Source organism: Malania oleifera, chromosome 4 (assembly GCF_029873635.1).
Source record: "Malania oleifera isolate guangnan ecotype guangnan chromosome 4, ASM2987363v1, whole genome shotgun sequence".
In the NCBI taxonomy this organism is placed as follows: Eukaryota; Viridiplantae; Streptophyta; class Magnoliopsida; order Santalales; family Ximeniaceae; genus Malania; species Malania oleifera.
Window position 1 is genome coordinate 93,171,868 of NC_080420.1, and position 72,089 is coordinate 93,243,956.

General features: G+C 36.2%; 1 protein-coding gene across 4 annotated transcripts; it reads right to left on the reverse strand.

Moving 5' to 3' along the window:
* Window positions 1–17,541: 17,541 nt before the first annotated feature.
* LOC131152977 (uncharacterized) lies at window positions 17,542–46,150 on the reverse strand. Of its 4 annotated transcripts, none has more exons than XR_009136135.1 (14): window positions 45,704–45,992; window positions 44,709–44,761; window positions 42,137–42,305; window positions 41,981–42,044; window positions 38,123–38,202; window positions 37,791–37,944; window positions 28,367–28,428; window positions 28,097–28,159; window positions 21,901–21,959; window positions 21,500–21,581; window positions 20,494–20,543; window positions 20,174–20,413; window positions 18,194–18,262; window positions 17,542–17,900 (listed from the first exon to the last, which is right to left on the reverse strand). XR_009136135.1 is itself a non-coding variant. In XM_058104964.1 (13 exons), the coding sequence occupies exons 1-13, from the start codon at window positions 45,848–45,850 to the stop codon at window positions 18,244–18,246; spliced, it is 1,242 nt and encodes a 413-aa protein (XP_057960947.1). In that variant the 5' UTR covers window positions 45,851–46,150; the 3' UTR covers window positions 17,975–18,243. The 4 variants fall into 4 exon arrangements, 1 of the variants encoding a protein (XP_057960947.1); XR_009136134.1 differs by having other exon boundaries at window positions 17,542–17,908; XM_058104964.1 differs by lacking the exon at window positions 17,542–17,900 and having other exon boundaries at window positions 17,975–18,262; window positions 45,704–46,150.
* Between the last annotated feature and the right edge of the window lie 25,939 nt (window positions 46,151–72,089).

A 72,089-nucleotide genomic window follows, 5' to 3' on the forward strand; every position in this document is an offset into this window, starting at 1 on the left:
TCGTTCGAAATACTGTTTTCAAAATATCTTCTACTCGAACTTTCACCTGATGGTAACCCGGCCGCAAGTCAATTTTAGAATAAACCTGGGTCCCTTTGAGCTGATCAAACAAATCACCAATCCTAGGGAGAGGATATTTATTCTTAATTGTCAATTTTTTTATCTCCCTATAATCAATACACAACCTCATGGTCCCGTCTTTCTTCTTTACGAACAGAACTGGCGCTCCCTAGGGTGACACACTGGCGACACACTAGGCCTGATGAAATCTTTATCCAACAACTCTTGTAACTAATCTTTCAATTCTCTCAATTCAACCGGAGCCATACGATACGGTGCTTTAGATATCGGTGCAGACCCTGGCAACAGATCTACAGTAAATTCAATCTCTTGGTCTAGTGGTTAGTCAAGGAGTTCATCTGGAAAAACATTTGGAAATTCACGCACTATTGGTATATCAGTTTTCTTTAGTTCTTTCTTCGGCGATTCCTTTATGTATGCAACATACCCCTGGCAACCACCCTGTAGTAGTCTCCTTACCTAAATAGCTGACACCAGCTGTGGCGAGGCACGCACGCGTGAACCCACAAATCTATATTCTTGCTCACCCGTGAGTCTGAAAATTACTTCTTTTTTATGGCAATCAATACTAGCGTGATGAGTTGCTAGCCAATCCATGCCCAATATCACATCAAACCCTGACATATCTAGGACCACGAGATCCGTAGGTAGTATTTTCTCCTAAATACTTACTGGAAAATTTTGAAGCATCTTCCTACATCTTACCAAAAATCTCATTAGAGTACCCACAGACAACTCTACATCTAATAGTTGTATCTCTACCCCAGTTATTCTGACATACCCCGCTGATATAAAGGAATAGGTGGCACTTGTATCAAACAAAATAATAATTTTATATGGTAAAGCAATAAGGGTACCTATGACTACGTCTCTGGCCGTTTCAGCGTCACCCGACATCAATGCAAAGACCCTCGCCGGCGCGGTGTTCCTCTGCTGACCTCCGCGGGGCGCCTGGTGTCCACCCCGAAACGATATGGGAGCCGGTGCATAAACTGATGGCATCTGACAGGATCGAGCCATATGACCGGGCCTCCCACAGCGATAACAGATATTCTCCCCTAGCCGACATTCTGGATGTCTCCATCCACATCTGGGACAAATGGTAGGAGGCTGACCACCCTGAAATCCACCTTATTCTACCATCTGTCTCTAACCCCCGCCAGACCTTCCTCCTCTTCAAGGACCTCGACTAGACCCCACCTGAAAACTCAAAGGTGCGACCCTCTTCTTCTAATTCGGTGTCTCAGTTTCTCTCGGCACTCCAAGAAATCATGTATCCTCAATACTACCACCTGCTTGTAAATATCTCACCTCAGATTCCTCTCGAACATATTAACCTTCTTGATTTCATCTGGAACAATATAAAGGCAGAAACGTGATAGCTCAATAAATCTCATCGCATACTGCTGAACTATCAACGATCCCTAAGACAGATTTAGAAACTCCTGTACCCGAGCCTCTCTGACTGAGGCAGGATAGTACCTATCAAAGAACATATCCCTAAATCGGGCCCAAGTCATTGGCACTGGAATCGCCCTCTGCTCCTCCAATAATCTAGTGGCTGACCACCATCTCTCAGCCTACTCTACCAGTCTATACGTAGCATTTAAGACTCTCTACTCATCGGTGTAGTGAAGTACTATCAAAATCTTCTCTATCTCTTGCACCCAGTTCTCTGCAACAGCAGGGTCAGCTGCTACTGAAAATGCCGGCGGGTTCATTTTCATAAATTTCTCTATAGTACATCCCTAAGCTAGAGATGGACCTCCCTGCTTCTTGGAGCTCCGAACTATCTCAATCATAACTTGTTGAGCCACACGGCATAGCACAGCATCAGAATCCCCGCCTCCTGCACCAGAAGGACTAGCTCCATCATCGCCACTAGCTTGAGCGCTACTACCCCCTGGGTCCATCCTGTAATTACATAGAACACCGTCTCAGAATCCTATTTCACATACAAATATAATTTATTCCGTTCAACTAAAACTTCAGATTCTCTATTAACAATCCCTCCTGTTCCTAACCCCAAATCAAATCCTGCAACCTAAACATAAGACTCGTCGATAGTTTACCGTGACTTTCCTGGAATCGTCACTCCAAGTAAAACACAAAAACCACCACGAAAATCCTGTATCTAGATCATAGAACAAAATCTTAAATCTTTTTTCCTATATTCTGGTATTGTTTTCCTGCTGCACTCTAGAGTCTACAGAACCTAGCAACCTAGGCTCTGATACCAAAATGTAACAACCTCAAAATTTAATCATCATTTCATCATTTTTTATTTTTTTTTTTTATAAACACATATGAACTGCTCTGATACCCCTGATATGAAATCTTAGGCCTTAGAGGGCACTGGGGTATTCCTATATGCAATAAACATTCCTATGTAGCAGAAAACATAATTATACAACCATATGCCATACCAGACCAAGATTCAGTATTTCCATAACATAGTTACAAAATACCTCTATTTCCAGTACTATCTACCCCAAAATACAACACTATGTACATACTTACTCTATAAACAGGGCGATAAAATAGTCACGTTATCTGCGATCCTGATCTGCTCGCCTAGTTAGCTCACCTGAAAAATATTAAAGCAATGGGGTGAGTTAACGCTTAGTAAGTGGAAATATACTATTACTAGTGTGTGTGGCTACTATGTTGCATACTATTTGAATAATATCTGAACTGTATAAAAGGATAAATCTGTAAAACATATCTTACATTTTTCACAGTTTAGAGTAATACTGTATCATCTGAATTTTCTACTTTTCATACTGCTAATATCATACTATATTATTCAAATATTGTAAAACTACATACATATACATAAATGTGTTTTATCCCTGGAACTTTGTATGTCATGATTTGACCTTTCATGACAGGGTTGTGCGGCCCGTAGGCGAAACTTAACTCTGGTCAGCCCTCTAGATAAGTCAATATACTCTACACTTGATCAGCCCAACCAAACTGCATCCATTCCTAGGCGCGGAACTGGACTGCTACCTCATCAAACTGGCCCCCTCTACCCAGTGAACTGGGGAGCTGCATCCTCTCAAAGCACGGTTTGACGATACCCACACATTATCTGAGATATGTGGTTGCACTCTATATGTATTAGCAACGATATCGTGCTTTATAATCTATAACTGTCTGTAATATTTCACAAGGATCTGATACTATATATATATATAATACTATAATCTTTCTTCTGTTTTCATCGTGTTTCCAAAATAACCATAACACTATAATTGTGTACTGTAAATTCTCTAATATTTGAATAATTCAACTGTAGCATCTTGATGCTATATCTGTATATCTAATTGTATAATCTATCTGTATAATCTGTCTGTATACTCTGAGTGTTATGGTATTAGGAAACATGACATACTATAAATATTGTATATACTGATCTGTATAAAAACTATAATATACTGATTCTAAATAAAACTGTAATATACTGATCTAAATAAACATCTGTATATGGATACTGATTTGAAAAATATTTGTAGTATACTTATATGAATAAACATCTGTATATACTGTATGATATGCTGTAAAAAAACTATATAAGTTCTATATCAGATAAATATCTACTCAGGCCACACAAACATTAAAACTCTTATTTTGTAAAAAAAAAAAAAAAAAACTATATAATAAACTAGTATATATGTATCTATGAAATTTCTGTTAACATTTTTAGAACTTCTAGCATAACATATTTCTCTTACCTAGTTTCTGAAAAGCCCTCACTGTACTCTAACTCCAGCAGGATTCTCCACTCAACACCCTAAAAATCACATCTTCTAGAACAAAATATTGTTATTTCTTTGTATACTATATTTCTTATAACTTTGAGAAAGACAAATACTGAATAAAATGTCTCACCCTAAAATTGGGATGGAATTCAAACCAACTCTACCAACGATCCACTCCAGCAAACTTGCAGAGAACTTTCCCAAGAGCGTCGTGGTGGCCTCAAATCTTCGATCCGGCAAGAAACGAAGCCGGGATCGAAGAGAGAAGGAGAAAGAGAAGTTTAGAGAGAGAGATAGAGAGAGAGAGAGAGAGAGAGAGAGAGAGAGAGGGATTCTTGTGCAAACTTTTGATGAAAAATCCAGGTTTTAGCTATTTATAGCCCCTGATTCATCGACGAGACACGTCATCTCATCGACGAGTCCCTTCAGAAATTCATCGACAAACCTTCTTCTCTTCGATGAATTTCAAACTGCCAAAAATCCCCTCTCTGTATCTTCTCGTCAACAAAACATGTCCTCGTCAACAAGGCCCTCTTATATGTTCTCGTCGATGAATTCCCTGTGTTCGTCGACGAGACCCTGTTAAAATTCTATAGGTTACTACAGAGCTCCTCTACTCTTCACTGAGGCACAATCAACTGCCATCACCACACTCTATCTGAGATGTGTGGTTGCACTATCTATACTATATAAGCTACGGTACCGTACTTTTTGTTCTGTTCTGGTCCTTCAGGATTCTAATATTATATAATACTATTTCTATATATTACTGTTTTACCATGATTCTGTATAAACTGAAATACCATGATTCTGTAATAACTGTAATACCATGATTCTATAATAACTGCAATATCATGGTTCTGTAATAACAGTAATATCATGGTTTTGTAATAACTGTGATATCATAATTCTGTAAAAGCTATATAAAATTTTGTAATAAAATTTTGTTCTAATTCTAGTATTTCTCATATCATACAATTTGAGTAATGCTCATAATACTATATTCTGTATGGGAAAACTGTATTCTATTACTGTATGGGAAAATTATATTTCCTACTGTATGAAAATAGTATATCATCTATAGGGTTTTTCATGCAACCCAAATTTCTGAATTTTCCCCAAATATGCATATCATTTGAAAAATCATAAATTTCCTTACCCATAATTTCATATCATGTAATACCCAGAAAATCATATACTGATATCTCATAATTTATACTATACTTTAATCGGTAAAATTGTTAAAATTAACTAGCATAACTTATTCCCCTTACCTGATTTCCGAAAGGAACACTCGTAGAGATCCCAAATCAACACCTACGATGGTCACACAAAACCCTGTATTCCACAAATCCTAACTTTATCAGTTCAACCCCAGAATGCCTAACATCCTAACATTCCCAAGTCCACACAAATCAAATAACTAATTAATCTTAAGAAAAGAAAAAACTCCCTTACCCTGGTTTTGGAGTGGTGTCTGGGATTCTCAAAACCTAAACTTGCCTTGGTTAAATTGATGAGGGTTCCCACTAGGCCTACGGAGTCTGGTCGTCAATTTGGGGTTTTTGGAGTGAGAAAATAAAGAGAGAGAGAGAGAGAGAGAGAGAGAGAGAGAGAGAGAGAGAGAGAGAGTCTTTGTAGCCTAAAGAGAGGAGAGAGAGAGTTTCAAATTTTCCTTAAAAAAATGACTTGCAGCCTATATATAGTGTTCTGTCCTACAGCAAAACCGTTGATGATTTTCTTGGGGTCTATGAAATCGTCGATGGTTTGGTCTTTAACCAAACTGTTATTACCTTTTTACCTTTTACCCAGCCACAGTAACTTCAAACCGTCAACGATTTTCTAAGCTCCCATAAAACCATCGACCATTTGGTATTTACCAAACAAAATTCCTCTTTTCCATAATTATTTTATTAATATTATTTCCCGGGTCTCTACATACGTCTTTTGAGAAATCCTCCACTAGTAATTCAAGAAAGACTAAAAATTGTAGGAATTTGATCCTTATGGAATTTCATCATTTAAACGAAGTTGTTGATTAATTTCTATCTGCCTAACATGGCTTACTAATCTTTTTTGATGATAACAAATCAAAGTTCACTAAACATGTTTTGTTGTGAGTAAAAATACTTCAAAAACAGGTGTTTCAAGCTCAAGTTCAAGTATAAGTAAAGCTCATTGCAAGATTTCATATGAAAGGAATATGAAAGTTCAAAGAATATGAGAGTATGAATACCAAAGAGGAATCGATGATATCTTAAAATATTTGAAGCACAAAGACAAAAATGACTCAACAAATAACAAGCATGAAGACTCCAAAGCTTAGAATGTGTTTAAAGCCTTAAGAGAATCTCTATGTAAGTACTTCATTTAAATGATGATTTGATTTGGTTTGAAGCTCATTAGGAAATTTATTGACTTAGAGACCATGTTTTGAAAAATCCTAGGAAATTCTTTTTAAAAGTCTTAAAATATTTTGGGGAAAGCAAAAGAGCAAAATAAATTTGGAAATAAGTTGAAAAATAAGTTGTTGGTCTTTCCAGGCGACTGGCAAGAACTTCTCAAGCGACTGACAAATAAAATACCTAATTTTGAAACAACCCGAGAGGACCCAGGCGACTGACTCGTGATTTCCTAGTCGACTGACTCCTTCTGCATGTGAAAATCTCTATGTTTTAATGTTCCCCTGCAACTGACTCCTACTTTTCCAATCAACTGACTATTCGAGATTTTAAATTTTAAACATAACGGGAACCTTCCAAATTTGACTTTTTGAATTCTAAACGTTATGTAAACTTGGAAAACACTCCAAGTCACTTAGGGAACACGAAATACTCTTGAATAAATATCTATAAATACCTCCCCATGGCTAAGGATTCAAAAACACCAAGCAAATACAGCATTCAAGCTCTCTTGTTCTCAAAACTCTCAAAGCCCTCTTGTGCAATCAAATTCTGAATTTCTTTACTCAGGTTTGCTAGGAATCTCTCACAAAATTCTGAGCATACTCTGAATTCTTTCAATCAAGAAAGAAAGCTCACGGTGATATACTTATAAAGGCTTCAAACTCTTTCAATTATTATTTTGAATTGAAGTATATTTTAGTGCTGAATTAATGTACTAATCTGCTTTTGTTAACATTCAAAACTCATTAATTGAAAGTTTAATTAAAATCTGAGTTTTTGGAAGAGTGTTCGAAGTTTGAATTATACTTCATATTGAGAAAACAGGTTCACCAATACAGGGCTTTTTATCAACAACAAACATAAACTCTACATTGAGTTACTAAAGTGCTGAAACTTTGAAAGTATTGCTGGGAATATTGCTTATTGTGGATTGTGCTGTGATTGTGTTGGTTGGATTGTATTAAATTGCTTAAAGAAATATTCAACTTGACATATTCATTCATAAAGGTTTTTAACTAAGTTAACTTTCTACTGAACTTGTGATTGAAAAATAACTTTGCTTGTGTGGTGGTTGAACTTAAAATAAGTTAATGAAGAATCAACCCCCCCCCCCCCACCCCCCTCTCTCTTGGGCATACACCTTATTTTTCAATTTCAATAATTTCAAGTAGAGATTTGTAAAGAATGAGCAACTTCAAGGTCAACCTAGGATTCAAAACCACATCAAGAAACGATATGTTATGCATAGCATTCTTCACATCTCAAACATCAAAGTTAAACTAACTAAATTCATATATTCAAATGCATGCTCACATTTGTTCACTTTGGCTACCTACTTTTTCTTTTCTTTCATATCTCATAATTTAAGAAGAATTTAAAATTTTAAAAAAATCTAAAATATTATCAAAAATGTTGTAAATTCAATATTTGTGCTGGTGGTTCTTGGGTCATGGGATTTTTTTTTTTTTTTTTCATATAAAAATTTGGATTTTTTTTTTATTTTTTATTTTTTTTGCTTCTCTTATTTTTTTTAAATTTGGAATTTGAAACCTAAAAATATGAAGTTTTAGGGATTTTTTTTTTTTTGGGTCTAAATTATGTGTGTTACAAGATTGACACAATTTAAAAAATTATCCCCATGTCATTTTGTTCAATTATCATTTCTGTCTCTTCCACCTCATCTTGTTCCAAATTATGCTGAGGTTCTATTTTTTTGGAAATGATGATGTTTGATACCCTTTGGATACTCGACTAATATATTCAAATAATGGATTCTCCCTTCTATCCTTCTCCACTTAAATATCAAGGTATTATCTCAAATCCTAATTATTTAATTAAAAGAACGTTGAATTTACCACCTAAGCCACCCTTGGAGGGCAAATGATGCATAGCATATTAAGTAGCCTGACAATGACAAAAGGTTGAAAGATGGAGGGGGCTACAAGGAATCTTGTACATGCTATGAACATGGTTATCAACTTGTACATTCTTCTCTCCCTGCCAATGAATTTCTTTTTCTTCATGTTGAAATTCTTAGTGCACACAACAAGATATATTCTTTGCAGATTAACTCATTCTTATTTTTTTATGGATACTGCATTTTCTTTTCATTTGACATTTAGAAGCATTTCAGTTGAAATACTTGTGTTATAACACGTAAGTTCTAAACTCATGGCTATTCTTTTGCTATTAGTGGTTGGTTTTTGTATATAAATCATTTTACTGAAACGAGCTATTGGAGTCTTAACTCTTCCTATTGCTTTAAAACTGTGAATAGATTCTCATAGTTACAAAAATTACTAGCCATTTTGGTATTTTTTATCTAATGCATGTAGCTTATTTTTATAAAAAATTGAGTTGCTAGACTGAACTATACGACTGCTTTCTCAAGTGAATTCAAAAATTGTTCATACAATATGATGTAATAATTATAATTAGAATATGATATATCCTTCTAAAATCTAAGAAAAACACTAGGAGCATGATACAACTTCAACTTGAATGCTGCATGATAGATAGGTATCAGAATCATTTGCTCATATGTTTTTTTGGAAGTCGAAAGCTAGGTTTACAGATTGTGATCTGACTATTTTGTGTTGGTTTCGATAGCTATTTTGTTTAGTATTTTAAATTTAAAACTAACATTACCGTATGTATTTGGGTCTGGGAAGACATTTGTGCTAGTGATTCTATTCTTTGCACTCTTTTACTTATTTGCATAAACTCTCCTTGTTGCATTTTGATACTATATCTTCATTTCTTTTATTTCAAAGAGGGATGAATTCTAAAATTTTCATTTTCTTATGTCACACTAAATTATAGGAAGGTGTTGGAGCTCACCTCCTTATTATGTTTGTTGTTGGGGAGTCGTCTTTCCTCTAAGTCAATCTATGGGTCATAGACTCTTCATTCTCCAAAAAAGTATTCTTGCAATCCTTAATTTTTAGAATTTGAATCGTACGAACATATCTTCCATGCTTCACTGAACTGTTTGAAAGGCCAAAGTCCCCACTAAGATTAAAGTTTTTCTTTGGTTAGTTATTCTTAACATAGTTTACACTAACAATCTGATACAAAATAGAATGCTTTTTATAGTTTTGTCTACGGACATTTGTTTTTTAGGTTTTGATAGTTCAGAATTTGTATCTCATTTTTTCCTGTTGGGGATTGTAGATGGTCCAGAACACAAACACAAGTAAGCAATCACAAGGAACACAGGACTTACGTGGTTCAACCAAGCTCGGCCAACGCCCATGGGAGAGAGGGAGTTTCACTATATAAATAGGAAATACAGTGGAGGAGGAGTAGTACACTCAAACTCAACTCTTAGTTCAACCTCTCTGCCTCTCAAACACAACACAACTCACTTGCTTTTTACACTACTAATTACACTTGTGTATTTCTTCCTTTACAACACACAACCCATTTTATAGGGGAGGAGAGGAGACATGAATATAGAGCAGTATTTGTTGAGCCAGCAATTGCAAGCTGCAAATCTTAACTATGGAGGAGTCGGTGCCGAAAAATAATCACGCTGGATCATGCATGATTCATGGAGAGGATACAATCTTTGACGTCCTCTTTTAACATTTATTGCACCCACATGTGTGGGCCAAAAAATCACCCCATCCAAACATGTGGGAGTAACCAAGTGTCGGCTGCTCTGGTACTGTAACACTATGCCCTTTCCCTAGTCTCTAGGCGACCGCACCCCCTTGCATGAGTGCTCGCACCCCCTTGCCGGGGTGCTCATGCAATGATTATCTTCTAGATGATTTCAGTAGATCTAGGAGACCCACTGAATTTGAGCATAGCTTCAATTTCTCTGTAGTCACTATCTTTGTTAACATGTCTGCCAGATTTTTGCAACCAAAGATCATCTTAACAGCCAACGCCCCTTCATCTAGAAGAGATCTGATGAAGTGATAGCATAGTCTAATGTGCTTAGTCTTTGAGTGGAATGTTAAATTCTTACCAAGTGTATGGCACTCTGACTATCACTATGCAAAACACTCTGATCACCTACTTAAAACCCAATTTTATCAACAAATCCTGTAGCAAAATCATCTCTTTGCTAGCTTCTATCATGGCTACATACTCTGCCTCTATATTGGATAGTGCAACGGTCTTCTATATCTATGATACCCAACTAACAACAGTATCACCTACAGTGAAGACATATCCAGTAGTGCTTCTTCGGTGATCAATCTCGCCAACAAAGTCTGCATCTACGTATCCCTACAATGTTAGATCACTTTTGCCAAAGCATAAATATTTGTTAATTGTACCTTAGAGAAATATCTTAATATCCATTCGATCGATTCCTAATGGATTTTTCCTAGATTATACATGAATTTACTGACAGTTCCCACTACTTGACCGAGATCTGGTCTCATGCAAACCCTGGCGTACATTAAACTTCCTACAGGTGAAGTATATGGGATATTGTCCATTTCTTTCTTCTCTTCCTATGACTCTGGAGACTGAGTCTTTGACAATTTGAAATGGTCGGCTAATGGTGTGCTAATTGTCTTAGCATCACTCATGTTGAACCTTCTAAGAATCCACCTAATGTACTCGACCTAAGACAACTATAGGGTTCCCTCCTTTCTGTCTCTAGTGATTCTCATCCCAAACATCTATTTTTCTGGACCCAATTAAGTCTTTCATTTCAAATTCAGTACACAACTGATTTTTCAATTTTATGATCTCATCCATATCTAGTCCTACAATTAGCATGTCATCAACATAAAGCAAAAGAATTATGTAAATTGATTTATACCTCTTGAAATAGCAACAATGATCAGCGTTGCATTTGTGATAGTCATTCTTTTGCATGAAGTCATCATATTTCTTATACCACTGCCTTGGAGCCTATTTCAAACCCTACAGACTCTTATTCAATCTACAAACAAGTTTTTCTTTGCCTTTCTCTATCTCCTCCTCTAGCTCCTCCTCTAGATCACCATGGAGGAAAACAGTTTTTACATCTACTTACTCGAGGTGTAGATTATCAACTGTAATAATGCTCAAAACCAACCGAATGGTCGTATGTTTCACATCTGGTGAGAAGATTTCTGAGTAGTCAATGTCTTCTATCTGTTGGAAGCCTTTGACCACGAGTTTTACTTTGTATCTTCTCGAACCATCATGCTCTTCTTTATGTGGTACACCATTTGTTCTGAAAAGCTTCTTTTCCCTTGGGTAACCTAGCTAGCTCCCAAGTCCTATTGTCAATGAGGGATTTCATCTTATCTTTCATGGCAAGTTCCCACTCGCTAGCCTCATCCACCTAACATGTTTCAACATAGTACTCTGGCTCACCTGCATCAGTTAGAAACAAGTAATCCAAATATATCATATTCGATATATGAGGTCGGGAAGACCTCCTCAGTACCGGAGTAGGGTTCGGAGTTGGAGTCTAAGGTGCTTCACTACACCCCTCTATGATAGATTCCTCTGTCTGGGAATTATCAATTGTTTGTTGTGTCACGTTGTTATCAATGGTATCATCCAACTCTATAATATCGGGGTCATTTTGTGCGGGATTACTCGATGATGTTGCGTCTTTGTACATAACCTTTTCATTGAATGCAACATCTCAACTCCTAATTATTTCCTTATTTTGGTCATCCTGGATGCGGTAACCAAACTCAAATTCACCATATCCAATGAGTGCATTTTTTAGATTTTGGATCAAGCTTGCCCCTAGCCTGATCACTAATATGCACATAAGCAACATAATCGAAAACTTTTAAATGTGAAATTTTTACCTCCTTTTTTCCCCATACCTCCTATGGTAACTGGAACTGCAATGGTACTCATGAACTTCGGTTGATTAGATAAGCAATTATGCTGACCGCTTCTATCCAAAACTGCTTTGGTAAAACTGCTTGTAATCGCATGCTTCTAGCTCTCTCAATCAAGGTTCTGTTCATTCTTTTAGCTATGTCGTTGTGTTGGAGTGTGCCTGGCACAGTTCTTTCAAGTTTGATCCCATAATCGTAGCAAAATTTTTTGAATTATTTGCCTTGATATTCACCACCATTGTCTGATCTCAACTTTTTGATTTTCAAGCCTATTTCATTTTCCACCATGGCCTTCCATTTCCTAAAAATACCATACACTTCTAATTTATGTCTTAAGAAATAAACCCACACTTTCTTAGAATGGTCGTCAATGAAGGTGACAAAATAGGATTTCCCGCTAATGGATAAGACGAGGCTCGCTCCCCAAACATTGGTATGCACCAACTCCAATTTTTATTTCTTTGGGGTTTTTCCGCACATACGAAAGCTGATTTTTTTCTATTTGCCAAAGATGCAACTCTCGCATTGGTCAATATCAGTGGACTAGAGACCTAGTATCTTTTCCTTTGAGTTCATGATTTTCAAACCTTTTTCACTCATGTGACTGAGTCTCTAGTGCCATAGGTTTGAATTTTCATTCCTTACAGCAACTGAAATTGATATGCAAGCATTTGTCGTCATATAAAGAGTACCTGCTTTCTTACCGTGCAAGTATGTCATTGCGCCTTTGGAAATTTTCTAACTATCGCCACAGAAGGTTGTAGTGTAACCCTTCACTTGCAAGTTATCCAATAGATATTAAGTTTTTCTTGAGATTGGGGATATATTTGACATTAGTCAAACTCCAAGTGGTACTTGTCAAATTTATTTTTGCTTCTCCTTTTCCTGCAATTTCACAAGGTTTGTCATCACTGAGATAGACATTGCCAAGGTTTCCGAGTATATACCTATCGAGCATTTCTTTATTGCATGTTGCGTGAAATGAGGCTCTAGAATCCAATACCCAAGACTCTCCTTTCCTTTCCAATGAGCATAGCAATACATTCTTCTCCTGAAGAAGAGGCAACATTTGCTTCAGTCTTATTTTATAGCTCCTTCTTTTCGGATCGGCATTGATTTTTGTAGTGGCCGGTCTTGCCACAATTCCAATACTCGATCTGCCTTTCGCTCTAAGAGTTGTTGGAATTTCCTGGAGCTTTTGATTTGGATCGTTTGCTTCTAGATCCTCCACGATTGTGAGGAAAATTTCTGCTTTGATTTCTACCCCTGGTCTATTTCTCACCATGTGTGACCAAGGCGCGCCCTTGGAAGTTAACGATTGGCTTTCTCAGGGTGTCAATATCTTGTAGTAAAGCCATCACTTCTTCTAATTTCAAGGTTTCCTTCCCAACAAACAATGTCGTGGCAAAACTATCATAAGAAGGTAGGATGCCAAGAGAAGAAGCGTTTTATCTTCTTCTTAAACTTTTACGCCAAGACTCATTAACTAGGTCATAATCTTGTTGTAGTCATTTATGTGATCAAAAATATTGACCCCTTCCTCCATTCTTAGCTAATAGATTTTTTTCGTTTTCATTTCCATTTCTGTCCAAGCACCATCTTCAATATCATCTAACTTCTTTCCGATTAGCGGCTTGATCAAGTCTTGTTGAATCAAGATATCCTTGACTATGTTTTGCCATAAATTGAAATTTTTTCAGCCATCAAATTTCTCCACACCAAACTTGAATAAATTATTATCCATTATAAAACATCAACTTGGAGATTGATTTTGATAAAATTCATCACACTAGTGCGTTCGAAACTACCAAAATAACAAAGAATGGGCTTGACCCGATAAATGTGGACCCCACTGATGATGTGGCATATTGGCCCCACTAATAACGTGAACAAATTGGATCACGCTACATGTTAAGTGATGTGGCGTGTCTACACTCTTCTACATCCTCTTGGTTCAATGCAACTATGCTCAATGCAATTATTTGGTGCAATAAAGTCAAATATGAACCCTATTATGATGTGGCCCTTTTTTGTTGTTTAATGCAATTATTGGTGTAGAAAGACTCAATTTATGTCTATTCTTCACCTCATGCTCTATCTTAGCGGAGAAATGCAGATCTTTGTCAAGACCCTCATCGACAGGACAATCACTTTCAAGGTTAAGAGTTCTGACATGATCAAGAACGTCAAGGATATTCGCAGGGAAGCAACTCGAGGAGCTGGCAGATGAGAAGAATTAATGGCGGCGCGTGAATATGGCGTTCAGCCTCTGTTGGGCGCGTGTAGAATTCTTGGGATGAGTTTTGCGACGTGGCTTGCTGTTTCAGCTTCATCTCACCGTCGCTAACCTGATGGTATGCTCATATTTTCAATTGGAGCACTTTGAAAATTTGGACCTTCACTTGCAGTGTTCGGGTTTTGTACAAAAAAACCACTCTGAACACTCATTACCCTTTCCAAATGCTCTAATGCCAATTGTTGGGGATTGGGGATGGTCCAAAACACAAACACAAGCAAGCAATCATAAGGAATACAAGAGTTACGTGGTCCAACCAAACTCGGCCTACGTCCACAAAAGAGAAGGAACTTCACTATATAAATAGGAAATACAGTGGAGGAGGAGTAATACACTCAAAACTCAACCCTCAGCTCAACCTCTCTGCCTCTCAAACACAACACAGTTCACTTGCATTTTACACTACTAATTACACTTGTGTATATCTTCCTCTACAACGCACAACCCATTTTATAAGGGAGGAGAGGAGACATGGATATAGAGCAGCATTTGTTGAGCCAGCAATTGCAAGCTGCAAATCTTGACTATGGAGAAGTTGGTGCCGAAAAATAATCACGCTGGATCATGCATGATTCATGGAGAGGATACAATCTTTGACTTCCTCTCTTAACATTTATTGCACCCACATGAGTGGGCCAATATTACTTTCTTTGTTTCTATTCATAGAATGCATGAAATAATTTATTTGGATTATCTGGAGAGAATTGGGTGTGTTTGAAGTTAGTGGAGGATCTATTGGAGAGAATTGGGTGTGTTTGAAGTTAGTGGAGGATCTATTGACTATCTCATTTTTAGGTTTTTGAAGGAGGTAGAGATGGTTTGGCATTGCGAAGACATAGGCTATTTGGTGTTTTTTGAGGGATTTGATTGGGGCAAAATGCACATATGTTCATGGAAAATAAGATATGTTCTTCTATACCTTAGGATCGAATTCAAAATTTGGCCTCTTCATGGGTTTTTGTAGCTGGTTGTTTCAATGGACTGTCTTTTTCAGATTTAGAGCATAACTAGAGGGTAGTGCTGTTTTGATAATTTCCTTTTTCGTTCTTGCATATTTAGAGGAGGATTTCTTATGCTTCTTCCTATACTTTCTCTTCTCTTCTTTATTTTCTTTAATTCGTCAATCGATAATAATAATTATTTAACTCATAAATTTCGTTCTCCAATGCCTTTTTGACTATTGAAAGTGCAGCAGCTACTATTCCCAAATAAACTAATTTCACCAATTCACATACCTTAGTTATACCAAACAAGGTTTGTGGATTCTTCCTATTTTTCTCAACGAAACAAACCCCCCTCCCCCCCCCCCCCCATCACATAAAACCCTTGCAAGCTCTATGTTTTTTCAAAGTGTGCTTTTGTTTTGTTACACCCACAATGTAGTTTCATTTAGAAAATAAAGACAATATGATTTTGAACTCTTCGAACTTTTATCTCTATTAAAAAAAAAATTAAAATTGTTATCTCTTTCCCCCTCCATGTTGTTTTTTTTTTTTTTTTTTACTTTTTTGGTAAACTTGAGACACTTTGTATTCTGCAATATTTTGGTCATTAATTACTCCAGATTCTTTCATTTCTATGTTAAATTTATGTTTATTAACATAAATGAGTAATCAAATATAATTTTTGAGGCATTATAATATATTAATTATATGTTGAAAGTTAATAATAATATTATTATAACAATTTATATAGCTATCCAAATATTAATTTCAAATATTCATTAAGATAACATTTCATTTTTATTTTTATTTTTATTTTTTTAAGTTTTGAAATGATGACGTTTGAGACCCTTTGGACACTCGACTAATCCACCGGAATAATAGACTACCAAGGTATTGTTTCAAATGGAAGGCCGTTGTCCTCAAGAGTCCATCAAATAATGGCTTCATCTAGTTTGCTAATCAAATAGCTAAAACACTACTAATTTTTGTAATTTTAACATTATTTTTCAGCGTCCAATCGAAATGCAGGGGAAAAAAAATTTAGGAAACAAAGAATTATATTGGAATGAAAAATGTATTGAAATTCGGGTATGTGTAATACGATGAGGTTTAGAGAAAGGGAGAAAAGATTCACAAAATGAGTGCATTATTAAATACAAGTCACAACTCCGAGAAGATGATTGATCTGTTGTTTAAAATATGAAGTTTGAGAATAATTGATTCTTGAATACATCCCACATCCAGGCTATCCCTTGTTTGCTCATAATTCAACCAGTTCCAAAAAAATCATATATGCTTCAAAAGATTTTTCTTGAACTTAAAAGGAGAAGAAAAGAGATCCGCATCAATTTGCATTACTCCCAAGTTCAACCAAATGGGAATGAGCTAAAAGAATTCATCATTTAATTATGATTCAAATACCAAAATTATTTTTTAAAAATAACAATAAATTGCTGAGCTAGCAAGAACAATCTTAGATGCCAACGTAGATGGCTAAAACTGGATTCCAAATGTTCCATATTGATAGATTTACCTTTCCCCACCCGCTAAAGTTTAAAAGGTATTTTTGCACTTTAAAGTTTTATTTGGAACTCAAAAAAGTATTACAAAAAAAAAATCTCAAAAAATCAACATTATCATGCTCAGATATCGAAAAAGAACAAAAAATAAATTTTTAATTTTATATATCATTAAAATATTATTTTTATTGATTTTTAATTATATTAAAATACATTTCTATTTTTTGTAATATTCAACTTAGAAGGAAAATATAATGAAAAAAATATTTTTTCATTTTTTTTGTCCTGAGCAAAATTCTTGAACCGAACAAATCCTAAATGTAACTAGACAACAAACGGAGATTTATTGTATATACGAAAGATCTCTTATGGAAAATCGTACCTCGAGGAAGATCAACAAATAGGCAGTTTTAACTTGATTTTGAAATGCAAACATGATAGAGAAGGTATGATAATGGAATTGGAGGCCCCCTAGGGCTAAGAGGCTTTTCTACATTGAAAACAAAGATGTTACCTTCCAAAGGGCACGAGTTGGTTGAGTGAAGAGATCTATGCATCCACCTTTTTATAAAGGTGCCGCACTAGGGATCCAAAGGGGGGCTCGCTGGTGGTTAGAGTTCTCACGTTATCAAAAAAGAAATACATCTCAACCAAGGGTGAGTCTACTACAAACTTCCTCCTCGGGAAGTAATCGCTGTCCCGCTAATTCTCTCATCATCTCTTTTGAAACTTATTTCTTTGAATGATTAGGGAAAAACAAAAAACCATTGTTCTTATCTAGGGAATAGATCTAAACAGACTCAAAAAAACAAATAGTATGTATATTTGCTAAACCTGCAAATAACCTTGACATATGAAACTTTTAACAGCCACATTGGTTTTAAACCTAAAATCACTTCCAAATAAACTCATGCTGAAACTCCTTCAAGGTTGACTTTAGATCAATAATCATTTTCCAACTGAACTGTTGCCTATTATGAGATTAACAATATTACTTTGTCCAAACGGGCATCAGACTGCTCAAGCTGCTTTCTGAACTTGGGCTCAAAAAATCCTCCATATTCCCGACTTCAGTCAAAACTGCCATCCTTAAATCAGAGAAAATAGATCTTCAAATGAAAATATGATGTTACGCTTCATAAACACAATTCAAATTAGTTGGCACAGAGCATAGCTTGTATAGATAGAAGGCTAAACATCCATATTACATCCCATGCTTTGGAAAAACCAAAACAGAGCAGGATAAATATCCCACCAAACATGTCACCGGAGAAAGACCTAGAAAACTGGTATTTTTTCTACCATTACAGTAGCAGCCGCACAAAACCATTAGAAATTTAAAGCAAGAATTCATGTGCAATTCCAACACTGACCTAGGGAAAGAGAACATAATTTTCACATTCATCAGCTCAGCTGTGCAGATTTAGTACCGATCGTAACGCCTGAGAACAGAAGGAAATGATTCCTCAGCATAAAAAATCTGCATAAAACTTGCATATGCAAAGCTCACAATGCAAGAAAAACATGCACTGCATAAATTATTAATAACAAAATGCAGTAAATCAATGGCTGTTTCATGAACAACCATTACAATCTTTAAAGTTTCCAGCATTTTGGAAAGGCTAGTAGCCCCAGCATAACAGTTTTCTCCAGGAAAATAACATTCTCAGCATAAGTCACCTAGAGGAAGCAGCTCTCTAGAAGACTGCTGAGGCCATAAGAAAAGAGTTCAGGCAAAAAAAAATTGGACAGAACTATAAAACAACAGTGACTATGAAGACAACAGCACTGCAGCAGCTAATGCTGACAATGAATCAAAAGAAAAAAAAAAAAAAAACTCTATAGAATAGGGCAGTTATATGAATCCTCCTCTGTGATCTCAGTCAAAATACAGTGGAAATTGGAGGGCAACAAATTCCTACCATCTCAATCTAAATTTCTCTAGGTCAAACTCTACCCTTCCTAGGACCTCTAACTTCAATCGGACCACCTTTTTCTGGCAACTGCATTTTTTGTCAATCTTGCAAATGCAGAGCCTCAAGTAAAATATAACAAATCTGGAAATGCCAATGCCAAACGAACAAGACAGCTCCAACAGCATGTCTTTGGTGCCATTTAGCAGGTACACTAGAATGGCAGGAAACTTGTAGGCTTAATACAGATGATTTTTTATTTGTTGAACAATAAAGAGGAATGTACTCAAACAACTATAGCACAGGAAAAAGTTGGAAAGTGGGAGGGAAAGTGGTGGGTTGACAGAAATTCAGAGGCAAGTAAAAGTTAAGAAGGTTCGAAGCTTTTCCATGATAAAGCTTTTTAGCAGCCGGTGCAAAAAAATGATATTTAACCCAACAAGAATTTCTAGGGGCAAAGCATTGTATTTACAAACTTATTACTGATACAACCAACTATTCAGTTGACCATAAATTACTCAAAAATCTAAAACATAAATCTCTTGCATCTTCCTCATTCAATTATCTCTGAACTTTTCTCAAGAGCATGAAGGCTGACATGCTTACACCTCATGCCTTCTGGTGCAGTCCAGGCCTTAACACATGCTAGATAGGGGTAAACATTCAAAACGAATTCCCCAGTCCATTAAAAAGTGTGTTTATTGTCCAGCATCATACTTTGCCACTTTAATTAAGACAAAGTATATCAATTCTAATAGGCTCGTCCTATAAACGACAACAATGATGGACCCCACTCAGCCAGAGCATGTAAGGGCTCCCTTTCGGTTAAGGATCATAAAACGAGTTTCTACATTGTTGTTTTTAAAAATGAAAACAAGGGACTGTATCGTGTATTTTTTATGCTAAAAGGTGCATTTTCTTAGTTGTTTTTGAAGTTGTTTTCAGAATTGAAAACAGTGGAACAGCATTTTGGCTTTGGAATTTCAAAATTGTTTTCACAATTTGTCACAACAATAATTATAATTAATTATATTATTAAAAATTGGATTACATAACTGTTTTCATTGTAACCAGAAAACTATATCCGAAAACACAGGAAACACCTTAAAATCATTCCTTGAATTTTATTGGTTTTTTTTGGATATGTTCTGAAAATAATTTTTAATACAGAATGTATTTATAAAAATAAAAAAATAAGTGTGCAATGTCCAAGTACATGCCTCAGCATCAATTAAACACACCTAGAGATGTGTGATTCAAATCCAAATGAAAGAATTTTTTTTATAAAGAACACATCACAGAATGAATCAAGTTCAACTGCAACCTAGACTAGTCAAACAAAACAGCAATTTCACAATGATGCTGCAATGAAATATGAAAAAACAATCACACCAGACAATCGCAATGCTTGCGATAACATCAAAGGAGGAGCACAAGTACCTGTGGCGATCATAATCTCTGGAACGCTCCCTTGACCGTGAGCGTGATCTTCGACGGCTTCTTGAATCATAACTGCGAGAACGATCTCTATCACGCTCCCGATCATGGTCACGATCGCGATCATAATACCTATCACGATCTCGGCTCCTACGATCATGATCCTTATACTGCTCACGGCTATCAGCCCGATCCCGGTCCCTGCTAGTTTCCCTGTCTTGGTCTCGACTTCGTTCTTTGGATCTATAAGATCATGAGGGTAAATATGGAACAACAAAGAACTTAAAAGTGCGGAAAACTAATAAAAAACAATGTCAGACTACCTTCTACCATCATCATGCCGATCAATCTTGCGACTCTTGTTTCTCTCCTCCTGAGATATTAAACATCAAGTACGTACTATTGAACCCCCTTTTTAACCGAAAAAATTAACCCACTTGTGCAAAACTAGAAATGGTGACATCATAGGGACTAGAATAATATCTACATGAAAATTATGCATGATACGCCATAAACTTTTCACCAAAACCAGTAAAAGGCATCAACTCAAATAACATGGAAACTTACCGTCACATAACTAAAACATCAGGCCTTAGGCATAATCTCCCAAACATGCAATGCTTACTCAACCACGCCCAAGCATGTTGAAAAGTTCATGCAAATGCTCTCACATAATTTTCTTATAAATTACTCATAATAGCATAAGGCTCTCCAGAATTTACAAAGAAGAATACAATTCAAATCCTAGTAAAGTTACATAATGAATCTCGTGACACCAGTCTCCAGTAATGGGTGGTGAGTAAAATCTCATGATACAGAAACAACAGAAAGGACAACTACAGCAGCTGACGTCGCTTTTCTCCACGCAAAAGAAAAAAACCTCAATTATCTAATAACTAGATCTTAATGAAAAGATACTAAAAAATGCACAACCACTCTTCTCCGAGGTTAGAAAACTCACAGATGGCATATTAACTGAGAATCTCTAGAGAAGAATGTGAAACATTATACCAGCACCTGAATCAACATATTCACAGTACCAGCTTAAGAACAAACCAAGGATATTTTAGATGAAACAACATATAAAACCCACTTAGCACTACAGCATTAAACTGAATATGAACTGTATAAAGTTAATCTGTAACAAAATTGTGGATCATTGTTCCCAGTAAAATGCATAGTATATTCTAGTATTATGTTCAACTGCATAGAAAATAAGCAACATTGATTAATAGACAATAAAATCCACATTTTGTGTGCTAATAAGCATCCAGATTTCACCATACAATTACCAAATAAAAATTCTATTTATACAAAAACAAATATTACCTGAAGCTCCACTAACTTCTCGCGGATTTGCATATAGCCCAAGTGAAGCTTTCCTCCAAAATGATCTGCTAAACGACGGTCACTGAAAAACAACATGAAATTCCAAATTTGTGATCTCACCATATCTACAACTTTTTTAAAAAATTAGTGAATATAGTGGTACATTTGCCCCATAACTTTCTAGCTAACAATAGCATGATCTACAAGTATTAAACAGAAAAAGACGCACATTCTTTAGCTGCAAAAGTTATCCTCGTAAAACTGGGCCCAAAAGCCTGCTGGTGACAAGGAGGTATAACCGCAAGGTCAAAAGATGGAAGTATTTGAAGCCCCAAATACTAGTTCTTTGTCACTCTTAGAAAAGCATAGTTATTTCATAGCAATAAGATCAATAATTTTACCTGTCATAAACACTCAAAAATGCTCCACAAATGTCGCAGACACGTAACTTCTGATCAGTCTGCAAAAGCACCAGATTTTGGAAACCTTAGATAACTATGTACATCATAATTGTCAAATGTATCAATCTCAAATTAAAATATACTTTAAACCAGTGTTTTAAAAGGCTTTCTTGAGGCATGATGCATTTTGGGCATAAAACACCCTAAGGAGCAACTTAAAAAAGCAAAAGTCCTCAAATGCGTTGCCTTAGGGGCTGATGCATATGCCTCAGAACAAAATTCACGACTTTTATGCCTCTGATGGAAATGCGTATGCCTTTTGGGAGCAGATAAAATTGCTCAATAATATTAAAAGTATTCAACAAAAAAAAAAAAGTTAGGCTCCCCCCCCCCCTCAACAACTGAAGGACTTGTGCAGAGCTCTTCCTCTCCAACAGCTCCCTCCAGCCTCTCATCTCTCTCCAGCAACCCCTTCTGACCTCTTGTCCCTCTCCAGTCTTGTTCGTCTCAGGAGACTGTCAGTATGTTTCAAATCTATCTCATTCTCAAGTCTGAACTGAAACTCTGAAAGTCAAGGTGAGTTGCACTTGCAGCTGCTTTTGAATTGTTTTGACTTTTCAATTTTCATATGTGAATTATGAAAATTTGGAAAATTAGGAAAGAATGAAATCAATGAATGAACAAATAAATCCTTGCTGATTTAAGAGCTGCTGTTCCAATTTTCAATTTTCATATTTCAATTTTCAGTTACTGCTGTTCATTTCTCACGTTTGAATTTTCAATTTTCATTAGTTAGTATAGTTACCCCCCAATTATCCTCGCTGTTTGTTTTAGGTTTTTACTTTTCCCCAAATTTTCCACAACAGAAGATTGAAGAGCAGCTGTTTCTCTGCTGCTCTTTTCCCCATTTCCTGCAAAGAGCTCTCAAGTCTGAAAAAAGTTTTAATTTCCTGCTGCAGCTGCAGATTGTTCCAGATCAATAAACAAAAACATGATTGAAGGTGAATCGGGAAGAAAAATATTTAAGAAGTAAATTTTGTGATCAAACTTGCAGAGGGGCTGTGACAAGATTTAAACATCATTTGGCTGGTACAAGGGAATGAAGCCTTGCGCAAAAGCTCCTCAAAACATTAGAGATGAGTGCAAGATCGCCGTTGAAAAATTCCAAGAGAAGTGTAAAAGAAATGATCTTATTGAAGAGATTAGGATGGATACAAGGGGAGGGATTGAGAGTGCTTCTTCTCCATTGGTTGGAAATGTTGAGCAACAAAAGAGTGGGAGTGGCCTTAATCTAAGGATAGAGGTCCAATGGATAAGTTCGCATCTTCACTGACCAAACAAGCCACTCTAAACTCAAAATGGAAGAAAGATGAGAGAAATGAAATGTGTAAGAAAATGAACGTCATGCGTTCAACAATGCTCTTCCATTTAGTTTTACGGATGACGTATATTGGCGTATTACGGTGGATGGTATTGCTAATTACGGGCCAAGTTTCAAGCATCCATCCATGCAAGGGATGAAGACATGGATTCTTAAAGATGAAGTGAAAGACATAAATGGCATGTTGAAAGAGAACAAAAAAGCTCGGAAGGAATATGGATGTTCTACCATGGTTGATGGATGGACTGATGGTGTTCAAGGGCCCTGATTAATTTCCTTGTGAATAGTCCTACTGTTACATGGTTTTTATATAAAAAATGGAGATTTGATATTTAGGTATATGCAAGGTCTTAAATTTCGATTTTGACTCAAATTTCGAAGCTCCAAAAGTATGGAAATTTTGACCGAAATTTCGATTTCGATGTCAATTTCGATTTCGATTTGAAAAAATAACGGAAACTAGTAGTAAAGCATGAAATTATTTGTGAAACTTTAGAAATGGTTAACAAACATAATAATATAAGTTTTAAGACTAATATATTACAAATTAAATACATCTATGTTTTGTATGAAGTGGAAAAGTCGTAAAATAGTATGTGTATCAAACATGCTTGTAAGATAATGTACATTAAACATATTCAGTTAATGCAAATGAAATTCATAAATCATTTGAAAATTATTTATTATACAAATATTGATAATTTAGACATGAATGGTTAAATAAAATATTACTATAAGTTAATTTTTTCATATAATTTCAAAAGCACTTGTGATAACCTTTTGTTTCAATAAAATAAATTAAAAGAGAAATTTCACTTCACTCTTGAATCTCTCATTTGAATTTCGACAAAATTTCATTGCATAGTTAAAATTTCGACAAATTTCGCTAAAATTTCGAGGTTTCGATAAATTTCGGATGATTCGTTGAGATTTCGACTGAAATTATGTAAGACGGAAATCGACTGCCATTTCAATTTCGAGGGTGACGGAAATCGGAAATTTAGACGGAAATTTCAACAATTTCGTGGAAATTTAAGACCATGGGTATATGGATGAGGTGGTTGAGGAAGTTGGCGAGCAGAATGTTGTGCAGGTGATAATTGATAATGCAAAGAACATGATAAGTGGTGGAAAGAGGCTTATGGGAAAGAGGGAGAAGCTTTATTGGACTTCATGTGCTGCACATTGTTTGGATCTCATGTTGGAGGATATTGAAAAATTGAAGATTCATGCAACCACAATCCTAAAGGCTAAGCAAGTTGTGAAATTTATTTATAATCATTCCTATGCACTAGCAATGATGAGGACGCATTTCACCAACAACTTTGCACTTGTCCGCCCTATAGCAACACGCTTTGCTACTGCATTTTTGACACTTCAAAGCTTTTACAAACAAAGGTACAAGCAAAGGGGAGGCCATCAATCTATGTTCTCTTCGAAGATGTGGTGCACCTCTACATATGCAAAAGTGCATGAAGGTATAAGGACTCGCTCAATTGTTTTATTTGACCAACATTTTTTGCCTCATGTGACTTATGTTTGACGATGAAAATCTCTTCAAAGCTGATACTGTTAGAGCTTTGCTGGAGGTAGCTTTTGAAGGAGATAATGCTTAAGCAACACAAGCTTGTGACAGCTCGCATTCCATAATTCCTAGAAAAATGAAGACCAATGATTATTGTCAGAACTTGAGTATGTACACATAAATAGTCATTTTTTAATATACTAAATTATCATTTTATATTTCTCCATTTCTTTTAAGTCCTAACCTATAGCTTTATTGAAATTCGCATGACCTACCCACTACCCAAGCTTCACAGTCACTTGCTTGGCTACTCCCAGACTAGGCTGGGCTACAGAATTCACCACTTTCATGCATCCTGAATCCTTCTCCAAGGATAGGTTGAGTCTCCCTCCTTCTGCCTATGAAACAAAATTATGGGTAGCCCCGGTATCCACCATAGCACGGGTACTCTTCCCATTGATCCTCAAGTCTACAAACATCAATCCTTTCGCTTGTGCAACTTTCGGTGCTTTTGCCTATTTTCCAATGCATTCACTAGTCGCATTGCACCCATCCTCAGGATATCCTCCTCTTCCTCATCACTTTCAAATGCCCTCTCGACAGTGGAAACTTGTAACGCGTTGAGTAATGACTTATGAGGCCACTCAGCAACTCTGTGAGGGCCTCGACATAAGTAGCATGAAATTTTACCCTTTCTAGTGGGCGTGTTGAACCCTCAAGACAATGAAGCTTCTTTTGAAGTTGATGACTTATAATCGGCTCCCCTCACTTTTTGATTTGCCCTTCTTGAAAGACTTTCCGTTGTTTCCGCCTACACCACTCTCTTTGGATGAAGCAGTATTATCACCAGCGTAGTTAGTCAAGCGTTCCACGGCATCTTGTGTGGTAGACAACTCTCAAACTCTTTGCCCATGAAGTTTTGCTCTTGCCCACAATTTCAACCCCTCAAGAAAATAGACCAATTTGTCCTTTCCGACATGTCCCTAATATCCAACATCAAAGCAGAAAATTGTTTCATGTATTCCTTGGTTGACCCAGTATGCTTGAGGTCTCTCGGCCTCCTCCTAGCATTGTACACAACATTCTAAGGAAAGAATTAGACCTTGAGCTCTCTCTTCAAATCTGCCAAACAATCCACTACACAGCGTCCATTCTCAATTTCATTGTACTTAGTACGCCACCACAGTTTGGCATCACCAACCAAGTACATAGTCGCAGTATCCACTTTCACTTGTTCTGAGTCCGTCCTCAAAGCGCGAAAGTACTACTCCATATCAAACAAGAAATTCTCTTACTCCTTGGCATCACAAGCACCCTCATATGTCTTGGGTTCTAGTACCTTGGTCTTACTAAACACCGGAGTGCTAGAGTTTCCCATAGCAAGAACCATCACATTCATATTTGCAGTCAGATCAGCTATCTGAGCTCGCAAGGTCTCCACAGTGTGGTGAAAGTCCTCTGCCATTTCCAATTTTGTTAATGCTTTTGTGATCCCTCCAATTCACCAACAAGTTCCAACAATCGGGCCATCTCTAAGACCATGTTGTTGGTTGTTGTCTTAGCCTATGCTTTTAGCACAATAATTCTTTCAGCATTGGTCGGCATGGTCATTTATCAAAGTTTTACCAATCCCACAACGAAGACAACTAAATTCACGTAGCAACTAACCAAGCTCTAATACCAGGTGTCACGGGCCAAATATTTCACACATTTGTGCAAGGACCGTGCAGTGCTAACTAAAGCCCTCTTGTTTAACTAGCCAACCTAGCGTTTACCACAATTCACCAACAAAACACTTTCATCGTCATTCAAGCAGATATGAGCGAATGCAATAAGCAACTTATGAAAGCAGTGGCACTTAAGGTAGTAAACATTGAAGTAACCTAATTCATTATCAACACCTACGTTAACAATGTGTCTAGGGAGGGAGGCAATTAGGCTAAACACGTTGACAATAGCTAGTGAGTTTTACAAGTTGATGAACACTCATACTCCCCTAAAGAGCTTTCTATGTTATTCTCACTCTGTCACTAGGAAACATCAATATGACCAAGGAGTCATACTCCCCTTTTTAGCCTAGGGAAGAACTCTCTGAAAAATAGCCCTACACTAGTATTTACATGATGGAAAGTCATCCCAACGCACCAGACAAGCAGTCACAGGCACCCAAGACAAAGACAAGAGGCCGAAATTGGTCACAATTAGGAAGGTGATGATGTTGAAGTGGGAGAGGGGGAATTTATAAGTGAAAGAACTCCTACTATAGATGAGTTTGATGAAGACAAGGACTTTGATGAAGACCTTGATAGTTCCCTCTGAACTTCGTTAATTTAGAATTAGATTCATAGAATCTTGGATGATGAGACATTGTGATGCTTTAATTTGGATTTCTATTCTTTTTGTTATGTTTATTTAATAGTTCAAACTTTAAAGCATGAAAATGGTGTCCATTTTGTGATGTTTATTAAAGCATGCATTATTTTAGTTTGTTAGCTAAAATTGACCTATATGATACTTAAGAATTATGTTTTTTATTTTTATTTTTCTCAATTATTCTAAATTTTTTCTCATTTGTATACTATATATAAATTTGTTTTATTTATTAATTATTAAAAAAATAAAGTCCAACAAGGCTTACACCTCAACACCTTGAAGCTTACGCCTTCACCTTTAAAACATTCCTTTAAACAAGTAGTGAAACCATCCGTTACTGATTTGCTAGATCTTAACAGAATATAATTATCCACCTAAAGAAACTTTTTTCCCCAGCAGGAATCATTTCTAATTAATAACACTAAAAAAATGTTCCTAATTGATTAGAAAATTTTCTAAGAAACAATAAAATGTTCTTTTATCAGAAAAATTATTTTTTCATCATATTCATAATAATGAAGGCCGGTGCAGGTTTAAATTCAGGAATGGACTCTCCATGTGTGGAATGAATAAGCTACCGACCATCCCAAAACTGCATAACAAGAGCATCAGGCTCTAAGCTGATAATTTAACAATTTCATAATTATATTCTCAAATGTACCCAAAAAATCTGCAATCTCTCCAAAAAAATAAAAAATCTGCCTCTATGGGCAGAAAACTCATTTCACATGCAAATTCCAAAGTTCTATAGAAGAATATTTTTGGAAACAGACCTTTTTTAGCTTAAGAATTTTAAAAAAATACGTTCCTAATTTCTACTTCAGGATGAATATGATTTCCAAATCAACCCAGCCCTTAGATCGCCCATCTTCCAACAATAAGAAGGAATATGAAGTAGCAGAGGAGGCTTTACTCACAATGCGAACATCGGCAGCAGTATACTTGGAGGAATCCAGAACAGGTTCCTGTCGTGCAGGTAGCTGAAGAAAAAAATGACATTGTTAGGCGCAAATAAAGGCTTCTACTAATGCTTGAAAATCTTTAAAGGAAGGATTGAAAGTAGGACCAAAAAAAATTCTCTTTGAACGATGTGATGTTAGCAATAATATAAATACCAATTACTTAAAACACCATACCAACAATTTTATTAAGCAATATACAATGTAGAAAAAAATTAAAAAAGGAACCTTTTTAAGAGCTTCAGCCTCTTCCAATGCTTTCTGCGCTTCATCTACCATTCCTTGCTCACCTGAAATGCATAAAGAAACAATTGTCAGCTTGAAACAACAAATAGTAATGCATTTTTTAATAATTAAGCATGCACACATGCTAACACCATCCCAGGAGCCTCACTAAAACAGCTCGAACCATCACCTTCCCTGGAAGGAAACCAAGAACAACCCACAGGGCCACAACTACATTATCAAATTTTAACAATGCAAGCATTATGGACCACTAGATTAACATTTTATCAGAAGCAATTTAATAAAATAATCTTTCTTTGTCAAAAAATCCAAAAATCACATTTAACCAGGTCAGCTTCATTTATAATTCAGCACCTTGAAGTCTATCTAATCACCCAATTATTTGGTCATATGCAGAGTCTCTTGATTTTTTGCTCGACCTTAAACAATTGCTACCATCTGCCACAGTAGTCAACGGTGCACTTAGGTGCTAGGCACAATGCAGCAATGAGGTTTGCCCCTTGTAGCAGTCAAGTCAAGACGACCTCAAGAGGCGCACCAAGGCGCAAGGCCCTAGGAGGCAGTCTCATGTATATTTTGCCTTAAGACCTGTTTTTTTTTCCCCTCATCTTCTAATCCCAGCCATCTGATTTGTGTATCTGATTATTTAAAAAAAAAATGAAAGATGAACTGCAGTATATAATATGCTATCATATCCTGCATCTAATATCTTTCGACTGTCAGCAAGTCAGCATTCTGCTGCTCTCAGCTAGAGCTGACCCCCTCACTTTACTTGTTCGGTACTTTTTAGCATTTTTTACACAATTTATGCTTCTTTTTCTACTCTGATATTCTCATACTACTACTTTCTCCTTTCGACCTTCTTCTGGCTAGTGCTTCTCTTAGTCAGAGCTATGACACCCCTTTTTTTTATGTTTTTATTTCTGTTTTCTTTTGCTGTCCTTTATACAATTTCTGCTCCTTTCCCTGAAACTAGGAAACACAGATATTTCAAAAGGGTTGGAGTGTGTGGTATACATGTCCAGCATGTGTCCGAAATTAATTTTTTTTTTTTTTATTTTTAGACCCTCACGGACACACTCCAACCTAGAACGGACACAGATGGTACATGTTTTAACTCGAATGTTGTCTTTAGCCGCTCACCGAAGAAAAAAAAAAAGAGAGGCAGATGAACTAGAGACAATCAGCAGAGCTTCACTGAACGACTTACTAGGGCACTCACAACCCCATCCTGGCATATTTGCAGCCTTTGGACCTTTCTCAGACTCCTAGTCTTCTTTGCAGGACATCTCAGCCTTCATAAACGGCGATCTGGGATGGCTTCATCACTGGAAATATCATAGCTTCATTCACTGAAGGTTGAAGCCCCTTCTCTGCCAGTCTGCCAAAAGGTCGAAGATTTGGGGCCTCTTATCTCTCAAAGGCAGCTCTTTCTTTGCTTGACATGAGTCCCTACCTCCTTCCCTCCCTCTAATCCATCTCCTTATCTCTTTGGCTCTTTTCATCTAGTTCCCAGGATATGATTTGAACTGTTGAAGTGCCCCAAGCACTTTCAGTGTTTGAATGATATGACTATTACCTCAAATTTTTCATTTACAAAGAAAAATATTATTTTATATTAATTAACTTAACGTATCCTACCCGTCTTGTATCCCTGTTTTTACAAAATCACCATATCATCGTGTCAGTATCATGTCATATCCATATCCCATGTCAGTATCAGTGCTTCCAAGCCCTGAAATTTCTGCACTGCTGCCATCAGTCTTTTCTTCTTTCTTCTTCTTTTTTCCTTTTTTTTTTTTTTTTTTTTTTTTTTTTTTTTTTTTTTTTTTTTTTTTTTTTCCCTTTTTTGCTGTTACATCTGGAAGCTGAGCTGGTTTCTTCTGGAAGTATTTCTTTTCTTTGGTATTTCTGCTTTTGCTATCTGAAATTTCCGGCATGAACACTGAATGCTGTTTCTGGAATTTCTCATACAATGAGACAAAAGCTGCTGAGTCGCTGCTCTGCTGCTGCTTTCCCCCCCTCCCTTTTTTTTTTTTTTTGGTTTGGTGATGCTTATTTCTGCTTCTATTTTGTGTAATTTATGGCACCAACATTGCATATTATTAGAAATTTATGTTAACAGTATTCGTTTTATGTTCTATTGTCAATCCTAATTTCTTGTGATTTTGAATTTTAAAAAAAAATAGAATCAATCAAGACTTTTTTTAACAATTAAATAAATAATAAAATAGTTTAGTTATTGCAATGCCCCACATAATTCAAAATATGCATTTGTTGCACTCATTTTTCAAACATATTGGATCTCAATTATTGGGCTTTTTTGCAAAAAAAAAAACACATTCATTAAATGCATAGGTAAATAAATATATTAGTTTCATGTTTTTTTTTTAAATAAATCCCGAATAGATCAATTTAATTTTGTATTCTTCATTGAAAATCACATACACGCAATAGTTGACAGCGTGATAACATCATGCTTTTAGTAATGGTGCTGCTAGCATTCTTGACAACTTCACAAACATGCATCCCAAGTTTGAACAAAGCTCTTTTTGGGTCCCATACTATCAAGCTTGACTGATGACCCTGGGACCCAAAAGTACATCATATTGGATTCGTGATACAATGTTTGTGGAGTTTTTGGAAAGGCAAGCATTTTCGTTTTGGTCATTCGTTGATGAATCAAATTGAATGAATAAATTGAATAAGAAATTGTATTAAAAAATTATATTTACAACTTATTTTTGTTATGTTTTAAATTATATATTTTATATTAACATGGTCTACAGTGCTCAACAAATTAAATAGCTATTAGTATTAGTTCTCGTGTGTTTAGAATCAAGAATCCATTATATATGGCATTTTACAAACCCATTGTGAGGCGTGCACCTTTGCCTCGCATCTTGTGCCTAGGCTCCAAGTACTTGCAACTCAGTGCACCTTGCACCTTTGACCACTATGCCATTTACACTCTCAAGCATCTAGTTTTCGAAAATGTGAAAACAGAGACAGAACCAACCCAGATGGTCATATTCAAAGAGCACTAGGCTTCCATCTTTCATACAATGGTTCATTACTTCATTTATTGTCTATTGCTTTCATAAGTTATTCCTCAACTCAAAGAATTTACAACGGCTCTAGGAAGAGATGTTATGGAATACCAAGTCTAGTGCTCCATTTTCTACTATAAAGTAGACCACCAAGGTTCATAATAGCCATAAAACACTTTTTCGTAACCATTATCACTCAGTTAACAACTCAGACACTTAATGGTTGAACTTTCAGTCACAATATCTAAATATGATCACTAATGGGTCATTTGTTGCGCACTTAATAACCTCTAAATAGAGCCGAAGACCCTAAATGGTTGAACTTTCAGTCACAATATCTAGATATGATCACTAAGGGATCATTTGTTTGCGCACTTAACAACCTCTAAATAGAGCCTAGACCCTAAATGGTTCAAAAATAAGTGAACTGTTCGTGTTTGTTTACACCTCTTAGGAGCCTCTTAATGCCTCAGGTTTCGTAAAGCAATTCTCAGTGCTCTAGTTTGGTCAGAGCATTGACTTAATGACTTTTTGACAAATTTACCCCCAAAGAAATATGCCTCCCATTCTCTCCCTCAGGACATACTCCCACAAAGAGATCAAAAACAATCTTCCCCCACAAACAGGTTCGCCTTTGCCACAAACAGAAAACAAATTCTACAAATTCACGAACAATTTCATTTCTCCTATTGAGTATCTTCATCTATCTCACAAAAACACAAATTGGCAGTCAATGATGAACAAGAAACGGTTTTCAGCGATCGGCGAAGAGGTAAAATGATGTCTTCAATGGCTAATTTGGAATCGATCTGGCAAAATCTCGTACCAGATCAAATGCCTTGGGGATTTTTTCAAGTCTGTTTTTTAGATCTTTCATTCTCTCTCAAATCAACTTGCCAATTTCGCCCCAAATCTTCGAAAAAAATTCAGAGGTAATCATAAGGAGGGAATGCATGTGGGTGGAAGCTCCAGTCTTGTCTTTGAAAAACAGAGGGCCTGATGCAGAAGGAAGAGGAAGAGATGGGTTGGGATGGACCAATGGCCTAAACGATTTACTGATTTATCCAATTGATTTCAGATTTTTTTTTTGGGGTTTTTTTTTTGCCATCCCAGTATTTGATGTATTTGTTGTATAATATTTCAATTTATATTTTGTAGTTTTACAAGGTTAAAATGGGAAAAACACACAATTCAGAGATTAGTTACCAAATGATTAAAATAATTCAGTACTCAAATTTAGAGACTGATTATAGTTACATTCAGTAACCGAATCATAGATTCAGACTGCTGATTGCTAAATTTTGTCCAATGCTCCATTCCAAGACCATCCAGCACAAGAAAATTTTTCAGCAAAAAATAAATAAAAGCTAGCTTGGTCAGCATGATAAACCAAAACTGGATAGCAAACTCCCCAACTCAAACAGAGGACAAATGCACCGCTAAAAATCATGGGACTAGCTGTTTTTTGCCTATCAAAATTCAAACATGCTCAAAGCAAACAAATCTCGCAGTATCATTGCAAATATTATAATAAGAAATGTTACATACATGATGCAACTCATTTAACGGCCTTGGTGGGTGTGTCAAAACCGATCCTATCCCAAAGCCTCATTATGCAACACAAGCCAAGCATGCTGCTCAAATTATTTTTCAGGCCATAATCAAAGCCTTATATTAGAAAAATAACCCATAATGGTAGAACCCTCCAATTGCTAATCAAGGAAAGAACAAAACACAAAGCACAATTGAGTTAAATGGATTTTCTAACAATCACTTATTCTACCTTGTTAAGTGTTAGGAAGGGGAGATTGATGACCTATCGTTAGGTTAAAATAACAGATGAGCTTGTCAATGTAGAACGTAAAGTTGAAATTATGCCGGGCTAGTTTAGCGCTAACAAGCCTTTTCTAACATAGAAGTGTATTCACAGACACATAAAATTAAACATATAGAGGAGGGTAATGCTGATATTTGCACAATAAGAAATCACAATCAGTATAATCAATTTTCATAATGATATAGAATTTGAGTGATAGACAGTAAAGACTTGTATGTTATGGTCCTCTCTACAAAACTGGGTAAATTGTAAGAATATCACTGAATTATGCATTTAATTCTATTCCAGTCACCCAACTTCAATTTGCTTGCAATCAACACACTAAACAAACAAACTTGTCGCAATGTCAATATGTTTGTTATTTTTTACCGAAGAAGATATTTTATAACATACAACAAGGAGCATAAAAAATCCTCCTTAAATGATACAATAACAAAACCATAAAAAAAAAACAAAATAAAAACAAACTAATCACAGAAAAAGAAAACCTTTGAAACATAATGCTGAAAACGCCCACAAGGAGGCCAGATACTGGATCCTATCCCAAAGCATAATTGAAGACATCCACTTCCCTGGAGAAATACGAGCATTCTGGTCCAACCAAATCCCCCACAAAACTGCAAAAATTGCACACCTCCACAATGCCAAACCATCTTTACCCCTTCCAAAACCTGAAAAAGAGATAGCTACCAAATCCTCCCAACTGGCACATCCAACTCTCTCCAAATAAGCTAAAAAGATTATTCCACACCCTCCAAGAAAAGGAGCAATGAAGGACCAGGAGAGAAGCAGATTCTGAATTTTCAAAAGCCAAAGAGAACATACATCCAGAGATGGGTCCTTGAAAAGCCTTCTACTCTGCAGTAGATTGCTAGAGTCGACTCTATTAAGAACAATCAACAAATAAAACTGACATGGACTGCCAGATGAACAGGAGGTAGCTGAAACAGCTGCAACAGCTTCTTTGGTCAGGAAAAATGGAAGTAAATTTCATGGACAGTCACTGAAATTTTGACTAAATTCTATCAGTCACTGAACTTTAAAATATTTTATTGGAGTCACTATACTTCATATATTGTTTCACTGTTCATCATTCCGTCCAATTATAAGGCCTTTCTGTTAACAGTTTCAATGCGGATGGTTTTTCTTTTTTTCCCTTTTGCATAGCACCCATTGGGATTATATACTTGGTCAAACCAATGAGAGGGCAAAACACAATGTGAAAAAGAGATGTTGCCCACCAAAGAAAGCTTCCTCATTCTCCAAGCACCCATGCTCCAGCCAACTCTTTGCAGCCCTCTCTGCCTCCACTTGTGTTAAAGCAGCACCTCTACACCTGCATCAACGGTGTTCCCTCCACCAAACCAAACAAAGACTTCTTCCAAATAACCAGCTGCAACGCGCTAATTAATGATAACATGTACCATGATCTTAACACTTTTGCAGGATAGGAAATAACTCATAATTAAAAAATACAAATCTTTGAATATTAGGATATTATTAACTGGCAGCCTCTAGCAAGTATGAATATTAGGGTATTATTAACTGGCATCCTCTAGCATATTTGCCAATTTTGGCTGTTTGGGATCCTATAATATAACAATAGCCAAAATTTTGTTATGTCTTCACCTCAAGCGAGCATCTCCATAAAATAGAAAAGTGTTGTCCTCTAACAGGTTTCCAAATAGTCTGTATTAATCGCAATTAAAAAATAGGAATATTCAAATCTTAGAATATTATTAACCAGCAACCTCTAGCAGGTTTGCTGATTCACAGCTCTCTGGGATCCTATAAAATAGCAGTCAATGTGGTTTCTCTCTTCACTACAAGTGAGCTTCTCCATAAAAGTGTGGTTTCAGTCCTTATGCAAGTGAGCTTCCCCGCGCATTTTATCTGTTACTCTCTTTCTTTATGGATGGTGAAGTGCGCGAAAGAGCACATCTTGAAGGTTGCTCCTAAGTTGGAGAAGCACCAGGGGCAGGGCAGCATCTGGTGACTCAAAAACATTTATTCCCTCTGCTTATCCAAAAAGGTTATTGAGTTGTCTTTTTTGCCTTCTCTGACAATTTTTTGTTGGACTTTCTTTCCTTCACGCTGTAAGAGCACTAGAGCAGGCAACTGGGCCTTCCCAGTTGGCCATGGTGTGGAAGAAGCCGTAGAAAATGGCAGTTTACCACACTTGCAGCAAAAAGTAGGTTCTGTGGAGCCTTCAGCTGCTGGCGCAGGCTGGCCCTCCTACTAGCATCGGCATTATCAACTTCATCTACCCCTCCGGTGGATTACTGTCATCAGCATCAGGAATCACAAACAGCATTTTGGAGGCACAGAATGTTCTATTGGGCTCCAAGTATAGTAATTCAGCAAAGCAACTTCTTCATGAAGTGATTAAAGTTCATGGGGAAATAAAAAGACTAAATCAACCAAGGGGGCTATCAGGCAGAATAAGATGACAGGGGACTATTTTGCTGTATAACTCAATCATTAATTGAATGTCCTCCAATTCATGATAAATCATAAAATTCAGATTCTAAACCCAAGATATATCCCCAAATGCTAGGTGAGCATAAGAAATGCCGCAACTTAGCAATGCATGTTATATCCAGGTGATAAGCTGCCAGAATCAGGTGCAAGGCTATCTCAGGCTGACACAATTCAAACCCTTCAGTATGGGGCAGTCAATCAATTAAATGCTGCATGATCAAATTATCATTTTTTGTTTCAACATGATCTAATAACAAATGAATGAAATGATTTGATTTCAGGGTGGCTTTCCTATTTTGTACATTGAAAAGTTCTAGGTGAAAATGATGAATTCGGTCAAAAAAATTGACTGTAAGTCATTTAAGCCTCTTTTCAATGGAATCAGATGATTCTAAATCCCTCTCCTCTCTCAGGTAATTAAGGTATGAAAGAATGTACAAAAATACAACTAGGAAGCAGTCTCCAGCTGTCCACATTGGATGCTAGCAGTAGAAGTTGCAGGCATTGCTGCAGTACAACCCCATCAGCATCTCTGTAAACACTCCCTCACACACATCTGAAAATTAGTAGTAGTAGTAGGAGTAGTAGTAGCAGTAGTAGTAACCATGGTTATCAAAATTGCGATCCAGATAGTAGAATCGTACGATTCTACATTCCAGATTCACCCAAATGATCCAAGTTGCAACAAAAATCGGAATCAAGTAGAATGGTGATAGAATCGTAAAAGAATCAGTAGAATCATAGAATCAGAATCATACAGATCCTACTTTGTTACCTGGATTGGGTTTCTTTTTTTTCTTTTTGGGCTTCAATAAAATGGCCCACTACATGTTTTTATTGGCCAAAGGCCCCAAAAGGCTTATGTTTGGTCCAAAGTCTCCAAAAACTAGGGCAAAATAGCTCCCATCCACCCATCAATGAACAGATTCAGCAGAATCTGCACCTGGCTTCCCTAGAGTTCAACACCTCAGTCCTCTACTCATTAAAGTTCAGCAACCCAGAACCTGAATTTCTCTCCTGTTCAACAACCAGATCTGGTAACTGGTGTTCAATCATCAGCAGCGAGCAGTCTTGCTATTTGATCAGCAGTTCTTCGGTGTTCAACAAGAACTCAGTCCTCAGTCCTCTTCCTTATTTGGTGTTTGACAAGAACACCTTACTCCTATTGAACACAGACTTCTTGATGTTTGATCAACCATAGCCAAGAAAAGAGCCAAACCAGCAGGCCCAGCAGAGCTGCAGAGGTATGCTTCAAAACAGATCTGCTTCTTGAAAAGACTCAACAGTGAGCACTGTTTTTCTCCTCGTCCTTTTCTTGCTCTTCTTATTTTTCTTTTTTTTATTGTTTGAACTTTTTATTGTATTTTTAACTTCTTATACTATCTATGTATTTTTAACTTCTTATACTATCTAAGTTACTAACCAATGTTTTAGTCTTAAGACTCGTCATGAAGCTCCACATATAATTTTTTAATATTTATTTAGTAATTTACATTGAAAGTAGAATTGTATCTATATCCGATTCCATGATTTGATCCAGCAGACCCCTCCAAAAATTCCACTTAGAATCCCGATTCTAATAACATCAATGCTAATAATAATAGCAATAATAGATTAAAGACAAAAAAGGAGAGGCCAGGAGTTGAATCAGCTTCATGCCACCCCTTCCATCCGTTTATTAAAAATCCATTTTAACAAATTTGGGACATTGCAACAAATGTGTTAGTTTAGTGAGTCAATTGGGACAAATTGAAGTCAGGTGATTGGAATAGAATAAATCAACAAAGGACAAAGTTCAATGACTAGAGCAATTTACCCACCAAAAAAACTTGGCAAAATTACAGTTAAATTCGAAGAGCATCTAAAAGGATTTTCAACTGAAAAAAGCATCCCATATCCTCTATTGTAAAAGATTAAGTTGCTCATATTTTCTGCCAATAACAAACTTTTTAGGTGCTGTTTATAGAAATTAAACAACTTTGAAATGCAAACATAAAACCACAACACCATCTGCCATTAAGTTCAATTATTAACTTACCAAGATCCTCTGCTTTCTTCAACTTCTCATTTATCATTTCCTGGGTACGAGGATCAGGAGCGACTACAGGCAAGGGTGCCAATGGTGGAGGGTTTGGAAGCGGCTGAGGTAAAGAAGCTCTATCTTTGTTGAAGGCATCCAAAAGAAGCATCGACTGTGATAGGAGCAGGGCAAAATGAAAGTAAAAATGGGGATGTGGAACATTTAGTCATTAATAGATTATATGAAAATCAAAATGTCAGCAGAAGCACAATCCATTCACTAAATCAACATTTAAAATGTTTCAACAACATCATAATGAAAGTTAAAATTTCCCAACAAGCTACAGATACCTGTTTGTCAGCTCTCTTGGTTCTGAGTTCTTCAACTATTTCCAAAGCCCTAATCTTGCTGTCAGTCTTGCCTTCAAGATCTGCAGATTTACACAAGTTATGTGCAAACATTACTAGGAATCAGTACATATGGCTACTCACAATGAAAACTCTCAACATATGTTAAACTGTCAATCACAATGTCTAGTACAGTCTGTGTAAGGCCTCGACAAAATATTGACCTGAACTTTTGAGATAGGAAAAGAGCAAAAGTGCTCATCTGGGTTAAGATTTGGCTAAAATTTCTCATCAGTTCACTTACCAAAATAGATTGAGCATCAAAGAACCAGCTTCAAATAAATTTTGAAACCCTAGGTTACTGCATCCTATTTAACATGAACACCCAAATCAAATAAATTTTGAAAACACAGGCTACTGCCTACTGCATCCTATTTAACATAAACACCCAAAATCAAGTAAATGTGATCAACACTTTGCATATGCTGTTGGAAACTTCTGGTTGCATAAAGGGAACTAAGATGATAAATATTACAAGGTCATAAGAAGTAAATAGAGCTTGTAAGGTTTTGTTTTATTTTGTGTTGTTTTCTTTCCTTTTTTTTTTCTTGTCTTGTTCCTTTTCTTCTTGCTGAGGATCTCGTCCTCTCCTAGGATATAATTTCTCTAATCTTTAATGTATTTCTTTTTGCCACAAAAAATAAAAGAAGTTAAAGAACGTTAATCAGGCATTCAGGCATGCATATAATTTCTTACAAGGGGTTTTTTCCATAACAAAAGAATATGGTTTCATTAGAACAGAAAGAATGTACAGAAAAGAGAACAAAAAATCATCCCAAACAAAAAAAATAAAAACAACAAAAAAAAAATAAAAAATAAAAACAACGGTTGCCAATCAAGTTAGGTATCTAAGAACCTCACTCCAAAGTTAGGCAAAATAATGGATCCTATCCCATAACAAAGAGGAATTCCACTTTTTGCCGTAAATATTCACGCATTTTTTGTTCCAACCATATTCCCCATAGCACTGCGAAAATCATACATCTTCACAAAGCATCTGCATCCTTGGTTCAACCATAATGAGAAAATGGATGTACTTAGAAAGCATTTGAATCAGGTTAGGTTATCTTAATGCCTTCCTGGAATGACTTCTTAGTTCCTAGGGAACCTTCTGCTCTACTATGCAGGAATATTTTTCTTCAGCTCACTTTTCAAGATTCTTAGCACTATAAGATATGGGTATTCTCTTGCTATTTCAATAGGATTACAAGAACACCATTGACCAATACAACAACAACAAGAAGCAGCCTTAAGTCCCACTAGGTGGGGTCGACTATATGAATCCTTTTCCACCAATTCACCCAATCGAGATCATTTTCCTCTATTAGATTAAGGGCTATTAAATCCTTCCTCTCTACCTCATTCCAAGTTATTTTACGCCAACCTCTACCCTTTTTCATACCAAAAACAATAAGATGCCCTTTGACCAATGACAATATGATATTGTGTACACTCTCGTAATGTGTATATGCATATATAATAATAACAGTAATAATAGTTGTACTATTTTTAATAATATTTTTTAACAATAATAATAATCATACTAAAGAAAACAAATGAATAAATATAGCAATAACAACAATTAGTATTAACTGTAATAACTAAAATTAATAATAGTATTAACTAATAATGATAATCATAATATTAATAATCAATAAGTATTAATAATCAATGAATATTATATTAGTTCTAATAAGATTTTTTTTATTATTAGTGAACAAGAAGGGAGCAATTTTGTTCAAGAGCAATGATGTAGGGATATTTTGTCTCATGAAGTTGGATTCCCATGGGAACCCAAGATTACTTTAGGGAGAACAAGGTATTGAATACCCTTGTTTTGAGGGCATCTTACATTTCGAGAAAATCCAAGATGCCAGCCACATAGATTCACTTGAGTTCCCAAACATGGGCATCTAAAATTCCAAACATCACATTCTCAGGAACATATAGATCACCTGAGCAAAAATTCCCCCATAGAATAATCAATAATAAGGGATATTTTCATAATTTACTACTCACATATAAGTTTCAGCCCAGGGGTAAAACACTTCCTAAACACTTAATTCAAATTTGTCTTGTCTCGACATAATTACGATCACTAACACAACGCTTGCTTCACCATTCCATTTCATTATAGGTTTCTTATGGTCTAGCACAGCCAATAGATAATAAGAGGAATCAACTCGCTAGTTCAAATTTGTTTAAGAGGTCTAAAAGGGGTTTGAGACTTGGAAATTTGGTGCCTAAAAACATCTCCGTTGGGAAAATGACTATGGAGATTTTGCTTCAAAACAAGCTCATTTTATCACTAGGTTATTAAAGTATGGTCTTCATCAAAGTGGGTGGGATGTCAAACACTCAGAGGAAGTTTTTATGTTGGTAATCCTATTTGCTTTTGATAAGACCCTTGGGTGGGAGAAACTTCATTGTTAGTTTTGGTTTCCCATCTTTATAAATTTCCCTCCAAGTACAATGCTCATATTGCTTCTTTTTATTATTTGGGGGTGGCTGTTTTTGGATTCCATTTCTTTAGGAGTCTAGATAAAAGAGGAGCAGATGAGCTTATTAATATGGCAGCCTTGGGTTTTTAAGGTGTGAATCTCACATTTGGCTTGGGGATAGTACTTTAATCCTCTCATCTGAATCTTTCTAATTTCTCTTCTAAATTTTTTCTTCTGCACATATTGTCCTTCCCCAAATATAATTTGGTAAGCCAAGGGCCCACTTAGTTGTGAAAAGCATTTTCCATTTTTAACTTTCCAAATAATTATAAAAAATGCCAACGCATTTTTCAATTTTCCAAGATTTTTGTTAAAAGAGGTGGAGAATAAAGAATTTGTTTCGCTGCAGAAAACGACGGCAGGCCTTGGATCAACGGTAAGGTTGTTCCTTCGTGACCGATTGGTCATGCATTCGAGTCCAAGGAAAAAGCTTCTCTACATAAAAGTAGGGGTAAAGTTGCATACACTGTAATGACCTTCCCCTTACCCTCGCAGAGCGGAGAGCCTTATGGCCCGGGGACACCATTTAGCTGCGTAAAACAGTTTCTATTTTTCATTTATAGAATTCCAAATAGTCACAAAATTACATCTCGTTTTTCAATTTTATAAAAATTATATAAGAAATTAGAAATCTAGAAAATAATAAAACGATGTTTCCTAAATTTCCTACACAAATTTAAAAAATGGAAAATAAAGTGTCACTTATGTAATTCTATGAAAGTTTGGAAAATATACTATTTTCCACAAGTGAATAGTGACAAAACTATTTTACTTTTCAATTTTTAATACAAACGTCACAGAAATAAAAACTAAGCTGGCTTTTTTTTTTGTAATTCTTTCAAAACCTGAAAATGCAAAATGAAAACTATTCTCCACAACGAAACAGGTCTTAAGGTTCCCTCCAAAATTAAGGCATTTAAACAGACTTTGGTTCTTAACATAAGTGATGAGGTCTGTTTGGTACTTTGGCATCATTTCTATTTTCTGTTTTTTGTTTTTTACACAGTAAAGAAACAAATTTTGAACATGCATTTGTTTACGGTGCCCATTTTCTATTTCTATTGTCTGTTTTCATTTGTTTACAAAAAACTGAAAACCAGATTTAATGATTTTCACTTGTTTTGGCAACCTGCCAAGCTACACTATTTTGTGGATTACATCATTCATTTAATACATAATTTTTATTTAAAATTAAAACTAAAATGACCATATGAATTTAAAATATAATTAAAATAAAATATTCATAAAATTTCAAAAAAAAATTAAAATTAAGAAAATAAAAAAAAAACATAAAGCCTACCAAATTGATCAGCTTCTTTCAACTTTTCCTTTATCTGCTTTGACAACTCAAGTACTTCAGGTGTCTGCAATTTCGGTAAAACAGTAAATTCTCTATCAATAAATTGTTGGCAATAAATGATGCTAAGAAATATTGTTTGACATATGCATTCCTCACCTGGGTAACCTCAGACACTGAAATTGCAATAGCAGCTTTAGCATCCTCATCCTCAAGACGCTTAAGGGCTCTAGCAATTTTTCTATCACACTCAACAATAAGCCTATCTATAACATCTTCCAAGTCCCTATCATAGTTATCCATACCCTTTGCTTTAGCTTCTTCATATCTAGAAGCAAAGTTAAGTACCAAGGGAAAATTCACAACCTTCAAATGGGCTTGCAGAAGCTCAGTGCTCACACAGTTTTGACAAGCAATAACATAAAAACCATGCATCCATTAAGACCATTACCAAAAACATAACCAGTGTCTGACTTTGATCTTGGCTCTAAATGGGGAAGCACAAGACTCTTTATCAATTGGATCAAATTAAAGCTAGACAAACCAAATGAATGACCCAACATCAAAGTTTGATCTGCCATGTGATTATGAACCCCTAGTCAAGTCTTCAAATAAGGTATTTTAATCATTTTTTAATACTAATTAAAAAAACAAAGTGCTATTCAGCATGTTTAGGTCAAATAGATTTTCCTTCAAATGACATTGAAGTCCTTGTATGACACGCTCTCAACTAGAAGGGAGTGTGGCCTTTAAAGGTAACCAGTGGTTCTAATACAAGGTTCAGAAGTACCCCTGAAACTTCAATTATTAACGTGTCATGCACTGTTGGCAGAGGTAACTGCAGGGAACTCTTAATGACTCCTCCAAGCGACATGTTGGCCACATGACATGTATTTAAAGAGAAATCTAGTTCTACAATCAGAACTTTGAGCTAGCATTTTTCTTTTTTTCACTTCTTTTTTTCTTTTATTTCAATTGAAACAGGGGACAGATGATTCAGAATCAAATCGTCTATAAAGTGTGCTGGGATCCAATCTTAAGCTGGAAATTCTATCATATGCTGAAAACACCCATTAATTTTCTAAATAAGTTAAAAATTGAATAATCAAATTTTCATGTTAAAGTAGGGGGCAGCGTCCAAGACATAAATACGAGGCCAACAGCAACCAATCGTGCTATAACAGGGTCAAAACAATTTTTTATAAAGCTTAAAACACCTATTAACTTTCTAAACAAGTTAAGTTTTGAATAATCAATTTTTCATGCTAAAGTAGGAGGCAGCGTCCAAGACATAAGTATGAGGCCAACAGCAACCAATCGTGCTATAAAATGGTCAAAACAATTGATCATAAAGCTTAAAAACATCTACTTTGATGATTGATGACAACTCATGGCAACTAATAACGTATCAAAAACTTCAGGATCATTGTATCAGGATAGTTTCAAAACATGAGGGGCCTTTTGGCATCAATGTCAAAAAATCATAAAAACAAAATCAGAAACAAAAATTAAAAATGAAAAACAAACAACTTAATATTTATAAAACTTAAACAAATTTAAAACTTAGATTGAATGAATGCTCAATTTTGTCTTTGAATCAAATAAAAATTCAAATATAAATTAAAATAATTAAAATATAAAAAGAATACAAATTAAAAATATTATAATAAAATTGGAAATATATAAAAACTATAGAAATTTAAAATTATAAAATATAATTTACTATAGTTATTTTACTTAATTATTATATTTCAAAATTCATTGTTTAGTGCTACAAGAACAATGTCATTTTTATATGACAATTAATTTTTTTTTAAGTGATTTTTATTATTTTTTCAAATATATATAAATTTTATGAACATTTTATTTTAAATATACTTCAAATTCAAATGGTCATTTTATTTAAATTTTAATAAACAATTAGGTATAAAACGAATTATTTAATCCATAAATGCAACTTCTAGATAATAAACAACAAAATCAAATAACTAGCAACATAAACAAGTGTATTGCCATAACATGTTTCTTCATTGTACAAAATGAAAAAAAGAGAGAACAAAAATGATACCAAACAAACCCTAACTTACAAATACATGTTCCTCAACCGCTCTCATATGACTAGACAACCTTCATAACATGCTGCAAAGTTCCTCGGGAAGATGAAGAAATACAGGACTTACAAAAGAATGCAATACACATTTTTGGATTCTGAATGAAAAGAAGCCACACCAATCCAAAATTTTTTTAAAACAATCGGGATAATCCAATGCCAAGTAGTACAATATACACATTGCAAACTATCAATACTGATAATAAATCATCAAACTTATATGCAGATTTTATCAAAAATAAAATTGCTCAGAAAATTGGTGCAATTACAAAATGATGCATATATGTCTCAACGCACATGGTCAACAGCTTTTCCAGTAGAAAAGCATAGCACAATACCAGATCTTTAAAGAAAAATTTGTTTTTGTCCATAAATTATTCATTCATTTCTATTACCAATGAGAAAAACTATAAATACTAGACAAAGGATTAAAAAACCAATTCAATATCAGCAATGCATGGTTTACAGTAGCAGTTCATATAGCATAAATGGACTGCAAAGATTCCATCCCAGCACCTCCAGGCACTCAATATAATTGAGTGATAATTCTCAATATTGAAGAAGATGAATAAGGAGCAATGGAGCATAGAAATGAAACGCTTGCACATCGTGGAAGGATACTCTTTCCTCAGCTGCAAGGAGTGCACCTTCGGGCATGGCCCCATATCCATTTTCTGGAAAAATAAGATGAAAAATCGAGCTATGAATCCAAAATTATCACTCATTAATGAACTAACTGTGCGAGAAACACCATGTAAAATTCTTAAAAAAAATGACAATTATACAAAGATACACAACTCTTCAAGAAGTAGATGAAATCATAAGGCATTGAAGGTTCATATCACATTGCATTTAAGCAAGCAAGTGGCTTGCAGAATCTCAAGTGCAATTCATACATCACTTCATCCCAATACACACTTAGTATACCGAAATAAAATAGTAATAAATAAATAAAAAATCAACAAAAAGGAGAGGGAAATCCCAATTTTATTATTAAAAAAAAAAATGACACTTAAATCAACTGACCAAAGTTTTACATTCATACTAAATAAAATACAATCCTGCAAAGGCTCCCTCATACGGAGAGGAGCCTCCACATCAACTGACAGTAATAATGGCAATGGAAAATGTGAACGTCCTTCAGTTTTAGTTCCCAAACTAGGCAGAAATGGGATTAGGCCCAGGTAATTAAAGGTGTCAGATTTTGCATGCTACTATAGCAGTTCTCCCATATTTTCTTGGCAGTCATGCAGAGCCCAAAAATGCCACAGTGAATCACCATCCTATTCGGTCTTACAAACTTCGCTAAAAAAAATTGTATCAAAGGTTTAGAATTTAAACAGTAAAACTAGAATTCTTCTCCGATTCTACGGGGGGAAATGAAACAAAATCTCAGTTTCAAACCCCCCCCCCCTTCAACTTCCTTCCACATTCGTTAATTTTCTCGGCGACGAAACATGACCACGAAGCATATAGCAGTAACACTGGTGTACAGTAAGCGTATAAGCACATGAGATACGGTTAATGTAATTCCAATTTCATAAAAACACACACAATATAAGTTCATAAGAACAGAAAGCTAGGGTTTTACAGAGAGAAAAAGAGATAGAGGGTACCGTCAACTGGAACAGCTCGTGAGGGCATAGGCCAACAAGGTAGAGACGACAGACGTCCCGATCGTAGTACTTGCGATTTACTTCTCTCACGTCCCCATTCCTGTTCGCTCCCATGAGCACGTCCAGCTGCTTCCTGATCGCGTCCATGTCGCTCCCCTCTCTCTCTCCCCCTCTGGTTTGGGTTTTTGAGGGCGATTCTCGGACTAGGGTTTGAGCTCGACAACTGGTAGCTCTTCGACTTCGACGAGTAAAAAGAGTCCTGCGGTGGATGAAAAGCGAAAGCGGAAAAACATTAGATTGGTTTTTTGATATTTACCAAATATGCCCTTCAATTTTTGTCAATTTTCCAAAAAGATGGATCCCTGGAATTTGTATTTCGCCGACGTCGCCCTCTCCGCCTGCGGTGCTTTTAGATTTTTGACGAGGGAGCAAGGAACAATAGAAAATGGGTTGAGCAAAACATAGTAGTAATTTTTATTTAAACTAAATAAAAGCTAACTTACAAAATAAATGTTGTTGAGACACCTTTTGAATAACTAGATCCATTATAAATAATACATTTGAATAAAGTTCTAAACTTTTAAGTTTAGAAACAAATAAAAAAATTTTATAAGGTGAACACTCAAGGTACACTCAAAACCTCTCTAGGACGAAATGTATGCCTCAGTGAGGCGATGCTGAACAAATGAGAAGGCTTCCCTTTATATAGAGAAGTGTTGAGAGCTTCGAATAATTGAGGCTGCAACATGTCTGAATTCGGATGGAGAATCTTTTAAGGACTTATTTTAAAATTTTGGACTAGAATGTCGACTGTCATTTAGGGAAAAAAAAAAAATGAAGTCTTTTGGACAAATGCGTCGGCACCACAAACTTTGACCTTTTTTGATAAAGATGAAACTTCTTTTGATAAAGTTGCAGATACTTTTGTCGGCCACTTGAGAGCTTTAATAAGTTACTTTTTCTTTAACACAAACTTTACTCCTCTTAAATGAGATGTCTTAGCAAGAATCTCTTTTTCTTCCTCCTTTTGCATAAAGTCGTACCAATTGTCAATGCCAAAATAATTAAGATTGATGTCTTATGGGGAACCTGGAGAGTTGTAGATAAAATGGTCCGATGAGTCTGGATTATCTAAATTCAATTGAGCAATTATTTTGAGCATTTTAGCCTAAAGGCTTTTGGACTTTGATTTCTTTGAAGAAAATGATGATAAAGCTTCGTCTTCCAAAACTGTCTTCTTGCTTGAAAAAATTTCCTTCGCTTTGTCTTCTGAACTTGATGCTCAATAATCTTGAAAAACAAGCAAATTGTTGACTCTATGAGTTCGATCTCGTTTTGATAATGACAAATCACTTTGTTTTCTTACCTGTGCATTGAGCTTTTGAGCAGGATCACTCTTAGCACACACGGATGGTAAAGACACAAGGAAACCATGAGGAACGGAAAGATCACATCACCTGGCATTTAGCATGGCAATTTGAAGGGCAAAAATTGAAGACATTCTATTTTGTATTATAATATGTATTTCAGTTTGGCATGTAATCTTATGGTCTGTAATAATACACTGCTTGCATGGTAGGATCTTATGCTCAAAGACCATAGACCGACTTTGAGGTCAAACTTAGGGCACGGTTTGACTTTGTTAAAAGGCATCGGTCAACCGACCACTTTGTGTGTTAAACACTCAGTCGATTGACGCTCGACAGACTGACCAGAAATAAACGCACCAGCCATGGTCGCCCAAACCCTCAAACAAGTACTTTTCACTGTCCACGGCCGACCGACCAAATGAGCTAAAAATAGCTCGGTTGACCGAACCAATGAAGGTTCGGAAAATCGACTTTGGCTCAGCCAACTGGCCATTTTCTTAGTAGCCAGAAACCTTAAATGATTTTAAATACTTGTAAGGGCTCAGCCAACCAACGTCTTTGCTCGGCAAACCGAACTAACATGATCAGTCGACCGACCCTTATCTCTGTCAACCGAACCTTTTTGTTTGGCCGAATAATTAAACTCTTAAACTTAATTAATTTGTCATTAAACTTTTTCATAAATACCGGTCATATCCCTAACGGTTATATTTTTAGGGCATTCTATATATACCCATTCTTTTGGCCAAATTAACTATGGATTAGCCTATTGATTAGCAAATTTTTCTTTGAAAATTTTATTGTACTAAAGCTTTTCATACTCTCATATTGTTGAAAGCATATTGTTTAAAACTCTTTCTCATATACATTTGATCATACTTTTAGAAAGAGTATATTTTCTCACCTTCTTCACTTGCATATTGTTTGCATTTCGAAGTTAGGTTGAGTGTGCATTGTCATGAGCAAATCTCATTGCACTCCCAAGCTTAAACTCTCTCATACTTGCATTTGATTGTGTACTAATTTTTGAGAGTGAGTTTAACATTTTTTTTTCCATTGTATTTTATTTGTAAATATTGGATTGGGAAGAATTTTTCATAACTTGAGATTTTGCATCCTTATTGCAAGTTTCATAAGCTTGTTGGGTGTTTTTGATAAAATATTTTTGCAAGCTAAGACCCTAAATATCTAATGTGCTCTACATTTGAAATATATTGTTGAGATATTTGATTAGGGTTATTAAGATTCTCTGATTGTTCATATTTTGAATATATTATCTTGAATCAGAAATCTCATTTACTCACACATGAACATATAGATACACATTCTATTGTGAGTTGATATACTATATTGTCAAGATCTCACTTGAGCATTAAGATCATATCATCTGTGAGTGTATTTGTGCATATAGTAGTACATATCCGCTTGTGTAGGAAGCAAATTTATTTGTATACAAATTCATTATTAACTACTGTAATTCCCGACATGTGATCGTCGGAGGAGGATTGCACTGGCCTATGACGTGCACCGGATTGCTTAGACCCGGTTAAGAAAGCACCGGATAGTTCAGACCCGGTTAGGAGGACTTGTTGCACCGTAAGGTGTAGTTGTAAAGGTTGGGATCAACCCTGTAAATTTTACCTGGGGTATTCCCTCACCCAATAAGGAGGGGTGACTATAATCAGTGTCGCTCCACCCATAAGCGAACAATTAGTGGAATCCTCTTGCTTGTGTGCTAAAGGCAACGACATAGGCAATATTAGCCGAACCCCGATATCATTTTCTGTGTTTGCTCTTTATATTCCTGCACTTTAATTTCTTGCACGTGTATGCTTATATCTGATTTATCTTATATGTTATGCATGTGTTAATCATTGTGAATGATTGGAAAATACTGAACCTACTATATCTAATTTTAATATCTGCTTAGCTATATTGTGTTGGGTTTTGAAATTGTGTAGAAAGACCCTAGGTTGTGTTTATTATAAGATTGATCTTCGCTCTGGGTACCATCAAGTGAGAGTCAACGTGGAGGATGTTTCCAAGACAGCGTTTTGAACTTGGTATGGCCACTATGAATTTTTGGTTATGTCATTCAGACTGACGAATGCTCCTGTAGCATTTATGGACCTAATGAACAGAGGTTTTCATCAGTACTTTGACCAGTTTGTAATGGTTTTCATTGATAATATATTAGTCTATTTGAGGAGTCCCGAGGAGCATGAGACACATTTAAGGCTGGTACTTCAAATATTTAGAGAAAGGGAAATGTATGTCAAATTCAAGAAGTGTGAATTCTGGTTAGAGAAAGTTACATTCCTTGGGCATGTGGTATTCGGGGATGGTATTTCTATAGATCCAAGTAAGATAGAGGCAGTAGTGGATTGGGTGAGAACGAGAAATGTTCAAGAGATCAGAAGTTTTTTTGGACTGGCAGAATATTATCGTCGGTTCGTAGAGAGATTTTCTAGGCTATCAGAGCCTTAGACACAGCTAACAAGGAAGAATGTTAAGAATGGAATAACGATTGTGAGCAGAGCTTTCAGGAATTGAAGCAACGGTTCGTCACTACACCAGTTTTGACTATTTCATCAGGAGATGGTGGATTCGTAATCTATAGTGATGCGTCTTAGGAGGGGCTCGGATGCGTGCTAATGCAACAAGGAAAAGTTGTAGCCTATGCTTCTCGTCAACTTAAAGAGTATGAAAATAATTACCCTACGCATGATTTAGAGTTAGTTGCAATGGTGTACGCATTAAAGATCTGGAGACATTATTTATATGGTGGAAGGTGTGAAATATTTACAAATTATAAGAGTTTGAAATATTTCTTCACGCAGAAGGAGTTGAATATGAGATAAAGGAAGTGGCTGGAATTGATTAAATATTGTGATTGTACCATCAGTTACCACCCAGGGAAGGCTAATGTGGTAGCTGATGCGTTAAGCAGTAAATCAGGGTACGCATCCGTATCAGCAATAGTAACTGCACCTCATATCAGAATGGATTTAGAAAGACTTGATGTAGAGCTAGTAGAGGGTAGTCATCAGGCATTAATTGTTCATTTGGTACTTTAGCCAACTTTACTGGAGAAAATTAAGATTGTGCAGATGCAAGACGCAAAATTAGTAAAGATTAGAGATAGAGTGTAGAGCAGACAGGGAACTGATTTTAATATTTCAGATGAGGGAACTCTGAGGTTTCGTAGTAGGTGGTGTGTACCTGATGATGTCGAAATTGAAAAAAAAAAAAAAATTGGAAGAGCCACACCATTCTCTATATAGAGTACATCCAGGAAGTACAAAAATGTATGAGGATTTATAGATATCCTTCTGGTGGAGCAATAGGAAGAGAGAAATTGTTAAATATGTAGAGCAGTGTTTGACATGCCAGCAAGTAAAGGTTGAACATCAGAGACCAGCGGGACCATTGCAACCACTTCACATTCATGAATGGAAGTGGGAACATATTTCTGTAGACTTCTTATCAAGGTTACCGCTGATACTTCATGGACAGGACGCCATCTAGGTAGTCGTTGATAGATTGACAAAAACTGTCCATTTTCTTCCCATTAGAGTTAACTACTCTACGTGTAGATTGGCAGAACTGTATATACAAAAGATAGTCATACTGCACGGAGTACCTGTGTCCATCATTTTTTATTGGAATCAACGTTTCACATCTCAATTCTGGAAAAGCTTACAGAGAGCTTTAGGATCCCAGTTAGCTTTTAGCACTGCCTTTCATCCTCAAACCGATAGACAGACAGAGAGGACTATACAAATATTGGAGGATATGTTGTGTGCCTGTGTGCTAGATTTTGGAGGCAGTTGGATTCAGTACCTGCCACTAGTGGAATTTGCTTACAACAATAGCTACTAGGCCAGCATTGAGATGGCCCCGTATGAGGCATTATAGGGTCAGAGATGTCAATCTCCGTTATATTGGGATGAAATTGGATAAAAGCATATATTAGGGCCAAAAATGGTACAGCGAGCTTCTGAGAAAATCAAGCTTATCTAGGAAAGAATTAGAACAGCTCGGAGCCGACAGAAAAGCTATGCAGATACCCATCAACGAGCACTAGAATTTGATGTAGGTGATAATGTGTTCTTAAAAATTGCACCAATGAAAGGGGTAATGAGATTTGGGAATAAGGGTAAGCTTAGTCCTAGGTATATTAGACCATTTGAGATATTGGAAAAGGTTTATCTAGTTGCCTACAGGTTAGCGTTACCCCTAGCGCTATCTAGAATCCATGATATATTTCATGTGTCCATGTGGAAGAAATACATCCCAGATCCATCGCATATAATAAGCTATAAGGCACTGGAGATTGGTGACACCTTATCTTATGATGAAGTGCCCGTTCAGATCTTAGATCATAAAGAGCAGGAATTACGCACAAAGAAAATCCCACTAGTGAAAGTACTCTGGAGGAATCATGCAATTGAGGAAGTTTCGTGGGAGTTAGAGGAGGAAATGCATCAGAAGTACCCACATTTATTTACTAGAATCCAGCATTAGCCAGGGGAAGGTGGTTTAGGTAAGAATCATGTATGTAAGTAGATTTTTGTGTAGGTTAATTAGTTGAATGTAATAGTTTTCTATTTTAGGTTGGTTTTGGGAGAGTTTTGATTTAGTTCTTGTAATCTCCCAGAACTGTATATCTAACCACGGTATTCCTCTGTCATAAGTGAGGGTAATTAATAAAATTTCAATGTTTTTCCCCAAGATTGGTACTATAGATAGATGAAAAATTTTGAGGACGAAATTTTTATAAAGAGGGGAGAATGTAGCGACCCGACAAATGGGAATAATAAGAAAAACAAATAAAAAGAGAATTTTAGTTTGGTGTAGGCCAAATTGTCAATGGTTTGGTGGGGAAAGTAGAAAATTGTCGACGGTTTTGTAATTACCGCGGCTCAATAACAGTAAATCAGTGAAAATGGCTTGGTTAAAAGACCAAACTGTCGACGGTTTCCCCTTGTGCAAGTAACCCTATATAAAGGGTTTAAGTGATGTTATTTGTTTAAAAAACAAATCTCTCTTTCTCTCTCTTAGGGCTGCGGCCAACTCTCTCTCTCTTTCTTTATTTTCTCGCTCGGTTTAAGCCCCAATCGAAGAAGGAACGTCATTTCGAGATCCTGGTGATGTTTTCTGCAATTTAATCGGAGTAATTTTGAGAATCAGGCATTTCAGCCACCACTTCAAAACCAGGGGTAAGAAAATTATTTTTAAAAGTTTAGCTAGTTATTGGTAATATGTGGGTCTAGGTATGTTGAATGACCATTATTTTGGGGTTAAGTTGATTGAGTTAGGGTTTATGGATACAGGCTTTGCGCGGGCGCCACAGGCATAATATTGAATTCCCTGCAGGCATAGTTCTAGGAAACAGGTAAGGAGATAGATTATGTCAGGTTTTTTCAAAAAGTTCACTTTTTAAAAGTACAATATTTAATAAATATATATATATATATATTATATCTGGATATTCAGATTTATGGAAACAAATTTAATATTATTTCTCAAAAAAATATAATCTTCAAAGACAGTAAGCATATTATAAAATAACATTCACTTGTGTGGCATGTGTATAAATACTTTATTGTAGATATTAGCATGCCAGATTACTTTATGGTTACACAGAACAAAAATGTTTTTATAACAAATTTTTAGAAAATCTATAAACAATACAGAATTTATGATATTTTCAGTATATTGTGATAATTCAACTGGCCCATATGCCGTGATAATTCAGCCGGCCCAGATGTCGTGATAATTCAGCTGGCCTAGATGCCATGATAATTCAACCGGCCCAAATGTCATGATAATTCAGCCGGCCTAAATGCCATGATATTTCAGTCGTCCAAGATGTCGTGATATTTTAGTCAGCCCAGATGCCGTGATTAGATATATTTATAACATTTTATTCAGAAACATTATTATGACATATTTTACACAGTTCATGAAACAGTTATATTACAGTTATTTATGAAATATACTATATGTTAGCAAAACCCGGATGACTTAGTTTAGTTTCAGAGTGTGGTACCATAGCTATCAATTCAGATTAGTGTCACCACACGTCTCAGATAGAGTGTAGAGACCTAGAAATTTATAGCCATTAAATAATAAAGAGAGAGAAAATAGGTGGAAGGAAGAGAAATTCAAAAATGGGACAAAGCGGGGTTCATCAACGAACCCTCTAGTCTTGTCGACGAACTCCTTCACTGATTCGTCGTATGTCACGTGTCTCGTCAATGAAAATGTATCGAGAGTGGTGAAGTCGGGCCTGAAGTTCGTCGACGAAGGTTATGAGCTTATCGACAAACTCCCTTCTTAACCTCGTCAACGAGGTGGCATGTCTCGTCAACGAATCCAAGTTTATAAATATGCTTAACTCGGGTTTTCCAGCGAGAAATTCATGCAAAATTTCCCTCTCTCTCTCTCTCCCTAAAAATGTCCTCCCCACTTGCTCTCTAGAATTTTAGCTTCGTTCTTGGCCGGTTCGACAATCAGAAGCCGCCACGGTTCTCTTAGAAAGATTCTCTTCAAGTCTGCCGAAGTAGATCATTGGTTAGGCCGACTTGGACACCATCCCAAAATCAGGGTAAGTAGATTATTCAGGTATTTTCTATATTAGTAGACTTATTTGAGTCCACATTTTGTATTATATGAGAATCTACTAGAGTTTTGTGGAATAAAACTAGGGTATTATATTTTCAAGGATAAAGTGTTTTGGGACCCTGCAGGCATGGTTTGAGGACCCCAAGGGTTATTTTTCTAAAAGCCTAGGTAAATTATAGTTTAGAAAACTACGAGTATGAAGGTTCGGGAAATTTAGTTGATATATTGAAAATAGGATTATATGCATTATTTTAGGATTTTGGGGATAGTACGCTGTGAGTGTGAGAATAGAATTTGTGGTGAGCCTCCTAGTCAGTTACGTAAGGGAAATATGTTATGCTAGGAATGTTAGAATATTTACTAATAAATTTTATGTTTTTTCATATTAGTATTCAATTCAAAAATTATTTGTATATTAGAAAATACAGTAGCTATATATGAGATATTTATTTATGTAGTTGTGTGGCATGAGACAGTATTAGATCAGTATATGAAATATATAGTTTCCATATTATTATGTTTTATAGTATCTAAACAGAAATATGTTTACGAGACCTTCTCAGATCAGTACAAAAACAATACAGTTTTTCATATTGGTATGATTTATATTATTATGCAGAGATATGTTTTATCAGATTTTACAAGAGTATGAATTATAGTTTAAAACAGATAGATATTTTACAACATATGTAAATTACCATGATTTTCCAAAATACTAAAACCATAACACTATGTTATTACAGTTTTACAACTCAAATAATATAGTATTTTCATATCAGTTTCCGGTGTTATGGTTATTTTCTATAACACTATGGTATTATAGTTTACACAGTACAGATATTACAGTATATTTAGGATTAGCTTTTGGTGTTATGGTTATTTTGGAATCATGATGAAACAATAAGATAATTATGTATATCAGTACTATATAGTACCAGACCCTGTTGAATCAGTTCAGTAAATATTCAGTTATCAGAGCATAGTACCATTGCTATTATAGGATCAGAGTGCAACCACACATATTAGATAATGTGTGGAAGGTTTTCGTCAACTGTGCCTAGAGGGATTGCAGACTCCCTAGAAGATTGGGTTGAGGTGGCCGGTTTGATGAGGTAGTTACTAGTTTCGTGCCTAGGAGAGGTTGTAGTTTGGCTGGGCTGAGGAATGGTAGAGTTACAGTTTACTTACCCGGTAGGCTAACCAGGATTAAGTCCCGCCTACGAGTTAAACGACCCTGTCATGAGAGGTTAAATCATGACGTACAGTCTTCCAAGGTAAATATATCAGTTATGTATATGTACACAAATTTGCAGAATATGAGCAGATATAGTATGATACTAGAAGTATGAAAAAGTAGAAAACTCAGATACTACAGTTATACCTTAAACTGTGATAGATGCAAGTTATAATGTATATTGTTTTATCAGCTTTAACAGTTTCAAATATTGTCAGTATAGTATTTATGAAACTCAGTCGCCACACACTAGTAATAACATATTTCCTCTTACTGAACTTTGTCTCATCCCAGTAATTTAATATTTTTCAAGTGATCCAGTTAGGCAAGCGGATCAGACCCACAAATAGAGAAGGCGAGTACACTGCCCTATTTGTTGGGTAAGTGTATACAGTAGATAGTATTTTGAGTTGATGATATTGGGGTGATATGTATGTATGTGTGTATGGTTGGGATGAGTTGCTAAATTTCTGGTATTGTTTATATGGATGAATAGTTTTATGTTTTTTGGCCCTCTATACTCACTTAGGGCAAGAGATGTTATAGTAGATTATACAGGAGTATCATAATGTTATGTTTTACATTTTATTTTTAAAAAATGGTATAGATTTTTTGGGTCATTACAGTTTGGTATCAAAGCCTAGGTTGCTAGATTTTGCAGACTTTAGAGTACAGTGAAAAACAATACCAGAATATCGGAATGTAATTTTAAGGAGAGTGGAACAGGATATCATTGAGTTGATGTTAGGAATTAAGATGAGAATTTAGGGTTCTGTTATGCAGCCTGAAGGTAGAATTTCGAGGCAATTTTTGTGATTTTCCTGGGGTGACGATTTTAGGAAAACTATAATAAACTATCGTCAATTTCTATTTTTATATGATAGGATTAGACCTTAAATTAGTGATAGGAAGTGTGTTGTATTTTAGATAGAATAGTATTATAAGGTTTGGATTCTCAGGACAATTTTATGTTATTCCAGGATGGATCCAGGAGGTAGTAGGGCCTATGCTAGTAGTGACGATGGAGCAAGGCCTTTTGGCGCAAGAGGCGGGGACTCAGATGCTATTTTACGTAGCGTAGCTCAGCAGGTCATGGATGAGATTGCTCGAAGCTCTAGAGAGCAAGAAGGTCCATCTATAGTTTAGGGATGCACGATAGAGAAGTTCACAAAGATGAATCCTTCAACGTTTTTAGGAGGAGCTGATCTTGTAGCTGCTAAGAACTGGATGTAGGAAATCGAGAAAATACTTACGTGCTCTAGTGCACCGATGAGCAGTGGGTTCTTTATGCCTCATATAAGCTTACAGGTGAGGCTGAGAGATGGTGGGTAGCTACGAAATTGTTGGAGGAACAGAGGCCTACGCTCGTGGATATGACCTAGAGTAGATTCAAGGAGATATTTTTCGATAGATATTTTGCTGCCACAGTCAAAGAGGCTAAAGTACATGAATTTTTGAGTCTGTCCCAAGGATTGATCATGGTCCAGTAGTATGCGGCGAGATTCATTAAGTTGTTGTGCTTCTGCCCTTATATTGTTTCAGATGAAGCTAAGAAGGCTAGTATGTTTGAGAGGAATTTGAGGCGAGATATATACAGACAGGTGGTAGTATTAAAGATACAGGATTTCTCTGAGTTGCTTGACAGAGCCATGGTAGCAGAGGAGAGTGCGCAGGGAGATGTAGGATGATCGAACTAGAGGAAAAGACCCACGCCTCTAGATTTTTAGATTGGGTCTAGTCGGGGTCCATGGAGAGAAGGCGGTGCTGGTGGGGGTTAGAGGAAGACGACAGGACACGGTGGATATCAGGGAGGGTAGATTTATCCTGCTTGCCCCAAGTGTGGACGGAGACATCCGAGTGAGTGCTGGTTGGGTGAGAATGTCTATTACCGATGTAGAAGACTTGGTCATATGGCTCGATCATTTCAGGGACCACCGATTTATGCACCAGCTCCCAGACTAGGTTGGGCTGGATGACAACAGGTGCCTCATGGAGGCCAGCAAAGGAACACTACACCAGTGAGAGTCTATGCATTGACGCTGGGAGATGCTGAGACTGCTGGAGACGTTGTCACAAGTATACTTACTGTTTTTACATATAAAGTTGTTGTTTTGTTTGACACAGGTGTCACCCACTCTTTTGTATCATCAGGGTATGTTAAAGTGGCTAGGATAGGAGCACAATTGTTAGATGTTGAGTTGCTGGTAGCCACGCCGACTGGATCTATTGTGAGGTGTAAGAGCGTACTTAGAAATTTTCTAGTGGCCATTCAAGGGAAAGTGCTACCAGCTTATCTTGTGATACTAGATATACAGGGATTTGATGTAGTATTGGGTATAGATTGGCTAACAACTAATCATGCTAGCATAGATTACTATCAGAAAGAAGTGATTTTCAGACCCCCAGGTGAACAATAATATATTTTTGTGGGTTCACGTGTGCGTAACTTGCCACAACTTGTGTAAGCTATTCAGGCGAGGAGATTGGTTTAGGGTGGATGCCAGAGATATATAGCTTACATGAAATAGCTGCCAAACGAAGAACTGAAACAGGTTGACATTCCAGTGGTTAGAGAATTTCCAGATGTCTTCCTAGAAGAGTTACCTGGCTTACCACTAGACCGAGAGATTGAATTTATGGTGGATCTACTACCAGGGTCGACACCGGTCTCTAAAGCATCATACTATATGGCTCCAACTGAATTAAAGGAATTGAAAGATCAGTTGCAAAAATTGTTGGATAAAGGCTTTATCAGACCTAGCGTGTTGCCTTGGGGAGCACAAGTCTTGTTCGTGCAAAAGAAAGACGAGACCATGAGAATGTGTATAAATTATAGAGAGATAAACAAATTAACAATCAAGAATAAATATCCTCTTCCCAAAATTGATGATTTATTTTAGCAGCTCAAGGGGACCCAGGTCTACTCTAAAATTGACCTTAGGTCAAGTTATCACTAGGTGAAAGTCAAGGCAGAAGACGTATCAAAGACAGCCAATTCGAACCAGATATGGGCACTACGAGTTTTTGGTAATGCCATTCGGGTTGACTAATGCACCAAGAGTATTTATGGATCTTATGAATCGGGTGTTCCATCAATACCTGAACCAGTTCATTGTGGTTTTTATAGACGATATACTGGTCTACTCGAGGATTTTTTAGGAGCACAAGCATCGTTTGAGGCTAGTATTGCAGGCATTAAAAGAAAAGAAGCTTTACGCGAAGTTGAAGAAATGTGAATTCTGGTTGAGGCAGGTTATTTTCCTCGAGCATGTGATCTCCGAGGATGGTATATTAGTTGACTCGAGTAAGATTGAGGTAGTGGTGAGTTAGTTAAGGTCAGGAAATGTTCAAGAGGTCAGAAGCTTCCTGGTCTGGCAGGGTACTACGGGCATTTTGTGGATGGCTTCTCTAGATTATTATGTCCACTAACACGACTCACGAGAAAAAATGTGAAATTTGATTGGATAGATGAATGTGAACAGAGCTTCCAAGAGTTAAAGCGACAGTTGGTCTCTGCACCAGTACTGTTTATTCCGTTAGGGGAGGATGAATTTGTGATATACAATGATGCATCTTTGAAGGGACTCGGATGTGTGTTAATGCAGCATGGAAGAGTCATTGTATATGCATCTAGATAGCTTAAAGAATATGAAAAGAATTACCCTGTGCATGACTTAGAGTTAGCCGCAGTGGTGTATGCACTGAAAATCTGGAGGCACTATCTTTATGGTGGGAAATGCGAGATTTTCACTAATCATAAAAGCTTAAAGTATTTCTTTACCCATAAAGATTTGAATATGCGGTAGAGAATATGGTTAGAGCTTATCAAAGACTATGATTGTACTATCAGCTACCACCCAAGGAAAGCAAATGTGGTGGCTGGTGCACTAAGTAGGAAAACAGTAGGAGCAGCAGAGTCAACAGTGGAGATTCAATGCCCTATCCATATGGACTTGGAGAGGTTAGGCATGGAGTTGATAGAGGGTGATCACCAGACTTTTATTGCCAATCTGGTGTTACAGCGTACACTGCAAGAAAGGATTAAAGTCGCTTAGAGAACTAATCCAAAACTAGTAGAGTTGATAGAGAAAGTGCAAGACAGGCAGGAAGAAAAGTTCAGTATATCAAATGACGGAGCCCTACGGTTTCATACAAGATTATGTGTTCCTACAGATGCTCAAATCAGGAGAGTTATCTTGGAGGAGGCTTATAGATCCCTATACATCGTGCATCCAGGTAGCACTAAAATGTATCAGGATCTACGAGAATCCTTCTGGTGGAGCCGCATGAAGAAGGAGATTGCTGAATTCATAAAATAGTGCTTCACGTGCCAGCAGATAAAGGTTAAGCAGCAGAGACCCGTGGGGTAGTTGTAGCCACTTTATATCCCTGAGTGGAAATGAAATCACGTCTCTATGGATTTTGTAACAAGGCTACTGCCACCGCGATAGGGACAAAATGCTATTTGGGTGGTCGTAGATCGATTAACGAAGATTGCTCACTTCATCCTCATCAAAGTCAAATATTCTATGGACAGACTGGCAGAGTTATACATTCAGGAGATAGTGCGCTCACATGGTGTGCCAGTATCTATAGTCTCAGACCGAGACCCCCGATTTACTTCACGATTTTGGAGGAGCTTTTAAGAGGCTATGAGGTCACAATTAGCATTCAGTACCGCTTTTCATCCTTAGATAGATGGGCAGACAGAGAGGACAATACAAATACTTGAGGATATGCTACATGCGTGTGTACTGGATTTCGAGGGTGGTTGGACCCAGTATTTGCTGCTGGTTGAGTTTGCATACAGTAATAGCTATTAGACCAGCATTAGGATGGCACTGTACGAGACTTTATATGGTAGGAGATGTCATTCTCTATTATGCTCGGATGAAGTAGAAGAAAGGCGAGTATTGGGACCAGGTTGTGCAGCAGGCGTACGATAAAGGTCGGCTTATTAAAGAAAGAATTAATGTAGCTCAAAGTTAGTAGAAAAGTTACGCAGATACTCGCCGTTGGGGATTAGAGTTTGATGTGGGAGATCGAGTTTTTTTGAAGGTAGCTCCACTGAGAGGAGTTGTGAGATTTGGGAAGAAGGGTAAGATGAACCCTAGGTACATTGGCCCATTTGAGATACTTGAAAGAGTGGGGTCAGTTGCCTACAGGTTAGAGTTACCACCAGCTCTGTTTAGAATATACGACGTATTTCATGTTTCTATGTTGAGGAAATACGTCCCAGACCCATCCCACGTGATCAGTTATGCAGAGATAGAACTTAGGGATTCACTGGTGTATGAGGAAGCACCAGTGCAGATTTTATACAAAAAGGAATAGGATTTGCGCACCAAGAAAATTCAGTTAGTAAAAGTCCTGTGGAGGAATCATGCCACAGAGGAAGTTTCGTGGGAGCTTGAAGAGGAAATCAAAAAAAAATACTCACACCTATTTAGTGAGGGTACAGTAAGAATCAATATTGTTCAAATAACAACAGTTTTATTTCAATCAGTACAGAATAATGAATATATAGTTGTATTTTAGATTATAATGTAGGTAGTGTTTTGATTTTAGGAGAAAATTTTCTTTTATGGGTATAATTGTAATCTCTCAGAGTTGCTTAAATTTAATAATATATTGAATTTATTAATTTAAATTTAATTTAAAATAAAGCGGTTTTATTTTCTTTATTTTTTTGTATTTGAGTTATTTAGATCTTTCAAGTCCTTACTTTACTTTATCTAAATATAATTGCTGATAAAAGTTGTAGATTGTAACTCACGCATATACCTTTTAATTTTATTTATTTAATAATTCATAAACTGGTGAAGGGAGGGTCCCGATTGGTAGAAAAAAATTAACAACCCCTTGGGGTTATCCTACACTTGGGAAGAAGAAATAGAAAAGAGAATAAATATAGTGATAATTTGAATCTTCGTCGCCGTAGTAAATAGGAGAAATATTCTAATTTTTTCTTCGTAATTACAAAAACAAAAGAAAAAAAAAGGATAGCAAGTTACAAATTCTATCTTGGTAGGACATGCATTTCTATTACTATGAAATTCACCTAAAATCGGGTCAAGTTCTAATTATTCAAGTTAATTTTGTAGTAATGAGATTAGCTAAGCCCTATTTAGCCACTCCAAGAGCAACTGTTCATGGCCATTATGGGATAATATAATATTAATTAGATTACTATATTATATAATTAATATATTAATTTAATATATTATATATGAGGGTAATTAATAAAATAAGTAGCCCATTTTCCTCTGGATGGTGTTCAATACAAATAACAAATTTCGAGGATAAAATTTTATAAGGAGGGGAGAATGTAGAGACCCGGAAATTTATAGCCATTAAATAATAAATAGAGAGAAAATAGGTGGAAGGAAAAGAAATTCAAAAAGGGGACAGAGTAGGGTTCGTCGACAAACCCTCTCGTCTCATCGACCAACTCCTTCATTGATTCGTTGTACGCCACGTGTCTCGTCGACGAAAATGTACCGTTAGTTGTGAAGTCGGGCCTAAAGTTCGTCGACAAAGGTTATGAGCTTGTTGACGAACTCCCTTCCTGACCTCGTCGATAAGGTGACGTGTCTCGTCAACGAATTCAAGTTTATAAGTATGTTTAACTCGGGTTTTGCAGTGAGAAATTCATGCAAAATTTCCCTCTCTTTATAAAAACGTCCTCCTCAGCTTCTCTCTAGAATTTTGGCTTCGTTTTTTGCCAGTTTGATGATCGGAAGCTGCCACGTTCCTCTTAGGAAGATTCTCTTCAAGTTTGCCGGAGTAGATCGTTGGTTAGGCCAACTTGAGCACCATCCCAAAATCAGGGTAAGTAAATTATTCAGGTATTTTCAGTATTAGTGGGCTTATTAGAGTTTTGATTTTGTATTATATGAGAATCTACTAGAGTTTTGTCGAATAAAACTAGGATATTATATTTTCAAGGATATGGTGTTTTGGGACCCTACAGGCATGGTTTGAGGACCCTAGTGGTTATTTTTCATGGAGCCCAGGTAAATTATAGTTTAGAAAATTATGAGTATAAATATTCGGGAAATTTAGTTGATATATTGAAAATAGGATTATATGCATTATTTTAAGATTTTTGGGGATAGTATGCCGTGAGCGTGAGAATAGAATTGGTGGCAAGCCTCCCAGTTAGTTAGGTAAGGAAAATATGCTATGCTAGGAATGTTAGAATATTTATTAATAAATTATATGTTTTTCCAAATTAGTATTTAGTTCAGAAATTATTTGTATATCAGAAAATACAATAGCAGTATATGAGATATTTATTTATGTAATTGTGTGGCATGAGACAGTATTAGATTAGTATATGAAATATAAAGTTTCCAGATTATTATGTTTTATAGTATCTAAACATAAATATGTTTACGAGACCTTATCAAATCGGTGTAGAAAAAAAATAGTTTTTCATATTGGTATGATTTATATTATTATGCAGAGATATGTTTTATCAGATTTTACAAGAGTATGAATTACAATTTTATACAGATAGATATTTTACAGCATATGTAGATTACCATGATTTTCCAAAATACTAAAACCATAACACTATGTTATTACAATTTATACAACTCAGATAATATAGTATTTTCATATTAGTTTCCGGTGTTATGGTTATTTTCCATAACACTATGGTATTACAGTTTACACAATACAGATATTACAGTATATTTAGGATTAACTTTCGGTGTTATGGTTATTTTGAAATCATGATGAAACAACAAGATAATTATGTATATCAGTACTATATCGTACTAGACCATGTTGAATCAGTTCAGTAAATATTTAGTTATCAGAACACGATATCGTTGCTATTATAGGATCAGAGTGTAAGCACACATCTTAGATAGTGTGCGGAAGGTTTTCGTCAACCGTGCTTGGAGGGATTGCAGACTCCCCAGAAGATTGGGTTGAGGTGGCCGATTTGACAAGATAGTTACTAGTTTCGTGCCTAGGAGAGGCTGCTGTTTGGCTGGGCTGAGGATTGGTGGAGTTACAATTGACTTACCTAGTAGGCCAACCAGGATTAAGTCCCGCCTACGAGCCGCACAACCCTATCATGAGGGGATAAATCATAACGTACAGTTTTCCAGGGTAAACATCTCAGTTATGTATATGTATACATATTTACAGAATATCAGCAAATATAGTATGATACTGGAATTATGAAAAAGTAGAAAACTCAGATATTGCAGTTATACCTTAAACTATGAAAGATGCAAGTTATACTGTATATTGTTTAATCAGCTTTAACAGTTTCAGATATTGTCAATATAGTATTTATGAAACTCAGTCGCCACACACTAGTAATAGCATATTTTCTCTTATTGAGCGTTGTCTCATCCCAGTTATTTAATATTTTTTAGGCGATCCAATTAGGCGAGCAGATCAGGCTCATAGACAGAGAAGGTGAGTACACTACCCTATTTGCTGGGTAAGTGTATATAGGAGATATTATTTTAAGTAGATGATACTGGGGTGATGTGTATATATGTGTGTATGGTTGGGATGAGTTACTAAAATTTTTGTATTGTTTATATGGATGAATATTTTTATGTTTTTCCACTGCATAGGTGTGTAATATAATCAGGTTTCCTTTGTGCTCACTTGGGGCCTGAGATGTTATAGAAGATTATATAGGAGTATCATACTATTATGTTTTGAAGTTTATTTTTTTTAAAAATGGTATAGATTTTTTGGGTCGTTACATAGAGTGTCGGTGTATGGATAGTCTATTGAGCCCTGTGTAGTAGTGTGCCCCCTTGGCAGTTTGGAACAGCCTGGGCAGACTAATCGTACTTATAGACGAGTCAGTTTTGACTTAGCGTGGTAGGCCAACCATTACTAGGTCCCGCCTACGGGCATCACAACCCAATCATATGGGGGTAATACATGATATTAGCTAGCTATCCATCTAGGGGAGAAATTTCAGTATTGTACAGATATAGTAGACGTTTTATATGCATACAGAAATTTATTATGACACAGTATGTTTATATTGAAGTATGATTTCTTCAGACTTATACAGAACAAATTTACTTGATTTATCAAATGTAGATAATTATGTATAGTATATGTTTATAACACAATAGAACTCATGTGTCACACACTGATGCTAATCTTTCCCACTTACTGAGAGGTATCTCACCCCCAGAATTCAAACATTTCAAGAAACCCAGACAGATGGGCGGAACGCGCTCTGAGATAGAGGAGGTTTAAGTACTACCGTAACTGCAGGGTAAGTATTTGAGTTAGAAGAGGGATTTTGTGCAAGTCCCTAGAATATTCAACATATTTTTAGGGATGTATATGTATAATTATAAAGTTAGTAGGACTTTGGTATTGTGTATAAGATTCAGGTATATCATGTTTTCTACTGCACAGTTGATATGTATTTATGAACCTGTATATCCCAAGTAGCCCACTTGGGTCCGGGTTAACTTTGTTTATAGTTTGTGGTATTAGAGATTATTAAGTATATATAGCTAGAATTTTCGAGGCGTTACACTATTAGTAATGGTTCTCACAAACCTTCACTACTATAGTGGACTTTTCTCGGTCAACAAACGAATTATTAGTCACAGTTTCCCAAACCATTACTAATACCAGCATGTTAATGACGGTTCCCATAAACAGTCATAAATAACAAACTATTAGTGACGATTTCTCAAAACCATCACTAATATAGTTAAATAAAAAGATTTATATTTTTTAAATAAAAACATTATTTCTCACAGTTTAACAAATTTGTCGCTAATAAGAGGATATCAGTAACAGTTCTAGTAAACTACCACAAATGTTGTTGACTTTTATCAGTCAACAAACATATTATTAGCGACGGTTGTGTGAAACGTTACTAATATAAGACTATTAGTGACAGTTTTCGAAGAATCATTACTTATAATTCATTATTAGTGACGGTTTTTAAGAACTGTCTCTAATATTGTTTACTTTTTTACAGTCAACATGGATTATTTGTAATGGCTCATGGAACCATGACTACTATAATACTATTAGTGATGGTTAAGCAACCGCCACTAATAATTGTGTTTTAGTGACGCTCTAAATTCCTCACTAATACCCCAAAAACCATCTCTAATATTTTCCCGAGATAGTTTCCACACGAAAAGTGGTTTCCTACGATAGTTTAAGTAAGAAAATTGGGTTTTAGTGACGAAAGTATTACTGACAGTTTGAATTTCGTCACTAAAAGTGTCTTATTAGTGACGGTTTTGGAAACTATCACTAATACCTACACTAGTAGACATGGTTTTTAAAAATCCGTCACTAATTAGACACTTTTGGTGACAAAATTCAAGCCGTCACTAATACTTTCGTCTCTAAAAACCAGTTTTTTTTTGTTGTGTGTTGTGCAAGTGGAGTTAGAAACTGAGGGCAATGATTTTGGTGCCCTGGTTACAGGGAGTTCTATCTTGGGATACAAACAAGTTGACAGTGTTCCTATACGGAGATCGAGATGCACTATCAGACCATCACCTAGGTATGGATTTGATGATCTAGTATCTTATGTTTTTATTACTAGCTCCAAAGATCCAACTACTTTTCAAAAGACAGTGCACGGTCAGGAGAAAAGTAGGTGGATGGGTGTTATGATTTAGGAAATGGAGTAATTATATAAGAATCAGACTTAGGATTTGGTGGAGCTTCTAGATGGGAAGAGGGCAACAAGCTGCAAATGGGTATATAGGAAGAAGGAAACAATTTCAGAAAAGGAAGGATAGAAATTCAATGCATAGTTAGTGGCAAAGGAGTACTTATAGAAGAAGGGAGTAGATTATGATGAGATCTTCTCACTTGCGTTCCGATACACTTCTAAGAGGGCAGTGTTGGGATTAGTGGCTCATTATGACCTATATTTGGAACAAATGGACATGAAGACAACATTTCTCCATGGTGACTTGGACGAGCATATCTATATAGTACAGCAAGAGGGGTTCAGTCAACCCTGGAAAGAGCACTTAATTTGTAAACTGAAGAGGTCTCTTTAGGGGCTGAAACTGTCTCTGAGGCAATGGTACAAAAATTTGATTCCTATATGATCCGGATAGGCTACAGGAGGTGTGAATGTGATTGCTGCATGTATGTGACAAATCTTTATGATGGTTCTCTCATTTTCTTATTGTTGTATGTTGATGACATGCTAATTGCTGCGAAGGACAAAACAGAGGTTAATCATTTGAAGATTTTGTTGCATAAAAAGTTTGACATAAAGGATTGTTAGCTTTGGTGTATTCCTAAGAGGGGGGTGAATTGGAATTTTAAAATTTATCTCCTAAGTAAAACGAGATAGCCGTATAATACAACCTAGGGTCTTTCTATGTAATTCCACATGAGCCGATAAATATAATATGCGAAAATTTAAATCATGCGCATCATTCACATCATAACATACATGTGCGGTAAATATAAAGTGCGAAAATATAAACAGATACACGATATGTTATTAGGGTTCGGCCAACTGTGCCTACGTCCCCGCCTCTAGTTCGCAAGCCCAAGAATTCCACTAAAAGTTCACTTAACAAGTGGAGCGGCACCGATTACAACCAGGTTGAATCAAGGGGCTGACCTCAATAACCACGCCTTAACAGGATGATGCACCTAGCTTTCCTAACAAGGTCTAAGACAATCCGGGACTATTTACTAGGGCTAGTCTCCCTCATCAGGGTCGTGCCTAGAATACCACAGATTTTTCCATAATAAAATGGTACAGTGATTATGCTTTCATGTAAAGCAGATGTGTACCCAGATACGTGCAATCATATACACCACCAAATGATATAATAAAGTAAGCTCAATATGGTTTAATATATCTACTCTCACATAAATTTGTAATCGATGTAATCAGTGCGTGAGAGTGCAAACCAGCATGATCTTTGTATCACAATATGTATTCAATCTAAATGCTTACAGAAAGATATTAGCCAAACTTCGTATATTTCAATCAATAGATTTTCTCAATGTATAAAGCTCAAGTAATGTATGAGTTTGGTTTGCAAAAGGATTTAATCTTTGTATTCAACAAATGACATAACTCAATAAATATTGCAACAAAGATTTTTATCACAAAAACAAATATCTCTTCAAATATTTGTCCAGATGAAACACACTAGATATTTGAAAGTGATTTGAAAAGATTTTGCAACCAAAAACAAATGCGAGGTTCTTAAGATATTGCAATGGTTGTGCAATGCTCAGAAGTTCCAACGAAGTCTTCTTAGAAGAGACTTGTGAACAAAGTCTTATAAGAATACGTGAGGATTTGATCTCAAACAAAATCGTATCAATCAAGCACAACACTTAGGAGAGCAAATCTGATGGAACAACAACAACACTCAATTCACACTTACAAGGGTATTTGAGAAGTAAGATATGGTAAGAATAAGTGTTGGGCACTCAAAAATGAGTATTATGGATTTTGGGAATTTCAGAGAATTTCTCCTAATCAAGATTGCTAATGCATGCTAATTATTCCAAATGGGAGGGTATTTATAAACTTCCCAAAAAATATAATCGTTCAGGACACAAGTGGAATAATTATTAAGGTTTTAATAATATTTAATCAAATTAACCCCGTTTAAAAAAGTTATCCACGGTAAAAAATTTGGAGCAACTTGAGAGCACCGGTTAACTAGGACAAGTTCGGTTGACTGAAGTTCTTGAGGTTCGATCGACCGGGCATTAAATGAATTGTGAGCTTCAGTCGACCGAACTTGTAAGACCAAGGGTAATTTTCCTTTTTTGCGAGGTTTGGTCGATCGAGAAGGTTTTGAACTAACTCGGTCGGTTGGCCAGACCGCTGAGTTCCTGCACGTGGGAACTCGGTCAACTAGGGCGTTGTAATGTATTTTATTCTCGGTCGACCAAGAAGTCAATAAAGTTAACTCATGGGAATTACGGTCGATCGAGGTCAAATGAACTGCAAGAGTTCGGTCGACAGGGTTGTGGTCAACTTGTTGACCCAATCCTTGGTCGATCGACCGAGGACAAATTGTACATGAAATATCGGTTGACCGAGTGTGCACATTTAGTGCATTTCGATATTGTTTCAGCCAACAATCGCTCTATTTCAAATGACCAAATATGTGTATGCATGAGTGAGTATCCTAGGGTCACTTATAGGTTTTTTTTAGTAATTTTTGGTTTGAGCTTACTTTATTAGATCATGCAGGTGATGTGTGTGTGATTATTACAAACCAATCCCTATTTACTATTACAGACCCTTCAAATAATAAAGAAATGAAATACAATGCAACATATATTGGGTCTTCAACTTCACTCTCTCTTTGTGCTTATCATTATGATCTGTCAATTTGAATACTTGCACATAAGCTCAAGTATGCATTAGATACACTTGGTATTTATCATTATCAAAACCGGGCATGACCTATAAGATCAACATTCTCCCCCTTTTTGATGATGACAAATACATCAAGAAAAAATATGGGTATAGCCTAAGAAGGCTCCCTCTATCAATAAGCATTAAAAAAAACTTAATTTTCAACCTAATTATCTTTGCCTCTCCATCTCACCTTTTTAACAACAGTAAAAAAGGTCATAAGAATTAAGAACTCTAGGTAATGGGTAAATACCATATTTATACATTATAATTGAAAAATTTTGGCAGAGTGCTGTTTGAAAATGAAACTTTCCAAAACAAATCCTGTATAAATAACAACCTATTTGAGTTTATAAATCCTAACAATTTATCCACAACTACTCAAACAGTTTTAGTATGATTAATCATTATCATGCTATAGATATTAGAATTATACACATAAGCAATAATCAATATTCACAAAGTTTAAGGCAAGAAGGCATATCAACAATAATATTAGTTGCTTAGACTTGTAAATTTTACTTGAAAGCTCCCCCTGAATTTATGCAAACAATGGAACTAAGAAGCTTCTCTACTATGCATGAGCCCTAAAAAAATGAATATACTGGATTTGAGATTTATTCATTTTACCAGTGAATCAGTATACTCATCACTAAAGATCACGCATGCATCAGAAGACATACATTAAGGCATTAAATAAGGCATATAACTTAGACCAATCCATATATATTCATAGACCATTAAGTACATGATATGATGTTCAGGTTTTTCTGAAGAGCCTCGATATTCAAAAGGTAAATTGATGCATATGAGATCATTATTTTCTTTCTCTAGGGATGGAGCTGAGCTCCTCTAAATATGTGATGATTATACAAGGATGAAAGTTTGATATCTCTATTTAAGTTTCATCCTTTCAAAAAGATTTTAATTTTTTTAATTTCATTATAATCATCATTTGACAAGGTTTTATTTTGGAAAAGTCCATCAAAATTTTGGCAGCATGCCGTCTGTAAATAGGACATTTCCGAAATAAACTTGCATATAAGATTCTCAATAGCCAGTGCATCAGAAGTTTAGGGCATGCAAGAATTTATATCAACTACCAGCATGCAATTACACATCAACTGCATCCGTCATGCAAGAGGCATTCTAACCTAAACATGCAAATAGGTAGATAATGATTTATATGTCGTTTATGATATCCAACAAAAGAGCAGAAGACTATCCCAAGGCATTACACACAAACATCACGCAATACCTGAGAGACAGACTAGAGATTCCCAAAATTAAAATAGATAACCCAACCAACATAATCCGAAATAGACAGGGGTTAGAGTGTAGTGTGTAACAAAAGAGAAAAGAAAGAAAGAAAGAAATAATAGCTGTTTCATAAGTACAGACCAGAGAATATAAAAGATAATGAATCATAAATATAATTCTTGATCTGTTGAATACTCCTCTAAAGCTAGATCTCACCTCCATCCACACCAACATCAGCGTCGTCGCCTGCATCGAAGTTGAAATCCATCGTCATCCGATCTCTCTCATCCTACATCTCTTGGATCCGGTCATTCAACTCACTAAAATTTACTGCCATGACCCTCTCCATCTTTGTGAACCGGCTAGTAGTAGAGATTGAAAACTATCAAAACTCGTCATGAAGTGCAGTGGATGGCAACGCTAGATCTCTAAGCTTTGACTGGACTGATCCTCTAAATTGCCCGAAGTAATAAGAGAGGCTAGTGATGGCAGCCATTAGATCAGTGTTCATTGGTTCCATAGGCTGTGGTGGTAACTTTTGCGGTGCCTCCCCTGGAGCTGCTGCATCCCTAGATGGCAACCATATGTTGCCGACCAACTTATATCCCATCAGCCGCAGGGTAACAGCGAAAAATATATTAGCAGACCTCCTCCTTTTCAACACAACCACATTGGTGCTGGTGACTCCTATGGCTCGAAATAGCTTGTTCAAAATTCCTCCGTGTGGCATGATGATCCTATGGCTGATTGTCTTGGCCATCATCCACCGTATCATCAAGCTGGGTAATCCAGCTTCTTCTGGGCAAACAAGCACCACATAATAAAGCAGTCTAAGAAAGAGACATGCACCCTAGATCCAGCCTTAGGCAGGATATTATACGTAATTAAGTGGTGCACAACTTTCGCCTCTAAGGTGAACTGCCTATATTGTTTGGGGGGGGGGGGTGTTTTGATTGACTGCTAGTGGATTAGACATAGTTAGGTTTGCAAAAGTGGCAACTGTAAAATCTTGCTTATGTATCCAGGAAGTTACCGAGTCTGGGCATTCAAAGTCGCTACGATCTATATCAAGCACATCAGATAAATACTCTACGTCAAACCGAATGTCTCTCCTCACTACCCTAGAGAAATATCCATTCTCATCATTCCCTAGGTTTGCATAAAATAATCTAACATATGTAGGGTAGTGGCCACTAGGATGATAAGAAATGAATGTTTTTCACCCCTAATACTCAAACATATTCATAACATTGCCAAAATGCTGGTCCATAAATTCTATATCTAGAATCTTACCTAAGATGGCTTCTTTCGGGCGAAACTCCCGCACATATATGATCTTGGAGCATTTGGATAAGAACCAATTGTCCTCCAAGTGAGCCAAATCATGGGCTTCAATACGATCATTGTGATGAGCCATGAGTGCTGGATAAGATAGATTTGGTACTGGTTTAAGGATATTGGATGATGCTTGGAAGAACAGTGAAGGAGCTCTGAAGTTTTCTAGTAAAAAAGCTCTTGACATAAAGAACATATTTAAATACTGCAGTTTGGTCAACTAGGAACAGATTTGGTCAATCGACGATTCAAATTCTTCACAAACCGATAGTGTTCGGTTGACCTGAAGAGGTTTGTACTGAAAAGGGCGGTCGTTCGAGGTAGGCGCACGGTTCTCGATTCGGTTGACCGAGGGTAGACCGACGGGTTCGGTCGACCGAATTACAGAAGCTCAACGTGGGTCAGTCGACCATATGGTCAAAAGTTAATGGGCTGGTCGACTGGGAGCTCCAGTTCATTCAATGCTCGGTCGGCCGAGCATAGTTAGTTTTTCCGATTTGACTTGATTTTGACCAGAAACCCTTCCTCAAGTTCAGATTTGATATTTTACATATGTTTTCACACTGACGTGATTTTTAAGGATTTTTGGTGAAGCAGTATTATATAGTTAAAGCATATACCATGATTTAACAGTTTAAGCGTGGATTACTTCCTAGACTTGCAGTCATTACAACCTCTAAACTTAGAGACTAACGTAAGGTCAACTAGAGGATGATTTCAATTTGAATGCACTTTTCCTTAAGTCCTACGGGATTTTCCTTCAAAACTAACCAATCCATTTCTCTTCCCAAGCCTCTGGCACTTCTGGATGGACAAGTGAATAGAGTGAGCCATTTAATTTTATGACGAAGACAAGTTTCAAATTTTCATGAAGAGTCATGCTTACTAATCTTGTGTTTGCGTGATGAGACATGAAAATTTGCCTGGGATTTGTCACATGATCTTGAACCCTCTTTGAACATATTTTCCTTTTTAAGTGCTGAGGGTTTATTATCTCCCATTTCTCCTTCCTGATAGATTATTTTCAATATTTTCTTTATCTTGTCCCCTTCTAAGGTGGCATGATAATCTCTTAATTTCTCTAATTGTTTAGCCAACCTTATATTTTCATTTTTCAAAAATATTTTCCTTTTGTACATCCTAATGATGAACTTATGAGCACTAAAGAAT

Bases quoted from the DNA above. Each gene is read 5' to 3' on its own strand.
- LOC131152977 (XM_058104964.1), bottom strand. From the start codon at position 45,850: ATGGACGCGATCAGGAAGCAGCTGGACGTGCTCATGGGAGCGAACAGG. The intron at 44,762-45,703 runs GTACCCTCTATC...TTATTTTTCCAG, and splicing joins ACGAGCTGTTCCAGTTGACG to AAAATGGATATGGGGCCATG. The intron at 38,203-41,980 runs GTAGGCTTTATG...GTAAATCTGCAG, and splicing joins GAAAGAAGCTGATCAATTTG to ATCTTGAAGGCAAGACTGAC.